Source organism: Salmo trutta, chromosome 13 (assembly GCF_901001165.1).
Source record: "Salmo trutta chromosome 13, fSalTru1.1, whole genome shotgun sequence".
Classification (NCBI taxonomy): Eukaryota; Metazoa; Chordata; class Actinopteri; order Salmoniformes; family Salmonidae; genus Salmo; species Salmo trutta.
Genome location: NC_042969.1, coordinates 15,318,534 through 15,390,622, shown reverse-complemented (window position 1 = coordinate 15,390,622; position 72,089 = coordinate 15,318,534). Strand labels below are relative to the sequence as shown.

At 44.1% G+C, this 72,089-nt stretch overlaps 1 protein-coding gene and 1 long non-coding RNA gene across 3 annotated transcripts in view; one reads left to right on the top strand and one right to left on the bottom strand.

Moving 5' to 3' along the window:
• The first annotated feature begins 12,208 nt into the window (after nt 1–12,208).
• LOC115205286 (uncharacterized) lies at nt 12,209–61,412 on the top strand. 2 transcript variants are annotated; one of them, XR_003880578.1, is made up of 4 exons: nt 12,209–12,316; nt 33,822–33,940; nt 61,110–61,195; nt 61,328–61,412. It is a non-coding gene; the product is annotated as an uncharacterized LOC115205286 (long non-coding RNA). The 2 variants fall into 2 exon arrangements; XR_003880579.1 differs by lacking the exon at nt 12,209–12,316 and adding an exon at nt 30,405–30,534.
• A 6,279-nt stretch (nt 61,413–67,691) lies between these two features.
• Nucleotides 67,692–72,089, bottom strand: part of LOC115205283 (zinc finger protein ZIC 3-like) — a 5,160-nt gene continuing 762 nt past the window's right edge. The window contains exons 1-3 of the mRNA XM_029771085.1: nt 71,510–72,089; nt 70,440–70,603; nt 67,692–69,967 (exon numbers count right to left, since the gene is read on the bottom strand). The exon at nt 71,510–72,089 is cut by the window's right edge and continues 762 nt beyond it. Coding sequence (XP_029626945.1) covers nt 69,782–69,967; nt 70,440–70,603; nt 71,510–72,089 — 930 coding nt within the window. The 3' untranslated portion in view covers nt 67,692–69,781. The remainder of the gene's footprint in view (nt 69,968–70,439; nt 70,604–71,509) is intronic.

Here is a 72,089-nt window from a genome sequence, read left to right as displayed (position 1 = left end):
TTCATGTGGGCAGATTGACAGGCTCTCGTGTTCATGTGTTCATGCAGAACTGAGGGGACTTTCATGCCAGACAGTTTCTGGTGTTAGGGTGTTTCGCCGTGGTAAATGCTGTTTTATTTGAGTTGCTCTCATCTATGCACACATAGACACACACACACACTCCCTGAGTGGGCATCTGAGGCCTCCACTAAGGACAAGGATGTGAGATTGAGAGATAATTACATCAGGGCTATCCATTTCCCATATTTCATATTCAGTGTTGTGATTGTCATGATGCAAGCCACACTGAGTGTAAAAAACATTAGGAACACCTGCTCTTTCCATGAAATAGACTGACCAGGTAAATCCAGGTGAAAACTATGATCCCTTATTGATGTCACCTATTAAATCCACTTTAAACAGTGTAGATGAAGGGGAGGAGACGGGTTAAAGAAGGATTTTCAAGCCTTGGATTGTGTATGCGGGTGAACGGGCAAGACAAAAGAGTTATGTGCCTTTGAACGGTCGCTTCGGTTTGAGTGTGTCAAGAACTGTAACGCTGCTGGGTTTTTCACGCTCAACAGTTTCAAGAATGGTCCATCACCCAAAAGACATCCAGCCAACTTGACACAACTGTGAGAAGCATTGGAGTCAGCATGGGCCAGCATCCCTGTGGAACACTTTCAACACTTTGAAGAGTCCATGCCCCAACGAATTGAGGTTGTTCTGAGAACAAAAGGGTGTGCAACTCAATATTAGGAAGGTGTTCCTAATGTTTGTACACTCTGTGTTTCTGTTTTCCAAGAACTGCCAGCCTTCTGCAATATTGGTTTTTAGTGTCTGTATGTCACGCCCTGACCACAGAGAGCCCTTGGTTCTCTATGGTGTAGTAGGTCAGGACGTGACTAGGGGGTGATCTAGTATGTCTATTTCTATGTTGGTGCTAATATGGTTCCCAATTAGAGGCAGCTGTTTATCGTTGCCTCTGATTGGGGATAATATTTAGTTAGCCATTTCCCCACCTGTGTTTTGTGGGATATTGATTGATTGTTAGTGTGTTTCTGGCACTACGTCTTCACGGGCTTTGTAAGTTTTGTTGTTTTGTTAGTTTCACTTAAAGAAATATGTGGAACTATACTCATGCTGCGCCTTGGTCCACTCATTTCCAAGAACGTGACACTGTACTTGTGTTTGTGTGTATACAGTATCTGTGAGCAAAGGCAGGAGGTAGTTGTATAATGTATATCTATGCTCGACAATAGAAGTGTGCTGTGGCCCCCAAAATGAACTGACATACCGAAACACCTTCCAACCCCCACCCCCCCACGTCCACTGTGACCCATGCTTCCCTCCCTCATCCTGTCCCATCAATCTCCCCTGATCCTCTTGGACCTCGGGCCAACAACAACCCCCATCCGCCCCCGTGTCTGTCTATCACACAGCCTGACAGGTCCCCCCAGCCAAATCTATACCTCAAACGGCCCAAGGGTGGTGGACCAAGCCTGGTCAAAGCCTGGTCCCTCTGCCGCATGTCAAAAAGAAGCCAGAAGCCGCAGAGGAAGTGCAAATATCCTCTCTCCATCCTAATGGCCTTGATCCAGATGGATGCGCCCATGACAATAGGACCCCGTGCCTGTGGTTTTTGTCAGCGGGCAACACAGAGGCCACCACAATGACTCTGCATAATTATGCATGTAGCCAGAGGACTATTGACATGTTAAAGAGCAACCGCCAGTTGCTATGATAATTGATTTGGGCCCATTCCGAAACAGAGGGCCTTTTTGTCTCAACATGTCTTTTAAGGGCCACTTTGAGAGGCATACGGCATGGCCCAGAGACAATGGGGTTGAGTTATAATAGGATTCAGGAGGGTATCTTTTCTCTGACCATTCACCCTTTAACATAGGGTCATATATACTGTATATCTCTGTAGTAAGAGCTTTGATGGAATTGCTATTGAGGAGGTGTGCTGTGGGTTTTTGGAGCCACCTCTCATGTAGAGATTGACAGGCAGCTTGTCGGTAGCTTTCCGCCAGTGGAGGTGTATGGGTTTGAGGTAAATGAGATTGCAGTAGAATATGCTGGAACATTGCCATGACCTCTCTCCATTTTTATTATCATCCGATAGTCTATGAGCCCAGACTTCCCTTTGTAGAAGACAGAGAGTCAGAGAGAGGTTGAACTCATCACTCCCAGCAACACTATAAACAGCCAGGCAGCCTCCCTCCACCACTGGGCTGTGTGAGTAATATCACACCTGTCATCAGGGACCACTGTGACCTGTTTCACCAAACATCAGCATCAATGGCATTCCTCCTGATCCTGCTGGCCTTTTGATTGGGCTGTTTGGTTACGTCACGGGACGTCCCTGCTCCTTCTACTCCCTCTCCGCTCTCTCTGCTTCCATAGTGTCTCAATGAGACTGGTCACTTCTTGTGTCCAGCTGCACTGTGTTTGGTCAGTAATGTAAAACCCAGGAAGCCTTTGAAACCTAATGAAAGCCTCTTTGGGAGGAGGTTGGAGGTTCATCATTATTAGGAGACTCAAAGAGTTCCCCCCTGACTCCCCGGGGCAGGTCACAGACTTGCTGGACTCTTTTCTACAGCTGGAGGTTGTATTGATTGTGTCAGAGAGTGTGTGTCAGAGAGTGTGTGTGTAAGTGAGAGTGTGTGTCAGTTATAGTGTGTATGCCGGTTAAGAGAGTGTCTGAGTTTAAAGTGTGTGTCATCAGAGAGTGTATGTATGCCGGTTAAGAGTTTAAAGTGTGTGTCATCAGAGAGTGTATGTATGCCGGTTAAGAGTTTAAAGTGTGTGTCAGAGAGTGTATGTATGCCGGTTAAGAGTTTAAAGTGTGTGTCGGACTCGGTTGCAGTATGTGTAAAGTATTTTGTGTTATTTTTGCAGGACGTAACATATCATTCTAAATGGATGATGTTGTACACAATTGTGCCCAGTTTTTGGGCTCATGAGCTCTACTTTCAAAACTACTGGCTGAAATTCTACAAAACCTTCATAACGCATCTTTCAGAGTGTGTTTATCATCAGTAGATCCATCTGAGTCCCACCAGGCACCCCTACACGGCTCATTCAAACCAGCCCCAGCCCAAACACGAGGTGCGTGTGTAGGTGTGTATGTTCTGCCACATTAATCTTTATATTTCCTTTAGAACCGTGCCAAGCAGCAGACAGCAGCAGTGAGGAAGGATTAGAAAGCGTCACACTAGCACTTTTGGGCAAGTCCCCCCATGTTAACAAGACGTTCGTTAACGATATGGTGTTTACGCGGTGGTCGCATGTGTAATTACGGTGCTGTTGTATTTGTCATAAAAATCAGGGGGCGGTGGGGCAGGAAATGTAGCAGGAGCCATTTTCACTTTGAACAGTGGAAAATGAAATCTTGTCAAAAACCTCACAATGTTGTTTTGACATCATTTCAACGTTTATGGATTTTCCTGTGTGTGGTAAGATGGATGTGTAAAAGCTGTAAATGGTTCACCTGGTGTTTGTTGGGGGAATAAAGGTTGACTACCTTCAGGGAGGTTTAGCCTCCAGTGCTAATTCCTGAGAACCATATTATGTGTGACTACCTATTGTGTGACTACCTACAGTAAACTAAACCTAGCTACTAATGGATCCTTATTCTGATGGGAATGGCCTGGTTAAGAGTCAATATTTAATCCATTCATTACATTTACATTTACGTCATTTAGCAGACGCTCTTATCCAGAGCGACTTACAAATTGGTGCATTCACCTTATGATATCCAGTGGAACAACCACTTTACAATAGTACATCTATATCTTTTTTTGGGGGGGGGGGGGTTAGAAGGATTACTTTATCCTATCCCAGGTATTCTTTAAAGATGTGGGGTTTCAGGTGTCTCCGGAAGGTGGTGATTGACTCCGCTGTCCTGGCGTCGTGAGGGAGCTTGTTCCACCATTGGGGTGCCAGAGCAGCGAACAGTTTTGACTGGGTTGAGCGGGAACTGTGCTTCCGCAGAGGAAGGGGGGCCAGCAGGCCAGAGGTGGATGAACGCAGTGCCCTTGTTTGGGTGTAGGGACTGATCAGAACCTGAAGGTACGGAGGTGCCGTTCCCCTCACAGCTCCGTAGGCAAGCACCATGGTCTTGTAGCAGATGCGAGCTTCAACTGGAAGCCAGTGGAGTGTGCGGAGGAGCGGGGTGACGTGAGAGAACTTGGGAAGGTTGAACACCAGACGGGCTGCGGCGTTCTGAATGAGTTGTAGGGGTTTAATGGCACAGGCAGGGAGCCCCGCCAACAGCGAGTTGCAGTAATCCAGACGGGAGATGACAAGTGCCTGGATTAGGACCTGCGCCGCTTCCTGTGTAAGGCAGGGTCGTACTCTGCGAATGTTGTAGAGCATGAACCTACAGGATCGGGTCACCGCCTTGATGTTAGCGGGGAACGACAGGGTGTTGTCCAGGGTCACGCCAAGGCTCTTAGCTCTCTGGGAGGAGGACACAATGGGGTTGTCAACCGTGATGGCGAGATCATGGAACGGGCAGTCCTTCCCCGGGAGGAAGAGCAGCTCCGTCTTGCCGAGGTTCAGCTTGAGGTGGTGATCCGTCATCCACACTGATATGTCTGCCAGAGATGCAGAGATGCGATTCGCCACCTGGTTATCAGAAGGGGGAAAGGAGAAGATTAATTGTGTGTCGTCTGCATAGCAATGATAGGAGAGACCATGTGAGGATATGACAGAGCCAAGTGACTTGGTGTATAGCGAGAATAGGAGAGGGCCTAGAACTGAGCCCTGGGGGACACCAGTTGTGAGAGCATGTGGTGCGGAGACGGATTCTCGCTACGCCACCTGGTAGGAGCGATCTGTCAGGTAGGACGCAATCCAAGAGTGAGCCGCGCCGGAGATGCCCAACTCGGAGAGGGTGGAGAGGAGGATCTGATGGTTCACAGTATCAAAGGCAGCAGATAGGTCTAGAAGGATGAGAGCAGAGGAGAGAGAGTTAGCTTTAGCAGTGCGGAGAGCCTCCGTGACACAGAGAAGAGCAGTCTCAGTTGAATGACCAGTCTTGAAACCTGACTGATTTGGATCAAGAAGGTCATTCTGAGAGAGATAGCAAGAGAGCTGGCCAAGGACGGCACGCTCAAGAGTTTTGGAGAGAAAAGAAAGAAGGGATACTGGTTTGTAGTTGTTGACATCGGAGGGATCGAGTGTAGGTTTTTTGAGAAGGGGTGCAACTCTCGCTCTCTTGACGACGGAAGGGACGTAGCCAGCGGTCAAGGATGAGTTGATGAGCGAGGTGAGGTAAGGGAGAAGGTCTCCGGAAATGGTCTGGAGAAGAGAGGAGGGGATAGGGTCAAGCGGGCAGGTTGTTGGGCGGCCGGCCATCACAAGTCGCAAGATTTCATCTGGAGAGAGAGGGCAGAAAGAGGTCAAAGCATAGGGTAGGGCAATGTGAGCAGGACCAGCGGTGTCGTTTGACTTAACAAACGAGGATCGGATGTCGTCAACCTTCTTTTCAAAATGGTTGACGAAGTCATCCGCAGAGAGGTAGGAGGAGGGGGGGGAGGGGGGGGAGGGGGGGAGGGGGAGGAGGATTCAGGAGGGAGGAGAAGGTGACAAAGAGCTTCCTAGGGTTAGAGGCAGATGCTTGGAATTTAGAGTGGTAGAAAGTGGCTTTAGCAGCAGAAACAGAGGAAGAAAATGTAGAGAGGAGGGAGTGAAAAGATGCCAGGTCTGCAGGGAGGCTAGTTTTCCTCCATTTCTGCTCGGCTGCCCAGAGCCCTGTTCTGTGAGCTCGCAATGAGTCGTCAAGCCACGGAGCAGGAGGGGAGGACCGAGACAGCCGGGAGGATAGGGGACATAGAGAGTCAAAGGATGCAGAAAGGGAGGAGAGGAGGATTGGGGAGGCAGAATCAGGAGATTGGTTGGAGAAGGATTGAGCAGAGGGAAGAGATGATAGGATGGAAGAGGAGAGAGTAGCAGGAGAGAGAGAGCGAAGGTTGCGACGGCGCAATACCATCTGAGTAGGGGCAGAGTGAGTAGTGTTGGAGGAGAGCGAGAGTGAAAAGGATACAAGGTAGTGGTCGGAGACTTGGAGGGGAGTTGCAGTGAGATTAGTAGAAGAACAGCATCTAGTAAAGATGAGGTCAAGCATATTGCCTGCCTTGTGAGTAGGGGGGGACGGTGAGAGGGTGAGATCAAAAGAGGAGAGGAGTGGAAAGAAGGAGGCAGAGAGAAATTAGTCAAAGGTTGACGTAGGGAGGTTAAAGTCACCCAGAACTGTGAGGGGTGAGCCATCCTCAGGAAAGGAACTTATCAAGGCGTCAAGCTCATTGATGAACTCTCCAAGGGAACCTGGAGGGCGATAAATGATAAGGATGTTAAGCTTGAATGGGCTAGTGACTGTGACAGCATGGAATTCAAAGGAGGAGATAGACAGATGGGTCAGGGGAGAAAGAGAGAATGTCCACTTGGGAGCGATGAGGATTCCAGTGCCACCACCCCGCTGACCAGATGCTCTCGGGGTATGTGAGAACACGTGGTCAGACGAGGAGAGAGCAGTAGGAGTAGCAGTGTTTTCTGTGGTAATCCATGTTTCCGTCAGCGCCAAGAAGTCGAGGGACTGGAGGGTAGCATGTATTCCTAAAACTGTCCATGGAAGACACTATAGCCTTTTGGTCAAATATTCTGTTCTTTGACGATATACTTTTTAGACAATGACAGACTCAGCAGTACATACTAGGATGACTTACTCAGGAGTACTTACTCAGCAGTACTTACTAGGAGTACTTACTAGGAGTACTTACTCAGCAGTACTTACTAGGAGTACTTACTCAGCAGTACTTACTAAGAGTACTTACTAGGAGTACTTACTAGGAGTACTTACTAGGAGTATTTACTCAGCAGTACTTACTAGGAGTACTTACTAGGAGTACTTACTAGCAGTACTTACTAGCAGTACTTACTAGGAGTACTTACTAGGAGTACTTACTCAGGAGTACTTACTCAGCAGTACTTACTAGGAGTACTTACTCAGGAGTACTTACTCAGGAGTACTTACTAGGAGTACTTACTCAGCAGTACTTACTCAGCAGTACTTACTAGCAGTACTTACTCAGCAGTGCTTACTCAGCAGTACTTACTAGGAGTACTTACTCAGGAGTACTTACTAGGTGTACTTACTCAGCAGTACTTACTAGGAGTACTTACTAGGAGTACTTACTAGGAGTACTTACTCAGCAGTACTTACTAGGAGTACTTACTCAGCAGTACTTACTCAGCAGTACTTACTAGGAGTACTTACTAGGAGTACTTACTCAGCAGTACTTACTAGCAGTACTTACTAGGAGTACTTACTAGGAGTACTTACTCAGCAGTACTTACTAGGAGTACTTACTCAGCAGTACTTACTCAGCAGTACTTACTAGGAGTACTTACTAGGAGTACTTACTCAGCAGTACTTACTAGCAGTACTTACTAGCAGTACTTACTAGGAGTACTTACTAGGAGTACTTCCTCAGCAGTACTTACTAGGAGTACTTCCTCAGCAGTACTTACTAGGAGTTCTTCCTCAGCAGTACTTAATAGGAGTACTTACTCAGGAGTACTTACTATCTATCTATCCATCCATCCATCCATCCATCCCATGGGACATTTTTGACAAAGCCACACTGATAACCTCTTACCCCAGATATCAAAGCAAGAGAGAGTGAGTATGGCCCAAAAAACATTGACTTCTCAGTAGCCTTTCCAAGCCTGTGTGCAAGTAGTCTACGGCATTAGTACTACTCTGTCAACAGTCTCTATGTAGAGAGTGAACTCAGTGACCTTCATTGGTTTCTGATTAATCAGAGTGTTTTTAGGATGTGCCCCACTTGAGTATTTTCAGGTCAATCAGCATTGTATATGGGATGAACTTGATTTAGAATTCAAGAGACCGCTAAGGCTACCAAATGTTACAAGATGATGCTGCATTGATATTTCTGCTCAGATAAGACAGGTATGTCAGTAATTTCCCTTGTCCTTGTTGGTATCTATGGAGATGAGTGTTTGGATGCTGTGGTGGCCACCCCTCCTGTCACCTCCGTCCCACCGGGTGGCAGCCTGATGCCTATGTATCTATGCTAATGAGGATGCCTGCTCGTCTCAGCTCTCTCCTCTCTGTCCTCTGCCTCAGTGCATACCTGGCATGCCTCATAGGATGCCTTGGCTCTACAAGCTTTCTCATCCTCCTCTCTGTCTCTCACCTTTGCTCTCTGCCCCACTTCCCTTATGCCTATTCGCCCATCACACGGGCTCTGTCGATGCCTTACATATTTTCTCTGCATTTCTCTCTATTTCTGGCAACATTCCTATTTTCTGTGTATGTCTACATCTATGGTTGAAACTATACCATAGTTTTATTGTCATGGTCTGTTGGCCTGCAGCCATAGACAGTGCCAAACATGGCCCGATCATTCAAACTCAAATTCAGACAGATCTATTTAGCCTGTATCCTGTAGATAAAGAGATGGCCTTGTTTCTACGGATCACCAGTGGTTAACTCTATCCCCAGAGCGTGACCGTGCGAGTGTGAATTAACTTAAACCCAACAGATGAATTAAAGGGATAAAAAAGTGGTCGTGACCCCAACATTATTTCAGGCCAGAATGGGACCGTCCAAACAGTATAAATCCATGCTGACTTAACTACCCCCCCCCCCCCCGGCTCACCCCTTAGCCTCTTTGTTCTCCATTGAGCCCTACCTCCCAATCGTGACTATTTCTTATCATGTATTTATTTGTTTAAATCCACCCCTCCCCCTACAGTACTTGTCAGTCTCACTCCCCATGCACTAACTGTCTGGTGGTAGGAGCCCCCCTCTCTCCCCTCCTCCTGTCCCCACTCATCCCTAGCCCCAGTCCCAGCTCTAGCCCCAGCCCTAGCCCCAGTCCTAGCCCCAGTCCCAGCTCTAGCCCCAGCCCTAGCCCCAGTCCTAGCCCCAGTGCCAGCCCTAGCCCCACTCCCAGCCATAGCAACAACAACAATAGGGGGATGTTTCGCCACAGCCTTGGAACCCCATGCGACCACCACTAGCAAGCCTGTATGCACACCCTAAATAATGGATGCATTAGCATGCATGAATATCTTTTTGAAAGGGGGGATGCCTTAATTCATTATTAATCCCCTCACTGGCAAACAGGGCTGTTGCTACCTGGGCTGGGCTGAGTTGGGCTGGGCTGGGATGGGTTGGCTAGGCTGGGCCGGGTTAGGCTGGGCTGGGTTTGCTAGGCTGGGCTGGGCTGGGCTGGGCCGGGTTAGGCTGGGCTGGGATGGGCTAGGCCGGGTTAGGCTGGGCTGGGTTCGCTAGGCTAGGCTGGGCTGGGTTAGGCTGGGCTAGGCTGGGCTGGGCCGGGTTAGGCTGGGCAGGGATGGGTTGGCTAGGCTGGGCTGGGCTGGTCTGGGCCGGGTTAGGCTGGGCTGGGATGGGTTGGCTAGGCTGGGCTAGGCTGGGCTGCTACTAAACTCTACTTTAGGGTCTCTGTCTATGGCTGGTCTGTACACCCCCACCCCACCCAAATCAACCACCCCCCTTCATAAAGCCCCATCAATCGCTCCCATAAAACATCTGGAAGGAGGGATAATCTGCTATAATTTTGTAGGGGGGCGAGGGGCTGATCCTGGGGGGGACACAGTGGGGTGACCGCTCTCTGACAGTATGAAGGTTGGAGCTCTGATGTTGCATTTAGTTACCGTTCAGCCGTGGGTCTGGCTAAACGGTATGGTCCATTACTTCCAATATATAATGTCCACCGGTGGAGACAACCAAACAATGTCTGCATTTTCTGGCTGTTGTTTTGTGAAGGTTGAACAGCCACAGAGCTATTGACTTTGAAGTTGCCATTAGCCCCATTTAGTTTGGGGGGTGGGGGGGGGGGGGGGGGGGGGGTGAGAAATACGACAGATAATGCTCTAAACTGACAATTTACAATGGTCTTTGTACAGGTTGTTTGCATGTGTGTGGGTTGTGGGAGGGGAACGTGCATGGTTCGGTGCTACTGGTTCCAGACGTGTGTGTGTCAGAGTGTGTGTGTGTGTGTGTGTGTGTGTGATGAACTGTCAATGATACACCCCATCCCTCTCTCCCACCACTAGGTTGCACTGCCTGCCTCATAGCATCCCCTCCCGCTTGCTTCGAGCTTCCTGGCTCACTCCAGCCAATCACCACCCTTCAAAACCCTGCCACACTGGAGCCTCCATAAATCACAAACCACTATAGTACACCCACTTATACACACACTGGATATTTGCCCGCTTTAGTCACATACGTAGATATGAATGTACATAATCCTGTTTGCTTGAAACACCATGTAACATAAATATAACTGACCCAGATAGTAATGTCAAACTTGATCCATGGCCTCATTCCTGCTTGTGTTTCTAACAATCTTATTTTTTTCTCCTAGCAGAAATGTCTGGCATGGGTTCCCAGTAGCAGAGATAAAAGTGAAATATTTGCCAGCTATTTGCCAGATGAAAGCGAATCATTTGCCAGATATTCGCCAGATAAAAGTGAAATATTTGCCAGCTATTCACCAGATAAAAGTGAAATATTTTCCATGCAGCTATTCGCCAGATAAAAGTGAAATATTTGCCAGCTATTCACCAGATAAAAGTGAAATATTTTCCATTCAGCTATTCGCCAGGTAAAAGCAAACTATTTTCCTCTATGTCCATCAATGTATTTGTACAGAAAAATGCACATAGGCACATTTATGTTTTGCTTATTACTCCAGGCTATTATTACAGTATTACTCCAGGCTATTATTATTGTACTTCTCCAGGCTATTATTACTGTACTTCTCCAGGCTATTATTACTGTTTTACTCCAGGCGATTATTACTGTGTTTCTCCAGGCTAATATTGCAGTCTTACTCCTGGATATTATTACTATATTACTACAGGCTATTATTACTGTATTACTCCAGGCTATTATTACTGTATTACTCCAGGCTATATCTCCAACCCAGGTTGCAGTGAGCTGCAGTCGTAGACTGTTCTGTTGTCTGTTAAGCTGAGGTACAGCGGGACAGCGGGACCGCGGGTGAAGGCGGCTGTTTTGCTGATACACAAACACAAAGAGAGCGAGAGGGTCTGGGTTCTGGAATGTTCCCAGCTGAATGTTTGGGTCTTGGGTCTCCATGCTGCAGAGTGGGGCCAGTGGGTCTGGTGGCAGGCGGCTGCAGGCTCCACACTGTGCAGCTGAACTCCAGTCAACCCCGCCGAATACCTCCGCCTGGGCAGGAAATGTAAATATTGTGCAGTATTGGCATGGCGATGGCCAATCTATCACAGGGCCGGCTTGGGTACTGGCCATAAGGGGAGCCCCTCGGTAGATCAGAGATGGGCTGCTGGGCCAGGGTTCAAAGGTAAACAGGCGAGACCTGGGCTAAAGAAAGAGGATCTGGCTCCAAGCAGGAGGCCACACCCAAACCAACCTCCATCAGCCAAACTCCCCTTTACCCTGCTAAAAGTCTCTAATCTACACCCTCTTCATCAGTAACCTCCATCAGTCCCCCCTCTGGAGTGGTCTCCTGCCTCTACAAGTCAGCCCTGTCTCTAACATGTCAGCCTCTAACAGTAATTCAAGTGTGCCTCTTAACAATTGTCACATTGTGTAACATTTTGCAACTCTACAAGGGGGAAAATAGGTCAGTGATTTAATTTGGAATGTAATTTGAGACTATGGACAAGACTTGGTCTGTGTGATGTAACAAGTGTCTCTTTTTCTCCATGAACTCCCCGTCAACCGCTGTTTACCATCCCTCAGTTAACTATTCCTTTAAAGTCCCCCAGTTGGTCAATAGAGCCTCTGGATATAAAACGACATATAGGTTAAAACAATAGGTGATGATGCTGCCTGTCATTACGCCTCAAAGTAAAATGCGCACATCGTACCAGGAAATTAAAAGTCGACTGCGGATCTGCAAGGGATAAGTTGGGAGTGGATCAGATGATTATATAAAAGTGAAATGCTCCCGTGTCGCCACCGGATAGATGCTCGACATGGTATGTCGGGTATCACCTTAATGTTCTTTCAGGACGGCGTATTTCTCCCCGCCGCCTGCCGCTTATTTCCTGCTTGCCTCTGTGAACTAGTCCTTGTGATCCGAAAAAATGCCAATTCTCATATTTTATTTCGATATGCCTAGGCTGGTTATGTATTACCCAGACAGGATGTGACATCACCGGGGTCCAAACTAAAAAATGTCGCAGGACAGGCTGTCTAGGATGTCCAGAACCCTGGAGGTTGCTGCCTCGCAGTGGGGTCCAGACGTGTGATGTTCGCTGGAGGATGCAGGAGATAACCACGCAGGTGAGACAGATGCACAGGAAGCTAAGTGAGTCGCTTGCTGACTGAGCGCTTTTTAAAACTGTAGTACTTTCACAAGTTCAGACGCGATGCCACACGTCCCCAATCTGTCTGACTCAGGTGACGCAGTAAACGACCAGAGGTGTTATGGAGACAAATAACATCCATGGATTCCGCACAGACTCAATAGTCATATATGTGCTGTAATTACATCGAAAGGGTACACAAGTCAAGTTCAGACCTCGGCTTGAATGGCAGGTGCAAGCGGCAGAAAACAGAGTTGGGGAGACGAGACTCAGACAAGCTGAACAGTTTACTTAACTGTTCGGAGTGTAGGCTACTATAAACGTTATTACACATGTAGGAGCGGTATTATTTATTTGTTAAAAATCGTCTTGAAACCCTAAGCTTGCCTGGTGAATTTATGAACTAGTGTTAGGAAAAGAAACAGCCCGCGTTGAGATGAGTTGGTGCGTCTCTCCTCTCCGCGGGACAGCGAGGATGCTCTGAGCCGGACTCTTTCGTGCGTCTAGACTCCAAGTGCTGCAGTCAGTCACGTGGTGTTTGTTATTGTCCGCACTCTTAAGTGAGGTAGGCTACAGTGTATGGGGGGAGCTGTTTATTTCATAGCACTCAAGTGAAACATTGGGATGCACCACTGCACAAATGATGGATACATTATGGATAATTCTAACTGTCCGGGCAAGCATTTGATTGGATAATGAAGTGTTACGCAGATCATATGGAATACATTTTCTCCACATAAATGTTTAATCATTTCAAAGTATTTTGAAAATGGAAACATAATTCACATGAATGTATACTATAGGGAGGGATACCCTCATGATTTGCATGCATGGCATATATTATTTAATTGAGTATCTTGTATTTTATGGAATACCCTGACTAATGATGCTGTGTGAATAAAGTAAAATATCCATTATCATAACTGTACAAGAACGTGCATCGCCTCCTTCATACCACTGTATATGAATGTAGCTTGTGTGTGCCACGTTCGTGCAGCGACCTATGGGATTAGCAGTGTGTATGACTCAAACTGCAGTTGCCTGCTCGTCTGGAGTGATCGCTCTATTATTCATGGCTTGCGTGTAGACAGGGTGCTTAATCTCCAGGTTTACTGTGGCAGTTCGTGGCTCAGTGTGCCTACGTAGCTAGGAGGCCAACCCAGGTCAGCCCACTGAGCACCAGGCCTGGCCGGGCTGAGGGAGGCTAAGGGCTGGCACAATTACAGTATAACCATGTAGCCGATGGTAATGGATGAAGACCGTCATGAAAATAAAATAACCGCCCTAACCGTAATTAAAAAGTAAAATAAATAACACGCAAGCCATGAATAATAAAGCTATCACTCATTTCTGCTGTAACATGGACTCTACAACGTGATGAAACTTTTTTTGCTTCTTGCAGAAACATACAAGGTGTTGTAGCAAATGTGTCTTTGGTTGCCTAGCAACGGCCCGTCCCTGAAGCAGCGGCACATGCAGTCAGGAGCAGAGGAGATAATGTGCTTTATTTTTTTTTTTAAATTTGAATTGTTATAATGTGACTGGGGTTATTTGTCTGACCAATAAGCATCATCCAAAATTCCATGACGGTCACAGCCCTAGCTAAGGGTAGCGATGGCTGTAGTAGCTAAGCGCCTGGGCCTAGTGTGGCCTTTGGGGCCAACAGCAATTAGCCAGGCAGGGCCAGTGAGCAGGGACATATATTCAGGGTTGCTGAAAGGGCCCGGGCAGGGGGTCTATTGGCGGCCGACAGGTGCAAGAGGGAGGAAGGCGACAGGGGCCGGGGGAATCGAAACCAGAGATGGGCCGAAGAGGGTTAGTGTCTCCAGCCCCCGGGGTCAGTTGGTAACACCCCCCCCCCTCCCTTGGGGGTCCGAAGTGAAAGCAAGTCATGCCATTCCATTACTCACCAAAACAAATGCTCCAATCCTAATGATTACAATCATTTGACGTGATTTCATACATACGAGGATCTCACATATTGTTCCAGTTCCATACATGATCAGGTTATTTTGTTCTTTGCTATAATCCCCATCAAGTACATAACTTGAAGTTTGATGGTGAAGTTGAAAGGCTTATTAAGGCTACTCGTCTTGCTGGATTCGGCATTGAACAAAAGTACTGTATTGTTAATGTGCCATTTTTTTCTCCCTGGCTGTTCTGCTTGAACTCCCTAATCCTGGTTAAAGCCGTTACACATCCTGCTGTCATGATGTGAGACTCCAGACAGGAGACTGGCTCTGCAACTTGGTTTCATTTAGCATTCCTTCAGGGTTTACGGGCAGGTGTTTTAAATTACGGGAAGGATATTTATTGGGAACTTTAAAGGGAATTTTTTTTTGCTTACCTCTCAATTAGATAAACACACACACTTATGCAACTCGCGCACACATACGTGCATGAGGGCACACACCCACTTTTTTTTACTGTCTCTCAACAATTTAGCAAGCAAATAGATACAATCCTCTGGACTGCTGTCCCTCTCCTCTCTCTCTCTCTCTCTAGTCCTTCCATGAGGCCAGGTCAGTGTGTGATGTCGGTGGAAGGCAGGAGGGGATCTGTGACCTGTAATTATGGGGGCTTAGCAGGAGCAGTGGCTCTTTGGCGCTTGGTTCAAATCAAGGTGCAGCCTGGAGTCTAGGGAGGCTGGGCAGCCCCTTCCCCTCTACAGCCTGGCCTGATTGCTGGCAGCTGGGTGAGCCATGTCAAGTGGCAGGCTGGGAAATGTGAAATCCCCTGATAAAGCACAGAGCCCCTAAAAAGCCATGAAGCTCCTGTAATGAGGAAAGTGATGGGGTTTGGGTGTGTTGAGCACGCAGGCATCAGGGACTCACCGTGTGTGTGTGTGTGTGTTTGGCTGTGTAGAGAGAAAGAGATAGTGGAAGTTTACTGTGTGTGTATGTGTGTGTATACTTACACTCTCCTTCACTAACTGCTGAGCATAAGGCCGCTACAAGCCAACACCGTGTGTGTGTACATGTGTGTGTTTGTGTGAGGAGGAGGAGGAGTATAGAGACGGTGGAAGTCAGAGTTTGTGCACGGTTGACTCCTCTAATCCTGGATTTGGAAGGATCCACACATTTCCAACAATGTAAATCTGGTAGTTAGTTCAGCACAGCCACTGGAGGTAGAGCTCAAATCTTCCCGGTTCACCCTCCAAGCCATGGAGACGTAATCATACTACACTACATACTGGTTATGCCTCTCATGCACCTCCATGCCCCTTTCCTTTCTAAACTATGCTAATACTCATTTATACCCTAATTTCAAGACCCACATTACAGTAAATACCCTATTAACAGTAAACAGTCAATACAGTAAATACACTAATAACAGTAAATAGTCAATACAGTAAATATACTAATAACAGTAAATACAGTCAATACAGTAAATAGTCAATACAGTAAATACACTAATAACAGTAAATACAGTCAATATAGTAAATAGTCAATACAGTAAATACAGTAAATACAATAATAACAGTAAATACAGTCAATACAGTAAATACACTAATAACAGTAAATACACTCAATACAGTAAATAGTCAATACAGTAAATACACAACATTTAGTAAATACAATCCTGCCTGGGAATAGTGGCATCATTCTCGATATTAATGGCGGCGTTCCGCTTTAGAATGATTCCCGAGCCGCTGTAGCAGTTAAACGCATTCCTGGTTTTGTGGAGGCCATTATGTGGCTTCTTAATCACCACCTAGGCTTTTATAACCTCCCTGAGCTTCAATGTGTGGCTGCAGGGAGGGAACCACATGTGGGCACAGACCAGGAAACACAGGCCCACAAGAATAGGCTCTCCCTCCCCGCCTCCCAGAACTTACAGTCTGGGCTCTGTAAGCTCAGTGGGCTGAACACAATAGGCAAAGGGCACAGTGAGAAGTGTTCTGCTGCATTTGATTGATGCTTATGAGAAGGGAACTGGGTACATTCCTTTCTATGATCCTGCTGGGAGTGTCAAGAGAGATTAGGAAAGTATTAATAGATATATTTCTCTACTACCATGTGTAGAGAGCGGAATTCCATGGAATAGGCTGGTAACCTCCTACTGCAGGCTTCCTACGTCGCCTTACTGAACATTTACCCTGGTCCTATTATTTACATCTTCAAATTTAGCGGTCAAGAGAGTTGGGCCAGCAACTGAAAGGTCGTTGGTTCGAATCCACGAGCCGACTACGTGAAACATCTGTCAATGTGCCCTTGAGCAAGGCACTTAACCCTAATTGCTCCTGTAAATAGTTCTGGATTAGAGTGTCTGCTAAATGACTTAAATGTAAAAATGTAATAATATACACTACTTGTAGAGATGGACAGTATTTCAGTTACATGTATTTGAAACATGTATTAGACTGGGCTGAATTACACTCCAATGTATTTTGTAACAAGATACTTTCAAGAGCTGTAATTTGTATTTTCAAAATACAAAATACTTTTCTATACCATTTTTTTTATAGCGGTTCACCATTTTGTGGTCCCCTTTCACCCTGCATTGGTATCAGAAGCCTGAATATTATTTGAATGAGCTCTTCCACGAAACAAGGTTTTGTCTAGGAATGATTCAACTTTTGTCAAAAGTGACTTTTCGTAGCAGGTTTAGAGGAATTTACGCAGCAGGTTAGGAGAATTAACGAAGCAGGTTAGGAGAATTAACGAAGCAGGTTAGGAGAATTAACGAAGCAGGTTAGGAGAATTAACGAAGCAGGTTAGGAGAATTAACGAAGCTGGTTATGTAGAATGAGGTTAAGCTGTGTCCCATCTAGACATAACCCCGAAAAAAGGCCAATGATAATATCCCCTGTGTTTTGCAGTTCATTTTGGTATATTCATATTCACGTGTATACAGTATTTACATGTTGGTCATTTAGAAGACACTGCTATCCAGAGTCAGTGACTTAAAGTCAGTGTATTCAATTAACGTAAATAACAACAACATATCACAGTCATATCAAGTAAAACGTTTTTGTAACCTTTACTGAGAATGTTGTTGCTGTTAGGGCCGGCTCCTTGCAAATGTATTTCTGTATTTTAAAATACAAAATACAGTGGCAAGAAAAAGTATGTGAACCCTTTGTAATTACCTGGATTTCTGCATAAATTGGTCATCAAATTTGATCTGATCTTCATCTAAGTCACAACAGTAGACAAACATAGTGTGCTTAAACTAACAACACACAAATTATTGCATTTGTCTTGTTTATATTGAATACATCGTTTAAACATTCACAGTGTAGGTTGGAAAAAGTATGTGAACCCCCAGGCTAATGACTTCTCCATTAGCTAACTGGAGTCAGGAGTCAGCTAACCTGGAGTCCAATCAATGAGACGAGATTGGAGATGTTGATTAGAGCTGACTTGCCCTATAAAAAAAACACTCACAAAATGTGATTTTGCTATTCAGAAGAAGCAGTGCCTGATGTGAACCATGCCTCAAACAAAAATAGATCTCAGAAGACCTAAGATTAAGAATTGTTGACTTGCGTAAAGCTGGAAATGGTTACAAAAGTATCTCTAAAAGCTTTGATGTTCATCAGTCCACGTGTCACGAGCGGAATGAACAGTTTAAGGAGTGAGTCAAGCGCAGGAGACGGAGGTCCGTGAGAACAAACTTAATTCAATAAGTTCACGGGCAAGATTCATATACAGCTGGGAGCATAACAGTCAGAAAGAATGACTAAAAGAAGCTCTGCGCAAAAAGCAGACGGGGCACAGCCCGACAACCCTAATGCCTAGAGAATGGACGTAACACCACACGTAACAACGAACAATCCCGCACAAATCCTAGCTAAACACAGACAGACTAAATAACCCCCCCACTAATGACAAACACAAAACAGGTGCAAACAAAAACAGACATAACTAATAGACACTGAAACACAGATCGGTGGCAGCTAGTAGGCCGGCGACGACGACCGCCGAGTGCCGCTCGACCGAGGAGAGGCGCCCCCTTCTGTGGATGTTGTGACACCACGGAAAGACAAACTATCTATACATGGAGAAAATTCAGCACTGTTGCTACTCTCCCTAGGAGTGGCCGTCCTGCAAAGATGACTGCAAGAGCACAGCGCAGAATGCTCAATGAGGTTAAGAAGAATCCTAGAGTGTCAGCTAAAGACTTACAGAAATCTCTGGAACATGCTAACATCTCTGTTGACGAGTCTACGATATGTAAAACACTAAACAAGAATGGTGTTCATGGGAGGACACCACAGACGAAGCCACTGCTGTCCAAAAAAAACATTGCTGCACGTCTGAAGTTTGCAAAAGAGCACCTGGATGTTCCACAGCGCTACTGGCTAAATATTATGTGGACAGATGTAACTACAGATGAGTGGTTTGGAAGGAACACACAACACTATGTGTGTAGAAAAAAAGGCACAGCACACCAACATCAAAACCTCATCCCAACTGTAAAGATTGGTGGAGGGAGCATCATGGTTTGGGGCTGCCTCAGGGCCTGGACAGCTTGCTATCATAGACGGAAAAATGAATTCACAAGTTTATCAAGACATTTTGCAGGAGAATTTTAGGCTTTCTGTCTGCCAATTGAATCTCAACAGAAGTTGGGTGATGCAACAGGACAACGACCCAAAACACAGAAGTAAATCAAAAACAGAATGTCTTCAACAGAAGAAAATACACCTTCTGGAGTGGCCCAGTCAGAGTCCTGACCTCAACCTGACTGAGATGCTGTGGCATGACCTCAAGAGAGCAGTTCACACGAGACATCCCAAGAATATTGCTGAACTGAAACAATTTTGTAGAGAGGAATGGTTGAGGTTATTGCTGCTAAAGGAGGGTCAACCAGTTATTACATCCAAGGGTTCACACTCTTTTCCCACCCTGCACTGTGAATGTTTACATGGTGTGTTTAATAAAGACATGAAAATATATAATTGTTTGTGTGTTATTAGTTTAAGCAGACTGTTTGTCTATTGTTGTGACCTAGATGAAGATGAGATCAAATTTGATGACCAATTAATGCAGAAATCCAGGTATATCCAAAGGGTTCACATAATTTTTCTTGCCACTGTACATATATTTTAATTAAATGCATTTGAAAATAAAAGTATTTTGTAGTTTCTTTTGATACATTGACCTTTATGGTATTTTGTAATTCTATTTTGTAGTTGTTACCCATCCCTGACCACATCACATATAAACAGTTAACATTTGATTGGCCGTTAATATATAAGCCTTTGATTGGCCATTTATATATATAAGCCTTTGATTGGCCGTTAATATATAAGACTTTGATTGGCCGTTTATATATATAAGCCTTTGATTGGCCGTTAATATATAAGACTTTGATTGGCTGGTAATATATAAGCCTAAAATGGAGTGATGATGGCCTGACTCTAGTTTGATGGATGAGTCAAATTAAGGAGAGAGCAGCAGCTTCACAGTAACAGTGGCATACTTGTGGTAGGCCAGCTCCATCCATCACTCTCTGTTTACACCGCTCTTTCTCCACCGACCAGGGGGAAAGGAGGACAGATGATTGAGGGGGGTGATTAATAAACTGAGCGGCTGTTTGTGGGAGCGATGGCAGCCATGGTGATTCCTCCATAACTCCCAGCTAGCTAGATTCTTAAGAGTATATTTACAGTGAGGGAAAAAAGTATTTGATCCCCTGCTGATTTTGTACGTTTGCCCACTGACCTAAAACAGGGATTTTTTACTAGGATTAAATGTCAGGAATTGTGAAAAACTGAGTTTAAATGTATTTGGCTAAGGTGTATGTAAACTTCCAACTTCAACTGTATATGTATATGATGGTGTGTATAGACAGTATGAACAGTATATGAATAGAAAAGGTGTGTACAGAAGTGGTTGAAGCTTTTCACCCTCTCCAAAAAAGTATTTGATCCCCTGCTGATTTTGTACGTTTGCCCACTGACAAAGAAATGATCGGTCTATAATTTTAATGGTAGGTTTATTTGAACAGTGAGAGACAGAATAACAACAAAATAATCCAGAAAAACGCATGTCAAAAGTGTTATAAATTGATTTGCATTTTAATGAGGGAAATAAGTATTTGACCCCCTCTCAATCAGAAAGATTTGTCTCCCAGGTGTCTTTTATACAGGTAACGAGCTGAGATTAGGAGCACACTCTTAAAGGGAGTGCTCCTAATCTCAGTTTGTTACCTGTATAAAAGACACCTGTCCACAGAAGCAATCAATCAATCAGATTCCAAACTCTCCACCATGGCCAAGACCAAAGTGCTCTCCAAGGACGTCAGGGACAAGATTGTAGACCTACACAAGGCTGGAATGGGCTACAAGACCATCGCCAAACAGCTTGGTGAGAAGGTGACAACAATTGGTGCGATTATTCGCAAATAGAAGAAACACAAAATAACTGTCAATCTCCCTCAGCCTGGGGCTCCATGCAAGATCTCACCTCGTGGAGTTGCAATGATCATAAGAACGGAGAGGAATCAGCCCAGAACTACACGGGAGGATCTTGTCAATGATCTCAAGGCAGCTGGGACCATAGCCACCAAGAAAACAATTGGTAACACACTACGCCGTGAAGGACTGAAATCCTGCAACGCCCGCAAGGTCCCCCTGCTCAAGAAAGCACATATACATGCCCGTCTGAAGTTTGCCAATGAACATCTGAATGATTCAGAGGACAACTGGGTGAAAGTGTTGTGGTCAGATGAGACCAAAACGGAGCTCTTTGGCATCAACTCAACTCACCGTGTTTGGAGGAGGAGGAATGCTGCCTATGACCCCAAGAACACCATCCCCACCGTCAAACATGGAGGTGGAAACATCATGCTTTGGGGGTGTTTTTCTGCTAAGGGGACATGACAACTTCACCGCATCAAAGGGACGATGGACGGAGCCATGTACCATCAAATCTTGGGTGAGAACCTCCTTCCCTCAGCCAGGGCATTGAAAATGGGTCGTGGATGAGTATTCCAGCATGACAATGACCCAAAACACACGGCTAAGGCAACAAAGGAGTGGCTCAAGAAGAAGCACATTAAGGTCCTGGAGTGGCCTAGCCAGTCTCCAGACCTTAATCCCATAGAAAATCTGTGGAGGGAGCTGAAGGTTCGAGTTGCCAAACGTCAGCCTCGAAACCTTAATGACTTGGAGAAGATCTGCAAAGAGGAGTGGGACAAAATCCCTCCTGAGATGTGTGCAAACCTGGTGGCCAACTACAAGAAACGTCTGACCTCTGTGATTGCCAACAAGGGTTTTGCCACCAGGTACTAAGTCATGTTTTGCAGAGGGGTCAAATACTTATTTCCCTCATTAAAATGCAAATCATTTTATAACATTTTTGACATGCGTTTTTCTGGATTTTTTTGTTGTTATTCTGTCTCACTGTTCAAATAAACCTACCATTAAAATTATAGACTGATCATTTCTTTGTCAGTGGGCAAACGTACAAAATCAGCAGGGGATCAAATCCGTTTTTTCCCTGACTGTAAAGGGTATTAGCCTGACCCTGGTTGGTTGAATAGGATCTACAGTGTAACGTGTGAAGAGGCTGGCCTGCTCTGACGTTGTAGTAGGGCTCATCTAGCCAACAGCTGTGGGCTCTTAGCGACTAAATAAACCTTGCAACCGGTTCGATGGGCGTCACGGGCGACATGCGCTGTCAGGGGCTGATGTGCTTGATGCCATAATTCACGGGGAAACAGCCATACATGACATTGAGGAGTGGGGAGGGGGGAGGAGGAGGTAGTGGGGGCCAGTGTTTGTAGGGGAGAGGGGTAGATAGACACCCCTCTGCCTGTTTACCCTGCTCCTGATGACCCCCTGCCTGCTGCCAGGGCAATTATCACCTTGGAGGAATGTTGGACCTGCGTGTTAAATTCCCACTGAAGCCCCTTGGAGGAGGTCAGGGAGTGGGATGTCCCCCCGGGGGGGCAGCGTGTCGGGGGATTGGGGTGGCTGGGTGGCCGGGTGCAGGGAAAGAGGGAGAGGAGGAGTAGGGAGGGTGGTCCAGGTCCGGGGGGGATTCCTAGATCTGTCAGTGCGTCTCTCCATCTAGCTCCACATCAGCCCTCCAACCAACAAGCTAAACAGGATTTGCATCCATGGTGTATTTACAATGCAAATGGATTCCCTCCCTCTTCATTTGATTTGGAGACTTATCCCAGGGCCTCACACCGTGTAGACAGACAGGGACAGAGTCTAGAGTGTACATGAGGCTAGGAGACATCTTGTTTAGCTGCTTCAGTTAGCCAGTTACCAGACTGCTGCGTTGGCTTTGTTTTGCGCGGAAAAATGTTATGGTGTCAATTTTGTCTCGCTATTAGGTTTAGGTCTACCTCGGTAAATTTGCCCAAACACTGGCACACTTTGAAGGCCTGAGCCGTCTGCACTTTTAATGTGTCTGTTTGTGTCAAGCTGTTTTTAGTACACAAGTGTAAATCACAACTTTACAAGTGTACCGTAAAGGCTAGCTGTTATTTGGTTTGTGTGCGAGTGTGTGTGTGTGTCTGAGGGCTCCAACGTGGCACTAACAGTGTATTGCAGTCCCTGAAGGTGTTAGTCTGAGCGTGTGTGTCTAGTGCCGTCCAGTCCAGTCCAGAATGCCACTTTTTCTCACCCTTCCTTTCCACCATGTCTAATGTAGAAAACAAGAGTGGTTGTCTGACACAGCATATCATGTGCTGGATGGACATGCATGACACACGTGAAAATCCACCCTGCTCTTTACCCTAATATTCAGACCAGGATTAATGCGCCAAGCTTATACATGTTTATGTTCTCTTCAACAGCTACTATATCAAGGGGTCTGCTGAAGGTAAGATTACAAGAAAAACCTCACTTTGCATGTCCTTCATCTAGTGATGGTGAAACGTTGACTGATAGCTACTTTAGCATGTAGCTCCGTTTGTGAGGCCGGTGAACCTCAGTTCCCCTCTAGACCAGCCGCTTCACTCCTCTGCGCTGTGTCCTGAGCACTCTGTGTTAAGCCGGGTCGTTCATTAACTCTGCTGTGAGAGCAGCCACCCTTGAACACCAAGCCCAAACACATTGTGACAAACCAGAGTATCCCCGCAGTGTCATCGGATCACCTCGCCACTTTCAATTAGTGCCAGTCCAGCGTCACCTCTCCTTTAAGACCACAGAGTAGTAGGCCTGGTCTCCGCCCACTGCCCTCTCTGCGTGGAGTAGGGTGAAGTTAACCCTAGACACTGATCTAAGGTCGTTTTATGTTTTTTGTTCACTATTATGGACAAGGTAAGCTCATCCAAGATCTGTGAGAGCTGTCCCGGTGGCCCTCTGTTTTCATTCTTTATTTACAGGCAGGCAGCCAACACCCATCCTGTCTTATAAGGACCCCAGTCCATAACAATAGGAGTGACCGTAGAGTATGGGACCAGTTAAGCCCCCCCCCCTGCCCCACCTACCCGCCAGGAGTTGAACTTCACTGTTGTCATGGAAACACACTTTCCCCCCCCTCCCCAATGCCCCTCCCACCATTGTGATTCTCTCTGCACAGTAATGGCCGTGGGCTGAGGGGCTTTTTAGGGGCATGTAATGTCATGTAGTGACTCTACAACCAGGAACACATTAGTACCAAATACCTTCTATATAATGAATGATTTCTGTAAGTGTTTTCTGCCTTTAAAACCAGGTCAGATTGTGGATTTGTTCATGTTATTGCAGAACATAGATTAGTAAATCTGTTTACACTATATTCCGTTTCGCTTCCTTAGGGATCTTTTTTTTGGGGGGGGTGTTCAGAATAGCAGAAGTAGCAAAAGTCATCTGGTTGTTTTGCCGTGGTTAAAGATGAATAGAAGCTGACATAATAACTCCACTTGTAAAGTGAACTCCTCATGCTGATCTCCGACTGGTCTGGCTGATAGCCTGACTGTAGAGGCTGGCTTCCCGTACTACTGTCTGCCTGCGTGTGCACACTGCACACTTACTACACTAGAGCACTCATCCACACACTCTAGCCGCACGATCTCTAATGCACACGAGCTCACGGATGACTACACGCACCCCCACACAAGGCTCGTGCTTACCCCCGCCGCTAGTATCACGGACATTGTAAAAACGAGAGAATGAGAGAGCCAGAGAGAGATTGCATGGAAGAGGACTAACAGGGAAATCCCAAACGCCAATTTTAGAGCCTGCACTTAAACAACCTTTTACCCAAGGAAAAGGCATTGCTCCTAGTTGCGTATAGGCTGTTGCACATGCTAAGGAGAGTTGCATTGGTGTGCTGTATTAATTGATGTTACTACATGAGCTATATATTAAAACTGTATGGAGTGTTTTCCTGTTAGGAGGAAGGGTCCCTGTCATCCTTCCTTCACCTCTCCATCCATCCCTCATCCACCAGGCCTGTGTGGTGTGTCGTCTCTGGTCCGCTGCCCAGGCACAAAGGGAAGACCAGGCCTGGCACATTCATTGTGTTGCTCTTAAAGGAAACCAACAGCCAATGTACTGTAGGCTCAATAGGGCATTGGTGTTTTGTAAGGTCTGATAAAGTGCGGACTAAACCGTCTAGGATCTGGGCTGGTCCGCCCCGGGGTTGTGTCCTCCATTATGAAGGACGCGGTCGTGTGTGTTGTGAATGTAGGTCTGTGTAATGCTTGGTTAGTGCTGAACACTGGGGTGGGACTAGGGAGGGCCTGGGCGTTGGGACCATTGAGGACTGGTTAAAGATGTCACCCCAGTGTTTGGAGCTGCTGTTCACTGCCGTTAATTGTGAAGAGGGATGATTGGGCGGCTCCTTATGACTGGAGGAGAGAGGCGGAACGTTTTTTTTCTGGAGCTTGTTGAGCGACTGGATTGGTATCTTTTGTGTGGACATTTTTTATCAGATGGTGTCAAGAGAAGAGGGATGTGAAGATGATCAGAGTGGTTAGGGTGTGTGTAGACTGTCCCAGCGACTGTCCTCGTCTTTTGAATTACTTCCACGTGCATAACTTAGCAGTATTAAGAATGCATAACTTTGCATCCGAATTTTCCCGAACATTGAGGGAAAAAAAAAAGGAATAACACATTTGTTACCAGTCACGCCTTGTTTTTCACGCCTTTCAAGTGACACTTCAAAAGATGCTCCCTGGCCCATCTTAGCATTTCTCCAACACCTCTTGGGATGAGACGGAACAAATGGGAGGCTGATCCGGAGATCAAGTTCATTAAGCTAAGCAAAACAAACACATGGGCAGTGAGAAAGAGACAAAGAGGGAGGGTCTTGTGAGTGCCGTGGCCCTTGTCTAAAGCCGTTAGGGGCCCCGTGTGGGTGTCTGGGTCTCCAGAGTCTGCTTGGGTAATTATTAGCCCAGTGTGTGGGAGTTTGAAGGAGAGTGTGTAGAAGTCTGGCTGGCTAGTGCTGGCTGTCTGTCTGGCTAGTGCTGGCTGGCTGACTGTCAGGCTAGTGCTGTCTGGCTGGTGCTGGCTGACTGGCTAGTGCTGACTGGCTGTCTGGCTAGTGCTGGCTGGCTAGTGCTGGCTGGCTGGTGCCGGTTGTCTGTCTGGCTAGTGCTGGCTGGCAGGATGGCTGTCTGGCTAGTGCTGGCTGGCTAGCTATCTGGCTAGTGCTGGATGGCTGGCTGGCTAATGCTGACTGGCTGGCTAGTACTGGCTTGCTGGCTGTCTGTATGTCTGTCTATCTGGCTAGTGCTGGCTGGCTGTCTGACTGGCTAGTGCTGGCTGCCTGAGTGGCTAGTGCTCTCTGTCTGGATGGCTAGTGCTGACTGGCTGTCTGTCTGTCTGTCTGCATTCTCACTGCATCATGCGAATGGATAAATTGACGGCCCAAAGTGAAGTGAGGAGGGCTCTCCTATAAACTCAAACCTATATCCCGCTATGTATGAACTTACCCCCTCCCAATACTGCCCTCTCCTTCATACCCCCTCTCTCCCTGCTCAGGGTATCTGAAGAGGAGAGAAGCCATCTTTGACATGTCTACTGGTGCCCGTCAGGACAAAGGCCCATTTCCTGCTCTTCCATGTGGAAAATATCTGGGAGAGAAGGAGGAGGGAGGAGACAATTAGTGGGATCCGCTAATCACCAGGGCAAAACACATTTAATTGACATGTGAAATGTTGTTTAATCTAACAAGTCGATAGGCAGTATGACAATGGGCTGGCAATCAGGATTGGAAAGCCAGGGGACTTTGACAGCTGATTGCTGAGGGGGGAGGTTGTTGTAAGAGCTGGTGTGTGTGTGTGTGTGCTGGGGTGGGGGAGACCCATGGGGATTAAACACCATTATGCCTTTAACCCATTTGGACAAATAACTAGGCTGCCTTTAAACACAGAGCAACACACTCAGCCTTAGTAAGAGAGTTGTTTGAGTGTTTTAGTATATCCTCTAAACCAGTGAAAACCAGTTATTTCTCATTGTATGACCACAATAAAGATGAAGAAAGGGAGTACTCCGGCAACAACAAAAAAACACAAATGAGGGTTGGAGTGTGAAAAAAAAGTAAGCCCCTTTCGCTTTGACAGAAATCAATAAGTATTTAAGGTTCTAAAAAACCAGCATCCCCATATTGTAAAGCCTCAGTCTGAATTGAAAGCATGGAGTGGTGGTTTAGAGACCAGGCTTAGACAATCCAAAACCCATTACTACACTGTTATTTACCACTCATTTGTTCAAAAGCACATTGAACAGGGTCTATACATACTCAGTGCACTAACATCTCAACTTCTGGAACCCTGGAATCCAGAGTGCAAATAAGCAGGTACTTCATCAATAAAAATGTCTATAAAAATGACTCTGAATAGTTTTCATAACAATGTGGACAATAATATCACATAAAGATTAAACTAAGAAAGATATTAGGAAAACACCCCATAGAACATTGAACATTGTAATGGGCGTGTAACTATGTGGACTAGTGATGGGCATTCCGGCTCGTTCGGCTCAGCCCCTCCAAAAAGAGCTGGCTCTTTTGGCTCCCAAATGGCTCTTTAAAAAAACATATGTTTTGTATTTCTTCAAGTCAAACAGTTTGCGATAGTTTGACTATGATTGGTGTTAAAACAATTCTAATTCAATTATTAACTGAAATCATACTCTACCTTAACCTCAATTTATTTAAAAATGCATTGGTTTGTTATGAAAAAGGATGCTATTAAACATTTGCATTTAAAGTCTAACTTTTTAATGTTTATAAACAAAGTGCATATAAATCTAACCATTCAAAACCAATACAATCTGAACAGCATAAATAGAATATTGCACCATATCAAAGAAAAATAAATCACAATGTGCAAAACTGCAGCATCCCACTTAAAACATTAAACTGGTCCCTCTTTTCTCTCTCTTCTTTATTGCCATGTTATAACCAGCAGCACACAGCAATGCTGACCAGATTTAGTTTTTATGAGAGATTTGCATTCAGAAATGCAAGCTGCCTCACTCGAGGGGCTGATGCGGTTTCTTCTCTCAGTAATTATTTGTCCCGGTTTCGAGAAGACCCTCTGAGGGAACGGATGTGGCCACTATGCAGAGTCTCCCTGTCATGACTTTAGTAAGCCGTGGGTAGACAGAGGCCTTGTTCTTCCACCAGCTCAGAGGATCTGCAGATCTTCATTATGACATCTGCTGAGGGATTCCTTCGTGCTGCATCCCCAGTTGCTCTCTCGTCAAACAGCATCCAAACAGCAGACGTTTGTGGCACTACTGCTGGTGCATCTGCTCCATCTGATCCCTCTTCTTCCTGTTGCCCTGGTGCCTGAGCCAGCTGACTGCTGGGGCTGTCCCTCCATCTGATCCCTCTTCTTCCTGTTGCCCTGGTGCCTGAGCCAGCTGACTGCTGGGGCTGTCCCTCCATCTGATCCCTCTTCTTCCTGTTGCCCTGGTGCCTGAGCCAGCTGACTGCTGGGGCTGTCCCTCCATCTGATCCCTCTTCTTCCTGTTGCCCTGGTGCCTGAGCCAGCTGACTGCTGGGGCTGTCCCTCCCTGCTACTGAGGTTATTATTTGAAGAGCCTCATCAATCGCTCTGGCATCACTGAAGGCTAACTTCTTAAACCTGGGGTCAAGTGCAGCGGTTTCTGATAGCACATGATTATATTCCATTCTGTGGAACTTTCTGTCCATTGATGAACATAGGGTGTCCATCAACTCTGTCACATGTCCTGTGGTTACATTTGCTTCTCTCTGGCGGCTGGCTGTGATTCGCTGCAGACCCTTACGCAGGAGTATCATTTTTGAGGCTGTCACAGCTGAAAAGAGAGAACAGTAACTTATTAGTTCAGGCTCATGTTTTGTCTACTGATACTACATTCTAATCTACTGCTCATATACACATATAATACTGGATTACATAATGATGTAGTAATAACTGCTTACTGTACCTCTCTCCACTGATCTCCACAGTGACCTGCTCAAAGGGTTCCAGGACTCTGCACACCTCCTCCACCACCTCCCATTCCTCTTAGGTCAGAGCATTAACAGGTGCATTGACAATGGCCAGGGTAGAGATGATGGCATCTTTGACTCAAGAAACCGCTCAACATATAAAATGTTGAATTCCACCTTGTAGTGTAGTCTTGTTTAGGTCTCATCTCAGGCATCCCCATCTGGCGTTGTGTAGACTTTAGTTTTTCAGCACCTACTGTGCTCCTGTGGAAGTATTCCACAGCTGCTTTCACTTTGTCCACAGTGGGCTTCATCACCTTCAGAACATCTCTTACAATCAGGTTGATTGTGTGGGCAAGACATGGATGATGGGTCCATTTTAAGTATTTTCATGGCTTTGGTTATGTTAGCTGCATTGTCGCTAACACAACAGACCACTTTTCCGTCTACTTGCCATTCTCTGGCCACTCTCAACAGTTCCTCTGCCAAGTTTTCTGAGGTGTGTCTGTCGCTGAACTCAAAGCAGTCCAGAAGACAGCTAGACATCGAAAAATCTTCAATGAAGTGACATGTAACCGACATGTAAGAAGTGGTTACCCTTGATGTCCAGCAGACAGTGGTAAGGCAAACTGCAGTAGCTATTTGGACTCTTTCCCACACTGAAGCCTGTGTGCTCTCATACAGTTGTGGAGTAAGTGATTTTGAAAGGGTTTTCCTGCTTGGAATTGTGTACATTGGATTTAGACTATTGCTGTAATTTCTAAAACCTCTGTCCTCCACGATCGAAAATGGCTGGAAATTGGTGGCAATCATTTTAGCCAATGCAATATCAATTTGGCCTTGTTTTGCTACAGACATAGACTTTGGCATAAACTGGTCCATAGAAGACTGCGTTGCTGTGGGTCGCGGAGTAGGCCTACTTGACTGAGTGGATACATCTCCACGTGTGGAGGTGCTGGCTCCACCACTATCACTAGCAGGCTCGCTAGTTTCTCGAAGCTCCGCTACAGCTAGCTTCACAGTTGGGTGCACAGTTCGCATATGGCGGTGTAGGTTGTGCGTAGAACCGGCTTTATATGAGATTTTGTTTTAGCAAATTCTACACTGTGCTGTAACATTGTCTACATTATTAAAATGCATCCAAATGCTACTGTGCTTCCGCCTCATTTTCCAGCTGTTGTTTTCACAGCTGTCCTTCCTCTCTCTCCTCGGCTGCTAAGTGTGTGACTGTGAGTTGGCTCGGCCCTCCCTCACGCATCTTTGGTTCATTGGTTGACACTGCGTGTCTGATTGACAGGAACAACAGGTGAGACTGTTAGTCTGAGCAGACAGTCAGAATGTGTGTGCGTTTGTGCATTTAGGCCTATATTATTTTATTTCTTTTTTCATTCTTTGAATTAGTTAATTCTATTCATTTAAATCGTTTGATTATTCATATGTTAATTTTTTTCATAAATAGATTCGGCTCTTCTGATATGCGAGCCGGCTCCCAACGTTCACCTACAAGAGCCGGCTCCCAACGTTCACCTACAAGAGCCGGCTCCCAACGTTCACCTACAAGAGCCGGCTCCCAACGTTCACCTACAAGAGCCGGCTCCCAACGTTCACCTACAAGAGCCGGCTCCCAACGTTCACCTACAAGAGCCGGCTCCCAACGTTCACCTACAAGAGCCGGCTACCAACGTTCACCTACAAGAGCCGGCTCACAACGTTCACCTACAAGAGCCGGCTCCCAACGTTCACCTACAAGAGCCGGCTCCCAACGTTCACCTACAAGAGCCGGCTCTTAGAGCCGACTCCTTCGTGAACGACCCATCACTAATGTGGACAAGATCGGTGTGCACTCTCCTAATCAGTCCTCAAACAATTCAAAGTGGTGAGTACAGGTCGTCGATACAATGTGTTATAACTTCGGGGGGAAAAAATTGTTCAACGTTGTTCTCACGTGTGATTTTTTACATAACAACTGTGGGACATATTTAGCGATGGAAATATGAAAAAACATTCTTGCAAACAGTTGCAATATCTATTTGACACCAAATAATGGGGACAGCAATGGAGAGGAATGTCCGAAGTGAAACAAAAAAATATCAGGAAATGCACACTTTTATGGTTAAAGTCGTTTTTCACCGTCTTTTCACATGCAGCCATGATGATGTTTTATCATTTGGGGCGGCAGGCAGCCTAGTGGTTAGAGCGTTGGGCCAGTAACTGATAGGTTGCTGGATCGAATCCCCGAGCTGACAAGGTCAAAATCTGTTGTTCTGCCCCTGAACAAGGCAGTTAACCTGCTGTTCCCCGGTAGGCTGTCATTGTAAATAAGAATTTGTTCTTAACTGACTTGGTTAAACACATGTCCTTTACAAATGGCATTCATGTTGGTTTTACATCCCACGTGTAGATGATTAGATTTCACTTTCACCATAGCTTGTGCATGTCGTGATAGTCTTTGAAGCAGTCCCTCTCTGCCAGGAACCAAAAAGCGAACTGGCATTTTGGACAGAAGATCTGGCATTTCAACCCCCCCAAATGTGTTTTATGCAATGCTTGTGCAGTTCTTCCTTTTGTCTTTTGGCATGTGTGTTGGATAGTGGCGCTCACCTTGATTGGGGGTATTGTGATGTTTGTGAGGTTGCTTTGGGCCCCCAATTCAGCCATTTCCAACACCAGCTGCTCTCAGAAGGCCAACTGGGAGAGAGGGGTTTGACCTTTTGCTTTGACCATCTGCTTGTGGAGAATGGAAGCATTTACATCCCAGGTGTAGTTAAATAGTAAATAGTTCTGCTTATTTTTAAAGTAAAGGACACGTGTTTAACCAAGTTTGTGTTTGATAAGACATTTTACCATTTTCTTTTATTTATATCTTGCTTTTATATTGTTTTTTTGTAAACAGTTCATTTGTATGTGGGGCCAATACATTGGATATGCCTAAGCTAAATGTTCAGGCACTTTGGAGAGGTTGAAAAAAACACTTGGATATCCCCTGTATGTCCCTTGACACCACCACAATGTTTGGGGGAGGTTGGTGTTGTAGAAATTGTGTTTCTATGCTGAACAAATAGCATTTAGGGAATGCAAATATGTAATAGCACTGGAATAATCTAACATGGTTGTTATATCCACAAAGTGGTAGAAAAAAATGTGTTATACCACTTCCTGGTCTTGTGGAGGACCTGGTAGTAGCCTATCAGAGCATCAGATAGGTCGACACCCCCCATGCTGGCATTGTAGTCCTTCACATAAACAAGAATGGGGACATTCTTCCTTTTTCCCCCTCCTTGAGACATGATTGTTATTGAATGCCTTATGCTGTGTGGTGAGCACAAAAAACCTGCTCCCTCTCCGCTGTCTTTGTCATGTTGTTTACCTTGGTCTTGGTGAAACCGGTTCTGTTAGGACGAATGGTGCCACAAGCCCCTATTTTCTTTTTCAAGAGGTCTATGAAAAGTGGATGTAGAACCATCAGACGGGGGTGATTGGCATCGCAGTGGGGGGTGAAAACCTTGACCGGGAGGGGTGGCTCCAAAACGTCATCGTCCAAATCCTCTGCATCCTCCACTCTGTGGTGAATCCAATAAAGGGATATATTGTTGTAAGACACCCAGAATTACAGTTGACTAAATTTACTAAACGACATAACTGTAAAGAAAAACACCAAGCCTAAACTTTATCTGTGCAGTGACTCACATAGAAGATGTGAAGCACACACACAATGCAAACAGTAACACTTTGGAGACAAAGGCAGAGGTGAGAACCACAAATAAACAATGGCCATGAGAGTTTAGTGGCCTCTCCAATGATGAAACGTAGAACAGCAAACAGTGAACTAATATGAAACATAGACAATAACTACTTTGGAATGATATAACATTGAAATGACTTGTTACATAGGCTTATGTAAACTAAATCCAAAGCACAAAAAGCAGACAACTTATAAAAAACTATATACATATAGTAAATCAGCTATATAAAGTCCTGAAAATAATTGACTTACAGATCTAAAAGTGGATCCAATCCTTCTAGAAAGCAATCTTTGTCGGCTGAGACAAAATCCTCATTGTCCAAATCGCTCCCCTGATCCGACCAGTATTTTATTCGGTGTACTTTTTCATAGCTGCCTTCTTTTTAGCTTCCTGTTCGATATTCTTCGTTTTTACCTTTTTCCCCCTCTTGAGTAGCCATTTTTTATGCTAAAGCGATGAAATTAAAGCGATGATTACATTTACAATGTAATGTAGCGTGCTCGGTGCGTCTCGTCTCTGAGCCAAGTAGCAATAGTTCGCATTACGCATTAAAAGATTCTAGGCCTTGCTTTGTCCCACCCAGGTCAACTGCATATCCCTGGAAAGCGTATCTCATTGGCTACAATACTGTCAAGGTGACATAGTAGCCAATCCCCTGAGTAATGGATGCCTATGGCGCATAAGCAGGCAACGTCATGTTTTTGATGCGCAAAGATATAGTCACTCGGTGGACATTCAATGTTGCTATTAAGTCATACATCATCAGATAAAAGGCTAGATTTGTTCCTACCAAGCTAAGGATTAATTTCATAACCCCCATGTATCTATAGCTCAAACACAGACCAAATCGAAGCTTACCTTGTAAGATGTTTGGTGTTTGGTGAAAACGTTGTGTAAAATAAACATTTTGACTCTCGGAGCTGGTGATCATTAACGGTAGGACACAGGCAGACAAATAAGATATCCTCGTGATCTGTGGAGTCCCGGCTTTCGGTGTGTATCAATGTATTATGTGTTTATTTCGTTTATGCTTCACAACACTAACCGGAATGTAGGTAGCAGACATCTTGAAATGAGGTCATTGGCTCGGCCCGCCCTTATACATTCGTATGCCCATATATGGTAGTAAGTCACAGCAAAGTTTTTAAAGCACAGATCAATAGCCAAGATATTCAGCTTTCTGCAGACACCCTGCTTTTGCAGATAGGGGCTGCCGTTCTCATACCAGTCTGAATTGAATAAAAAAATCTAATAGGGTCCCCAAATATGGGGACTTTACATAATTGCTCCAGTCTCTGAGGGAGAGTTGGAAAATGCAATAAACACATTTCCAATTCACACATGCATATATTAACGTGTGAAATAGGACAAATATAAGCAGCCCCAAAATTATTTGTATTTTTCTTTGTTCCTATTTCAGAATGTCTCTTTTCTCTACCTCCTGGTTTGAGTATGACCCCTCCCCTGGCTTGTGACCCTTCACCTGGATAACACTCCTGGCAGTTGGCTCTGGGACAGACTACTCATGTTGAACCATAGGTAAGTCCCCACTGTGTTTCATTACCACTCATACATCAACCTCGTCTTAGAAGTGTGTGTCCGTGTTTGTGTTTAAGTGTGTGTACAGATGTATGAGTTATATTGGAGCAGAACATCTATCCAACATATAATCAAACTGCCATTGTCAAATCCAACTTCCTAGAACTTATAACCTAGAATCTCAGATCAAAGTAGAATGTATCCCAATCTGAGTCTTACAGAGTGTAAGTCTGCCTTTCTAGGCTTTATATCTCTGTGATCTGGGCCAGGAGATGTTTGTGAGCAGAGGATGATTCACAGGCTGGCTGCTCCTCTTCTCCTCTCCAGAGTCACGCTCACTCACTCTCTCTCACACACTGGCATAGTAACCCCCTGTCTCTCTCTGTGTCTCCCTCCCTTTCTCTATCTCCGTCTGTCTCGCGTGCTGCCGAGCCGCTATCTACTACCAGAGTTCAGATGTGTTTCGATTTGTATCTGGGAACGCCATCCCAGCCCCCACCAATCACACAGACACACACCCACATCTCCCTGCCATTCATGCCGCACCCCGGCCAGAACGACAGCTTGGCTCCTGGCCAGTAATCACAGCTGGATTGGATGCTTTAAATGTGTGTGTGGCGATGGGGGGTGGGGGGGGGGGGGGCGGTGTCTGGTGCACCGGATTGGTCCACTTGTACGGATTGGGCCAGGGAGGGCTGTGATTGAATAGAGGGTAGCGTGCAGGATTCACTGGGCTGTCTAGAATGGCTTTCCAGAGCGCTGCCCGACAGCTACGCATATTGGATGGGTTACAGCTTATGAGCCGGAGCGAGTCTGGATGTGTGTGTGTCTGCAAGTGTGTGTGTCTGCGCAGCTCATCTGTGCGAGATAACTCTTATCCTCTATGAACAAATCTGCACTGTCTTGATTCCCTGAAGGTATCACGGAATGCATTTGCCTGGCCCAGACAAATCGTTAAATATTAATGTCATATCCGAGTTGGCATCTCCAATCGATTCACTGACTTCATCACATTAGATTTGTGTGACTGTTCAGTGGTATCACGGCTGCAGTACAAACAGTGATTAGGGATATTATTGATGAAAGCTGGATGCTAGAGTAGGCTAAAGAGGAACTTGTGATTATGGTTTGCCACTAAGATGATAGAAGGTATTCACAATGTATTATGATATTGGTTTACATGTGCTTAATTTTCACTAGAGGCAGGATAAAACACCAGTCTCCTGAAGAGGTTGGGTTTAATCTTCCACCAAGCCATCCGTTATTATGAAAATAATAACACTGGAGCTTGATGCAGCTGTCCTTATCCCACAGAGCAGCAGGAGAGCTCACCGACGCAGGAAAGGGTGTGTGTGTGTGTGTGTGTCTCTATGTATATGCACACCTATTTATGTATTTAGTGGCGATTTACCCCCCTCCACCCCCCTCTCACTTCAGCCTTCCTCCTGACTTCTTTTCCCTGCTGAGGTAGAGTGGGGGGGATAGGGTGACCATATTTAAAATTCACAAATGAGGGACGGCAGGATGATTTTGCGGGACAGTGTAGCATACATGGATAAAAACATTTGGCTGCACCCTCCCATCCCCACCCCCCTGCCTAGTGGTGTGCGCTGTTGCGTTTTGGCCACATTTGATTTTCTTTTTGACTATTCAGCTGAAGATCCTAAAATCTCATCAGAAATGAGGTGGTGTTTTTGGTGTAACAGTAACGTTATACTATACTATTATACTGTATTTGGTTCTGTTATGTAGAATACTAATGAATCTTCCAAGACATTGATTCAACTTTGATCTAACTTTACGAAACAAGCACCATTGTGAGAAGTGGCAGAGCGAAGCTCTGTGCGCTCCGGAACACTGCTGTCCGCTGCACCGAAGCGCCCCTACTCCTCCTCAAAATTTGATGATGCAGAAACGAGAAACCACGTGTGGCTTTTTATGAAAATATTTGGCCAAGAAAACATTTCTGGTTGATCTCAGGGAATGTAAAACAGTTAGGAAGGGAAACTGTTAAAACGGGATTGAGTGAAGTAGCAACAAATACTGTATGTTGAATGAGCAACTAATAAACATGGAAAGCCTCACGGAATGACCTTACATCTTTCAGTCTAATACTGCCATTTACTTACTGTTGTAGATCCTCATTAGAACAACACATTTCACTGCATCTATCTGTTGACAATAAAAACATGTATCTTTTTTAAAACATGCTCTCTGCCCTAACGATGTAGCCCGCGCTACAGAGGGCTGTATCAGTCAGCTAATACAGGACTAGTAAAGGCCCAGTGCACTACTTTTGTGAAGGAAAAAAAAACCGGCACCATTTTTTATATTTCGTTATTTTTTTAGATTTTCTTTCCCAATTTTGGAGATCGCTGCAGCACCCTCAGCACCCCTTCTTCCCGCGGCTATGGTCAGAGGGGTGCTGAAGATGAAATAGGTGGCTTGCTGATCTCCATGACAGAGCCGTTGGTTAATCACACTTACAGCACTGTAATTACAGCTGTCACCGTCATCCGCTGTAATTGATGCAAGTGCAGGGCCGCGCACCGCCAGAGAGGGCTGACCCTACACGCCACAAGCACCACGCCACGGCTCACACACACTACCCCAAACACGACACACACTATGACACACACACAGACACAGAGGCAAGCAAATAGGCACACAAGCACACCACACACACACACACAGCAGCAGTCCCACACACGGCAGCACCAGAGTGGCCCAAGGCGGCTGTCTTCTGGCAGCTCAATCTTTAGCGCTTAGCTTAGCTTAGGACGACCATCTGGCTCAGCAACTCTGTCTCCCTTCCTCCTTACTCTCTCTCTCCCGCTCTCTATCTCTCTTTAACGCCTGTCAGCAGTCAGCAGAGCTGCGGTCTTAGCCATGATGCTAACGCGTCTCCCCGCTTTTCTGCTGCTGCTGGTTGATTGGTGGGTGTTGCTGGTGTGGTGTGTGTGTGTGTTCACAGATGGCATGTGGAGGGAGTGTGTGTGTGGTGAGTGTGGTGATGAAGAGCGCTGTCGGAAGCCCCAGACAGCTTGGGCGTCTCTCAGGCAAGTTGGTCCGTCAGCGGGCATCTGGACTGGCTCAGCCACCCATCGCTGCGTCTCCACTGGAGCGCCACTACAGGGTACACTGTAGCAGCTCTCTCTCTATTAAAACAATGACTACTTCCTTAACCCTTAGCTGTGTCTGTTTCAAGTTGATTGTCGACGCTGATAGAGGATTAGTGGCAACACTACATGTGTTTACAAATGACAGGGACATTAACAATGCTGAGCCATGGAGAAAGCACAGCAGTTATATGTGTTTAGCACTTTGATCTGAGTTGATGTTTGGGCTTGTAGAGAAACTTTGAAGATGATTCACTGGGTTTGGAGACCGTTTGGACCGTTTGGCTCTCTTTGTTGGTGGTTAGCTATGATTGAGGGGTCAGCTATGATTGGCTAGAGAACACTCTAGATGCGGTGTGGTATGAAATGCTGCATGGTTGTCATTAGGGTCGGGCGATATTACAGTAGTATTGCCTATTGAGGATGATGGTCGATGGTGACACCATCGTGATGTGAGAGATGACACCTAACCTATTTCAACTTGACTGGCACAGCGCAGTAAAGAGGAGTCAGGCAGCGCTATTTCAATAAATATGTTATATTTACAGAACGCAAGAGAGCGATGTAGACAGAGCTAAGAGTTCCAGCAAAGCGGCATAAAATGTCTGAAAATATGTTTTCGTTTTTTTCTCTCTCGTATGTCGGATGATCTGGACCGATAGCCGAAGTCTATTTGATAGAGGACAGTCCCGCGGCGCTGTTTCATGATCAAACAATCAATGAATATAGCAGAGTTCCATCTCAGATAGTTTGACGTTTTGAATAAGCTAAAAACATGGTAGGCCAAAGATAATAATGAGAGAATTAGAAACAAACAATGGCAAGGTAGAAATTCAAATGAGAAATGAGAACAAACCTTATGGTTGAGCAAAGCATTAAGACAGAAATGAAGCATGCTTGCGAGGCCACGGTTATGGAGGTCAACATAAAGAACTTAGATTTCATTTCGACTCATTTTTCTTTTTTTTATTCCTACCCCCATGTCTGTCTCATCTCTCCATTTGACATTTGGCTATGTTTTTGTTCTTGTGCATGTGCTTTCCCACCCCCATTAATATGAGATTGTAGGCAATTATATTGGAATTCATCATGTCTGCTGAAAACCCTCAGAAAGAGTGCTGACGGTCTTTTGTTTCTGTAAGTGAGTGACAGGGAAGGAGGACATGACTTTTGACATTTGCGCTGATGAGAACAGTATGGCTGTGTGAGACTCGTCCTTCATTGTGCCTTTCCTATACCCACACGCATGGTCTGAGACACTCCTTACACGGACACACACAGACTTGGTGTATACCCTGGTACCCCTCCAGTGAGTGCCAGTAATTTGGTCGGTGGGCACATGGGGAAGCAGGAGACCCAGCTGTTTGTGTTTTGTAACAGGCCTGGCACAGCTTTAGGGAGGCAGGGAGTCTAAACTCCACAGAGTCGACAAACACATCTGTTCCAGAGCATCACATGGACCTTGTTGTGGAGGTGTTGGTATAGTCTACTTATATTAGTGGGAGGCTGACACACCAAACCGTTTTGGTTCCTACTGTGCTTCGGGCCTCAATAAACTATTTAGAAAAGGAGGCTGTTGCCATGGTTATCAGCCTTTTTCTCATCAGTGTATTTAGGCCATTCAGCTTTATTTATTCCCATTAAACCCATGCTTTCTGTAGGAACCAACTGTTACAGAGAGCCGACCAATTGTTCTCCAAACAGAATGACCAGTATTTTTTCCCTTTGTTTGTAACCCGTTTGACATAAAGCTTTACAACAAAGGATCTGGGGCTCGCTGGTGTTTGCAAAGGAAAAAGGCTTTGATGAAAGTCGACCAGATCTCTATTGTAATAACCTAATAACAACCGATTTGTGTTGTTTTGCAGTTGAAAACACATGTTAGTCACCCTTTCTTGATCTTCCTTGAAAATGTGATTTCTAAAAACCTTAATAACACCTCTGGGCTAAAATAAGAAAAATGTTAGATACGATAAGAAGCTTTTATGTCAAAATTAGCTTTTGCTCCCAACCTGTGCTTTCTCTCTCACCCCCTTTCCTTCCCTCTCCTACTATGATGCTTTTAGTAAGACCAAACTCCTTCATATCGCTCCTAAAGTGCACTGCAGCTGCAACCGAGGCAAATGACCTACCAGACATAAGGGTCAAGCTCTAGCAGAGGACACACACTTTGACAATGTTGTTGTTGCTGGTGCAATGGGCCATAGTGGGCTGTGGACTGGCTGGTGTTTGTCCTGTAAACTGTTTATTTAGGCCCTTTGCACCTCGCTTAACAGGAAGCCGTCTCCCTCAATTGGATTACAGCTAATCAAATATCTAGACGTGTAGAGTCAACACACACAGGTGTGGTACGGCCCTCTCTCCCCCCCAGCACCAAGGCCCACTCCTCCTTCCCCTAGCTCAAACTAGAAAGCTCTTTACTATAGATCTAAGATCAGATTACACTACCTCCGATCATATCAGTAACTATTAGAGCAGGGTTCACCAACTGGCGGCTTGCGTGCCGAATTTGGCCCGCGGGTGGTTTTATTTGAGTTTTCTGAGCAAAAATTATTATGATTTTATTTTATTATTATTTCCATTGTTGGACATAAAAGACTGTAAAAACACCAAGAAATCAGCTCCAAGTGATTTTAAGAAGTCTGTTCCAAAGTATTCCCACGCATAATAGAGAGAGGTGATCGTATACAAATGTAAGCAAGGTTTGAAATGATTATGTTTTAGTCCAACATTATATCTGTTTGGCTTTCTTGTGGTCAATTTGCAGTCTACAAATTATTAGTGATTGTGTTCCGGCCCCCCGACCATCCGCTCAAGAAATAAATCGGCCCGTGACTGAATCTAGTTGATGATCCCTGCATTAGAGGATGGTACAACATCTGACATGGGATCAGTGGTTAGGGTGACCTTTTTCTACTCTCCTCCTCCTTGTCTAGGGGCTGGGGTCAGGGCCTTTCCCAGTCTGATGTCAGCCACCGGGACACAAGGCAACGTGTGACTGTTTGAAGAGCGTAAAGATCATCATTGGGCAATTAATGGGCACCAAAAGGGCACCATTAGTGAAGTGCAAACTGGTGATTGGGCAGTTGGAAAGTTGGACCTCTAAAATAACAAACTTAGAATTGAAATGCGAGGCGTTAGCATACCTGGATTTATATGATAATGCATGTCATTACCCCTGAGGACTGAGATAGATAGTGTATGTGGCCTCGCAGGAATGTTTATTTTCATAGCAGTATTTACCCGGCAGATGCCTAGTGATGGCAGCTGCAGCAGTTGCTGTGTTCTCATGTAAATGGTAGTGCCAGCTGTTGTGTTCCACTGACTTCCATCTCACTGAGCCTCTGCAAAGTTTTAGAGGTCAAATGAATCCTTAATAGGATCGGGAGTAAGAGAGTTGATTGTTGTTATGATATCCAGTACATTGTCTCGAGGAAACCTATATTCCTTGTGTGTGTGTGTGTGTGTGTGTCTACTACTCAACAGACATTTCCTAGCCTGGAGGACAGATATAGACAGTACTGTATTGATTTGTTTGGGACTGCATCCCAAGGCTGAATTGAGTAGTTTTGAGGTAGTCTCTAAAAAAGAGAAATAGAGAGACAGGAAATAGACTAATAGTGAGATAAATCATCTTTCCCTAGCAACAGGCAGCTGCTACTCCTTGATCGTGTGCCTCCCAGGAAGTGACTGATATTGTTGTTGTTGTTCTTGTTTTAGACATATTCTTGATTCAAGAACACATCTAAGTCTAATGGCACAGGGCCCCCGTCTCTCTGGCTGACAGCAGGTTACCATGATCTTCAAGAGGCAGCAATGGGAATACGTTCCTAGAACAACAAAGAGAGAAGGAGTTTATCGAGCCCCCGAAGCCCCCTCCGTCAGAATGAAGCTCACCTAGAACCCATCCCTCATCATGGGATCTGAGACAACACACACTTACTTTCGCTGCTCTTCACTACTCCGAGGACAGTAGTTGTTTTCTTTGCCGTGTGTGTGTGTGTGTGTGTGTGTGTGTGTGTGTGTGTGTGTGTGTGTGTGTGTGTGTGTGTGTGTGTGTGTGTGTGTGTGTGTGCGTGCATGCATGCAAATGTGTATGTCTATGTGTACATGCACACTTGAGCGTGTGTGTCTAGTTTGTGTCTGTGTGTTTACTATCTCTCTCCAGAATCAAAGGCAGACTGCAGTGCCTCTTCCTACTATTGGCCTATATCTGTTGGCTGGGGTTGGGGACCTATCAAGGAGAACATGCTAATTAAACTCCTGCTATCTCCACTGACTGACTCTCTTTCTTTAAGTTGTACACCATCAGCACTAAAGCATGAACACTGTAGGAAATATTTATTTCCGCATGAATAGCACAGGATCTGTAAAAATGCATTGAAGCACAGTCATTGGGGAGCTAAGAACACAATAATCCACAGAGCGACAGGAGAGACAGACAATCAGTTAGGATGGCAGGATGCACACAGATGGGTAGACAGACGGATAGACAGACAGACAAACGAATAATAGAGAGCCTGGCAGGTAGAGGCAGAAAGAAAAAGGCAGGCAGGAACATACCGCCCCCCCCAACCCCCCATTCCAACACTCTCCCACCCCCACCCCCGCCCACTCCTTCACCCACCCACCCGTCCACACAGACGGCGGGCTGGTTGGTGGCAGTGCAGCCTGACAGTGTTTGGCAGGTACTGTGTCAGGGTTCAGTCCTGGCTGGGCAGGATCATTCTCCTGCACTAATTGAGTGATCCCAGTGACCCTCGGGTCCCTGCAGAGGTCCCTGCATGCATGGGGACATATCATCAGGAGGAGGTTCACTTGCTCACTGCCCTGGGTGCAAAGTGACACCAGGCCTCTGAGCCATGTCCATGAACGGGATGAGAGGGAAATGCTTGAAGCAGGCCGTCGGGTATTGTACTAGGATGAACAATAACGTGTGACAAGCGAGGGCCTTATTTACAGGGTCTTTATTTCTGATCGAAGTAAATCATTATTTATGTTAAGGAATGTTGTTTTCCGTCTTTTAAACGCTGCCTCTAAAATATGACAGGTGTTTCATCAAAGACAATGGTTGCACAGTCAATTCAGTAAGATTGAGCGATAGATACAAAAATTTCACCGAATTTATGCAAATACTTCCTCTTTCAATTGTCTTTTTGATTAGACTCATAATTTATACAAATTAATATATGCCAGACAGTCATAAGTGTTTTTGTGTTAACAAAATGGGAATCTTAATTTTTGTGTCGCTAAAAATAAATCATGGCACGTTGCTAGGCAACATAATGACATGACGCAGCGGGGAGTCAAAAACGAACCTTTGGCTGGAATTAGTCAAGAGGTGACAACTGAGTCACGTTCGTATTGGACAGTATGTGCTTTAACCTCTTTTGCTAGCCGTGTCCTAGTGGTTCATGGAAAGCAGCCCGTGGATATTGTGCAATTTGTCGATTCTTCAGAACAATAACCACGACTTGAAAGGACAGCACATGCAATCAACATCAGCCATGTTCAGTGATTGGCTTGGCAATCCAGTGCAGTGTGTGTTTTTTTTTACGAGTCACAAATTCCCGGGCCTATTTACAGTACGCTACGTGGACTTAGTCTGTCCACTTACACTTGAACAGAACCATTCAACAGAGGACACAGAGACATTTCAAGCTTTTAAAAATCCTAAATGAATGTATTGATTAACTTCCGTCCGCAGTGAAAGATTATGTTGGTTTTGAGATCGCCTCACTAGTCTGTTGGTCATAATGAATCTGCTACATTTCTTAAAGGTAATGTCATGAGGTTTGAAGAGTAGTCCGGCCTTTCCTTAGTGCTTTCTCTGGGTTCCAAAAAGCATTTTGTGCCCTATGTTGGTTTGTTTTTATATATATGTCTTAGCTCTCCTTGGTGAACACAGTTTAGATTCTCCCTAGCTTGCTGTGATTGGCAGATTTTTTTTTGCTGTTATCAGGGGCTGGGGTGGATGTGTGGGGGGAAGCTGCGGTCGGCGGACGAGCTCCAAAGTAGTTTTGAAGTGTCTGTGAAAAGACTCCCCTTAATCCGTTTTATTTGCTCTGCTACCTCCGAAACCATTTGTCCACAGAGATCCCCCCCTCCTCTCCTCCCCTCCCCACCCTCCCTCCAGCTCCTCTACCCACCAGCCCAGCCCAGAGCCCAGGGATTTAGTATGGAGGTGCAAGAGCCCGCAGACAGTTAAAAAGAGCCATCTGGCCGAGGGGTGGGGGCGTGGTGGGGGAGCCGTGCTGGGCAATCAAAATGACGGACAGCAGTGAAAAGTGTTTTGCGGGCTCCCACATACATGTGAAGTAGCCCGACTTGTGAGCTTTCACAGCTCCCCCTGGTCTTCAGGTAAACACTAGGACCGCCATGGTATGCGTCTCGCCGCTTCAATCTGTGTGTGAGTGTGTGTGTATTGTGTTAGAACAACTGCCGACTTTATTTGGTTGTGTGTGTGCGTGTGTTTGCGAGGAGAAGTAACACAGCATTCATATTTCAGAGAACACCTTTGGAAAAACCCTGGCGTTGGACACAGACCGACTTCTAAGCCCCGATGCAAAATGTGGTGTACAATCATCACTCACCCCTCTCTGAGCCAATATTATAATCCCATTCTCTTATGCTTCCATCTCTCTCCTTCAACCCCCCCCCCCCCTCATCGGCGGCCCCTTTCTCCTCCTTGCTCCAACCCCTGCTAATGTGGGAAGCTAGGCTTCATTTTTCACTATGCCTTTGGGGATCTGTTGTCAGAGAGCAGCCCTTAGGAAGTCTTTATTTCTACTAGGCAGGGCCTCTCACGTTCCTCCACCCGCTCCCTCCGTTCTCATGGCTGTCCCCCCCACCTGCTGAGAGCCTGATCCCAGCCAGGGCAGCGCTTCAGCGGGGGACAATTACCAACGCTCCCAAGCTTTGATCATCTGACCACATGGAAGCACAACAGCTGACCACATGTTTCAACAGACAAGAAGAAGGAGATGGAGGAGCAGGGAGAAAATAGAGGAGGTAGAAGAAGATGGTGTTGTCTTTGAATTCAGTCAAGCCCCATGAGTCCCATTCCAGTCTGGGATCTGCCGGAGAGAGAGAGAGTTAGCTAGCTAGTATAATTGTTTAATTTGTGTTCTTTTATGATCATGATTATGGATTTGGATCCCGGCAACCTTTACTTATTACCGACAATGTCTGGCCTCTGCAGCGTCTTATAAAGTTCACTTTCAACTTGCTTTCTTTCTCTTTTGTGAGTGTGGCAGAGAAAGAGAGAGAAGTAATTTGAGGTGGTGCTTGTAAACGTGAGTGCTAATTCTCCTGCCATTGTCAGCCAAATTGTCACTAGGCCAGCTGGGCTGCTACTGCTCAGGCTGTCTCCTCTCCTCCCAGCCCCAGCCCCAGCCTCTGCCTGGTAAGATGGATTCAAAGGCCTCTCTCCTCCACAAAATAACCATGGCCCCATGTGGACCCACAGAAGTCACCCCAGTGAACTCCAGTGAACCAGCTCACTGTGTGGAACAGGAAGACTCGGCCTTTTCAAAGAGAGGAGAAAATACTCTTCTAAATTATACAGTGATGTTGTGCCCTGACTGTAGACAGAGAGGTTAGAGTGAAAGGAGGATGGATAAGTTAGATGTTGATTTTAGAACATAGCCAGGAATATACCGTGCATAATAGTGCAGTTGTAATAACAATGGTGTATCAGTGCACACAGAAAGTTGGGTTAGTGGGGAAAGTAAATGTTGACACTGGGAAGATCTGTATGAATTCGGAGGGGTGGCGTTTTGGAGCAGATCGCAATGCATTTAATATCTTCTGTGAACCACACCACACTGCTAACTTTCATAACCATGTAGGTAACATTTCCAGACACTGCCAAGGTGATCATGTGGCTTCGCAGTGCCAGCAGTAATCGTTATTTTGAGTAGAACATCTCTCATAGCAGTTGAAAGTGTTGTGAAGTTGTGAGGAGACAGTGTTTCATTTGGGATCACCTGGTTCTGTCTGCTGGTGGCTGGGCCTCCAGTGGTGCACACTGGGACATGAGGTCTGAATTAGTGGGCTGGGTGGAGGCTGGAGGGGTGGTGGGGGTGGGAGGTGTTTGTTTTCGCCTGTTTGCCGGGGATGGCCTCTTGGAGTGTCCCAATTGTGAAGGAGATCTCTTTACCACATTAAGGGCGCTTGAAAAGAGCCTCTTCACCGCCACTTGGGCCCAGGCTGGAATAACGGGCACTGTTTTGACTGGCTGACACCTTTTATTGTGACCCACCGCTCTGCTCTGACGACCAACAGCCTGCTCCTGCCTCTACTCAGCCCAGTATGACCTTCAGAGAATATATACATGCATATGTACCAACACACATAGGTCTACTCATACACCTGCATGCATGCACGAACACACGCATGTAAATGAACTAAAGTGTAATTATATTTACTGTATTTCCATGTTTATATACCAGTGAACATTGGAAATACAATTCATCTGTTTGTGTCTGTGTAATGATAAAATCATAAAATATCTCTACTTTTTGCCTTTGTAATAATTTAGAAATTACTTTTCTCTGCGCAGAAATACTTCCTAATTACTTTTCATTTTTGTTCTTGATAAAAAATGTTATATATCACAATAAAAATACAATTTTTACTATTACAATTAGGGTTGCAAAGGGTCGGAAACCTTCCAGTAAATCTCCAGAATTTTTTTCTAATCTTTACAGGAAAATGCCACGGGAACTATCTGATGTGTGGAGACATTTCACTGCAGATAATGTAGAAGGAAAAGCTGTGTACATTTGCAAATACTGTGCCAAATCATATGTGATGAATGCAACAAAGATGCAGAATCATCTGGCCAAGTGCATAAAGTTCCCTCAGCGCTCACAACAAGCGACCTCTGACAAAAGTCCCTCTACTTCTATTCGAGGTGAAAATGACGAATCAGACACCTTATCGATAGCAACAGCTCATGGTCCTCCTGGAATCAGAAGTTTTTTTGACTCAATGGAGGAACGTAGTCAGAGAAATGCTGATGAATGTCTTGCTCGAGCTGTGTATGCAACTGGTTCACCTCTGATGCTCACAGGCAATGTGTATTGGAAGAGATTTCTGAATGTTCTTCGCCCAGCATACACCCCTCCAACCAGACATGCTTTATCTACTCATTTCCTGGATACAGAGTTCAACAGAGTTCAAGTGAAGGTCAAGCAAATCATAGAGAAAGCAGACTGTATTGCAATCATCTCTGATGGGTGGTCGAATGTTTGTGGGCAAGGAATAATTAACTACATCATCTCCACCCCTCAACCAGTATTCTACAAGAGCACAGACACAAGGGACAACAGACACACCGGTCTCTACATTGCAGATGAGCTTAAAGCAGTCATCAATGACCTTGGACCACAGAAGGTATTTGCACTGGTGACAGACAATGCTGCGAACATGAAGGCTGCTTGGTCTAAAGTGGAGGAGTCCTACCCTAACATCACACCCATTGGCTGTGCTGCTCATGCATTGAATCTGCTCCTCAAGGACATCATGGCACTGAAAAAAATGGATTCACTCTACAAGAGAGCCAATAAAATGGTTAGGTATGTGAAGGGTCATCAAGTTATAGCAGCAATCTACCTCACCAAGCAAAGTGAGAAGAATAAGAGCACCACATTGAAGCTGCCCAGCAACACCCTTTGGGGTGGGGCTGTCATCATGTTTGACAGGAGGAGTCTCTCCAAGAAATGGCCATATCACAGTCTGCCAAAATAAACAGCCCCATCAAGAGGATCCTCCTGGATGATATATTTTGGGAGAGAGTGGTAAGCAGCCTGAAACTCCTGAAACCTATAGCAGTAGCCATTGCACGAATTGAGGGGGACAATGCCATCCTGTCTGATGTTCAGACTCTGCTTGCGGATATAAGAGAAGAAATCCGTACTTCCCTGCCCACTTCACTGTTGCTCCAAGCAGAGGAAACTGCAGTTCTGAAATACATCAAAAAGCGTGAAGACTTCTGCCTGAAGCCCATACACACCGCAGCGTACATGTTGGACTCCAAGTATGCTGGCAAGAGCATCCTGTCTGGTGCAGAGATCAACAAGGCCTATGGTGTCTCGCCACCTTGGCCTGGATGAGGGCAAGGTTCTTGGCAGTCTGGCAAAGTACACTTCCAAGCAAGGGCTTTGGGATGGAGATGCAATATGGCAGTCGTGCCAACATATCTCATCAGCCACCTGGTGGAAGGGACTTTGTGGATCTGAGGCTCTTTCCCCTGTTGCTTCCATCATCCTCCAAATCCCACCAACATCAGCCACCTCAGAGCGCAACTGGTCCTTGTTTGGGAACACACACACCAAAGCACGCAACAGACTGACCAATACAAGGGTTGAAAAATTGTTGGCCATCCGGGCATATTTTTGGCTTTTTGAGCCTGACAACGAGCCATCCTCAACAAGGTTGGAAAGTGACAGTGAAGATGAGGCCTCAGAGTCTGATGTTCAAGAGGTGGACATTGAGGAGGTTCATGAAGAAGACATGGAAGCCTGAGAGGAACATCACCAAAGCTTTACAGATGTATGTTGAAAATGTTTTTGGGAGATGCGCTGGATCATTGGAGATCATTCAATATTTCCTTTCTTTTGTTGTTCAGTGAAATCATCCGATGTGAAGTGTCAACTCATTTAATTAAAGTTCAATTCGTAACTAAATTGTTTTTTTTATTTCTATTGGAAGGATTTACTAATTTGCAATTATGTCTACTTATGATAAGGTAAAAGGTTTATGTTTCTGTCTCCATGTGATATGGTAAATATAACAATGCAAAAAACATCTACATTTAAATGGTATTAATATTAATTTGCATATATTTCCCTTAATTCCCATATATTCCCTTAAATTCCCACGGAAAGTTTCCATCTCTGAATATTCCCCAAAATGTGCAACCCTAATTACAATTTAGATTTCCATTACCATTATCTTCATTATTGAATATCTAGTGTTGTTGAATTTTAAGTATCTTATTTGAAAGGATTGTGTTTTACATTATTATCCTCATCTTAAAGGAAGTGATGCCTCATAAATCAATGTTGAACCATAATTCAACTTAATTTGTTTTTCATTTGTTTAATAAAGTAAGATGGAAAACTTCTCCCATACAAAAACAATTACACATACGATTTTGTCTGTTATGCACATGTTTCATTGTTCCTCTAAGACATCATGTTATTTTCCCAAAGAGGAAGTAATTTTATTATGTAACATTTCTGGTACTGGTCATTTGTGTATCCTACCTAGTTCATAATCATTTTATCCGGCTGTTAAAAATAATTAACAAGTCATGCTCTTTTGTCGTCCACCATTTTAAGTCCTCGGTCCAGCAATGAAAGGCTTTTCCATAAGCACGGTCACATAATAGTGTCAGGATCCATTTTAAAGTGCTGTAATTCAGGGGTTTACAAGGCCCCATAAAAACCCCAACATGCCCCGATAATGAGAAGCATGAATGGAAACTTAGAGTTCCTTGTGGCCCCTGAGAGAGAGAGAGAGAGTGAGAGAGCGAGCGAGAGAAAGAGAGAGAGAGAGAGAGAGAGAGAGAGAGAGAGAGAGAAAGGGGAGAGAGAGACAGAAACACAGGCACAAAGCGGTGTTGCTAACAAAGGCAGTTAGTCTGGGCTCTCATAGCAGCTAACCACCTATAACTACAGTAACAAGGTGAGAGAGGGAGGGAGGGAGGGAGAGAGATAGATAGAAAGAAAGAGAAAGAGAGGAAAAGGCCAGAGATCGAGAGAGGGGAGGAGTGAGAGGAGAGGGGCGGGGGAGATTGTATTAGACATTGTACAGCTGAAAGGACTGCTGTGATTGGTACCACTGTCTTATCCAGGTTTACAACAGTGTTATCCAGGTTTAAAGGGTGTTATCCAAGTTTAAGATGGTGTTATCCAGGTTTAAAACAGTGTTATCCAGCTTTACAATGGTGTTATCTAGGTTTAAAACGGTGTTATCCAGGTTTACAACAGTTTTATCAGGGTTTACAGCTGTGTTATCCAGGTTTACAGCGGTGTTATCCAGATTTAAAACGGTGTTATCCAGGTTTACAACGGTTTTATTCAGGTTTAAAAGGGTGTTATCCAGCTCTACAATGGTGTTATCCAGGTTTACAATGCTGTAATCTAGGTTTACAACAGTGTTATCCAAGTTTAAAGGGTGTTATCCAGTTTTAAAGGGATGTTATCCAGCTTTAAAATGGTGTTAACTAAGTTTACAACATTGTTATCTAGATTTACAATGGTGTTATCCAGGTTTACAACGGTGGTATCCAGGTTTACAATGATGTTATCCAGGTTTAAAAGGATGTTATCCAGCTTTACAATGGTGTTATCCAGGTTTACAATGGTGTTATCCAGGTTTAAAACGGTGTTATCCAGGTTTAAAACGGTGTTATCCAGGTTTAAAACGGTGTTATCCATGTTTACAATGGTGTTATCCAGGTTTACAACGGTGTTTATCCATGTTTACAGTGGTGTTATCCAGGTTTACAACGGTGTTATCCAGGTTTACAGCAGTGTTAACTAGGTTTACAACATTGTTATTCAGGTTTAAAAGGGTGTTATCCAGGTCTACAACGGTGTTATCCAGGTTTAAAATGGTGTTATCCAGGTTTACAATAGTGTTATCCACGTTGAAAACGGTGTTATCCAGGTCTACAACGGTGTTATCCAGGTTTACAATGCTGTTATCTAGGTATACAACAGTGTTATCCAGGTTTAAAGGGTGTTATCCAGGTTTAAAGTGATGTTATCCAGCTTTACAATGGTGTTAACTAGGTTTACAACATTGGTATTTAGATTTACAATGGTCTTATCCAGGTTTACAACGGTGGTATCCAGGTTTACAATGGTGTTATCTAGGTTTAAAAGGGTGTTATCCAGCTTTACAACGGTGTTATCCAGGTTTACAATGGTGTTATCCAGGTTTAAAACTGTGTTATCCAGGTTTAAAATGGTGTTATCCAATTTTACAAGGGTGTTATCCAGGTTTACAACGGTGTTATCCAGATTTACAAGAGTGTTATCCAGGTTTACAATGGTGTTATCCAGGTTTACAACGGTGTTATCCAGGTTTACAGTGGTGTTATCCAGGTTTAAAACGGTATTATCCAGGTTTACAACGGTGTTAACTAGGTTTACAACATTGTTATCTAGATTTACAATGGTGTTATCCAAGTTTACAACAGTGTTATCCAGGTTTAAAAGGGTGTTATCCAGGTTTAAAGTGGTGTTATCCAGCTTTAAAATGGTGTTAACTAGGTTTGCAACATTGTTATCTATATTTACAATGGTGTTATCCAGGTTTACAATGGTGGTATCCAGGTTTACAATAGTGTTATCCAGGTTTAAAAGGGTGTTATCCAGCTTTACAATGGTGTTATCCAGGTTTACAATGGTGTTATCCACGTTGAAAACGGTGTTATCCAGGTTTACAATGGTGTTATCCAGGTTTACAACGGTGTTATCCAGGTTTACAACGGTGCTATCCAGGTTTACCATGGTGTTATCCAGGTTTACAACGGTGTTATCCAGGTTTACAACGGTGCTATCCAGGTTTACCATGGTGTTATCCAGGTTTACAACGGTGTTATCCAGGTTTACAGTGGAATGGACAGGAATTAACAGTCCCATAGGCTTTTTCCAGTCAGTGATATCACATGGACTAGTGTCACAGGTCACAGACAACTCAAGCGCATAACTCATCTTCCTTTAGTCCTCCCCGACAGGCTCTTTATGGCGCCCTGACCTGTGTGTGTGCGTGTGTGTGTGTGTGTGTGTGTGTGTGTGTGTGTGTGTGTGTGTGTGTGTGTGTGTGTGTGTGTGTGTGTGTGTGTGTGTGTGCGTGCTTCAGTGCGTGCTTCAGTGCGTGCTTCAGTGCATGTACTTGTGTTCTTGCGTATGAGTCTGTGTGTGTGCTTTTGTGCATGTGTTTATGTCCGGTGTGTGTTGCATATGTTTAACGTGTATCCAATGTCAGACAGCTCACTAAAAATATCTTAGTCATCCGTACACAGTTCCTTCTGTTTAAGATCAAATAAATAACTCTATGAAGTAATGTGACGGCAGGCCTGAAGTCAGTGGAGCCTCCTCACTGAGCACACAAACTCTATTTCAAAGCACACAGAATGTCAACTGACTAGTGAAAAGGTCAGGATGTTACAACAAAGCCTCTGTGTGTGTGTGTTAGAAGGTTATGGGGTGGGATATTCTCACTGAGTCATGTCAGTAAATCCTGTCACCAGCCTCGGACGTGGCCATGAGGCCACCATAGTAGGTTGCGCTGCATGCCTACAGTGTTTGTGAGAGGTCTAGAGATTTACCTGAGGTGTTGCTAAACTCAGTCCCTCTCCTTCTCAACTTAGGGCTGACCAGAGGCCATACCAGGAGACTTAAATAAACTAAAGGGGGTGGCAGGTAGCCTGGGCCAGTAACCCAAAGGTTTCTGGTTCGAATCCCTGAGCCGACAAGGTGGAAAATCTGTTGATGTGCCCTTTAGCAAGGCACTTAACCCTAATTGCTCCGGGTCGCCGCTGATAACGGCTGACCCTCCGAGGGTGTCTCAGGGGGAGTTGGGATATGCAAAAAAACACATTTCCATTTCACACATGCATATAATACACAGTTGTACATGTAAGCACCCATCAAATGTGTCCTTCATTTTACTAGCTTTTCAACAACGGTTTGAGAGTTTTATCAAAGTTAGAAAGTCTTCTGAAGTTAAAGGCGTACAGTATGAAAACAGGCAGCTGCTGGGTCCTGTGTCAGCGAGTGTGGTTGTGTGTGATTTACGCCCAGATATAAAGCTGGGCTTGTGTACTCCCAGCCAAGAGCGCCAGGGAGGCTGGAAACAACTATAAATCACCTCGCACTCGGGCAGAAGAAATCATATGAAATCTGGGATTGCACTGCAACATTTAATGTTATTACTGGAGATCATAAATGTTACATAAAGAAGCTTGGCCCAGAGTGGTGGAGCGTAGTGGTCCCTGGGTTATTGTTCTGACCACAATGACCCTGGGTTGAAGAAGGTAGGATTAAGTTGCGCTTAGTCACTGATCCTAGGTCAGTTTCGAGTGTTTCTCCCCTACGATGCATGTTAGAATTTGGAAACGGTAAACTGATCATAGATCTGTACCCAATGGTGTGAGTTGGAGAGGACTGGAAAGTGGAGTGAGGTGACATACGGGTCAGTCTTTCTGTCTTTCTCTCTCTCTCTCTCTGTCTTTCTTTCTCTTTCTCTTTTTCTCTCTATCTTGCTCTTTCTCTCTGTCTATCTTGCTCTTACTTGCACTCTCTGTCTTTCTATCTCTCTTTCTTTCTTTTTCTCTCTATCTTGCTCTTTCTCTGTCTCTCTATCTTCTTCTTTCTCATTTCTCTCTCTGTCTTTCTCTCTCTCTCTTTCTTTCTCTTTCTCTCTGTCTCTGTCTATCGTGCTCTTTCTCTATCTTCCTCTCTCTCTCTATCTTGCTCTTTCTCTCTTTCTCTCTATCTGTCTTCCTCTTTCTCGTTTCTCTCTCTGTCTTTCTCTTTCTCTCTGTCTCTCTATCTTGCTATTTCTTTGTCTCTCTATCTGTCTTCCTCTTTCTCGTTTATCTCTCTGTCTTTCTATCCTCTGCTCTTTCTCTCTATCTATCTTGCTCTTTCTCGCTCTCTCTCTGTCTTTCTCTCTCTTTCTTTCTCTTTCTCTCTGTCTCTCTCTCTATCTTGCTCTTTCTCTTTGTCTCTCTCTCTCTCTCTCTATCTTCCTCTTTCTCGCTCTCTCTATCTTGCTCTCTTTCTCTTTCTTTCTTTCTTCCTTTTCTCTCACTCTCTCTCTCTCTCTCTCTCTCTCGCTCTCTCTGTCCCACCTCAGCACTAATAAACAGTGGCCACAGCTGATGCCAGCCACTGAAAATGAATTATTCATTAACATGTCAAATCAATAATGACACAGGCCTCCCCAGACCACTCTCGGTGGCCTACTTATCGGTTTTAGGGAGAGGACAGATCATTTTGATGAAGGCTTGCTAAATTCAGGAGGGTTTTTAGGGGGCTATGTTCACAGTAGTGGATGTTTCTGGGCTCATGCTGAGGTGAATTGATTGTCGTTTTTAGCGTGAGACTTGACTATTAGGATGGCAACAATAACAGAGTGAGAGGTGGAGAGAAACGGGCGCCCATGATTAATATGACACTTTTGTTCAGGGGAAGTGTTAGGAAATAGAAGCAGAGGCCTGGTTGGGTAGGCGCTGTTGCCGTGGCATTAAGGGCATGGGCACATTTGGATGGTTCAGTGGGCATGGCCCACCCCCTGCCCCGACACTTCTGTTCAGATGTCACTCACTGTCGCACCAGCCTGTAATTTTCCATCAACTGTAACAGTGAGGGAACATCACCACCCAGCAACTTTTAAAATAATAAATAATTCATTAAATAGTCAGTATCTCCACAACAATCTATTTCTTCTGTCAATCTAGCAGCACTCAAAAAATCATTATGAAAGATAGAGGCATGGCGAGAGAGTGGGAAAGAGCAAGAGAGGGGAAAAACTGATGAAAGCCAAATGAAAAGAATTAAAAGCATGGGATATTAAAATGCTTTTTACTTCTCCGCCTTCGATTACTTTTAATTGGGTCCAATTTTCTGTCAGAATAGCCGGTGTGGGTGGATTTGTGTGTGTGTGTGTAGAGTGTGTGTATTTGTGCACATGTGTGTGTCTGTGTGGGATGTGACTGATGTCTGAAGGCTGAATGTATGGTAAATGACCAAGCGGTGGATGTGGAGATATGAAAAGCCTTCATGGTGACAAAGACAGCCATAATGAGAAGCAGACATTGGGGGGGAGGGGGGGGGGGGTTGTTATGGTACCGGATCCACCTTGTTCCCCTCTAAACTCCTCCATGTCACATGGACCCCCACCCTCCAACTCGTCACCATTCTTGGCACACCTGTATTTGGGGAGTTTCTCACATTCTTCTCTGCAGATCCTCTCAAGCTATGTCAGGTTGGATGGGGAGCATTGCTGCTCAGTTATTTACAGGTTTCTCCAGAGATGTTCGATTGGGTTCAAGTCCGGGCTCTGGCTGGGCCACTCAAGGACATTCAGAGACTTGTCCCGAAGCCACTCCTGGGTTGTCTTGGCTGTGTGCTTAGGGTCGTTGTCCTGTTGGAAGGTGAACCTTCACCCCAGTCTGAGGTCATGAGCACTCAGGAGCAGGTTTTCATTTAGGATCTCTCTGTACTTTGCTCCATTCATCTTTCCCTCGACCCTGACTAGTCTCCCAGTCCCTGCTGCTGAAAAACATCCCCACAGCATGATGCTGCCATCACCATGCTTCCCCGTAGGGATGGTGCCAGGTTTTCTCCAGACGTGACGCTTGAAATTCAGACCAAAGAGTTCAATCTTGGTTTCATCAGACCAGAGAATCTTGTTTGTCATGGTCTGAGAGTCTTTAAGTACCTTTTGGCAAACTCCAAGCAGGCTGTCATGTGCATTTTACTGAAGAGTGGCTTCCGTCTGGTCACTCTACCATAAAGGGCTGATTAGTGGAGTGCTGCAGAGATGGTTGTCCTTCAGGAAGGTTCTCCCATCTCCACAGAGGAACTCTGGAGCTCTGTCAGAGTGACCATCGTAGTCTTGGTCACCTCCCTGACCAAGGTCTTTCTCTCCCGCTTGCTCAGTTTGGCCGGGCGGCCAGCTCTAGGAAGAGTCTTGGTGGCTCCAAACTTATTCCATTTAAGAATGATGGAGGCCACTGTGTTCTTGGTGACCTTCAATGCTGCAGACATTTTTTTGGTACCCTTCCCCAGATATGTGCCTCGACACAATCCTGTCTCGGGGGCTCTACGGACAATTCCTTCGACCTCATGGCTTGGTTTTTGCTCTGACATGCACTGTCAACTGTGGGACCTCAGATAGACAGATGTGTGCCTTTCCAAATCATGTCCAATCAATTGAATTTACCACAGGTGGACTCCAATCAAGTCGTAGCAACATTTCAAGGATGATCAATGGAAACAGGATGCACCTGAGCTTGATTTGGAGTCTCATAGCAAAGGGTCTGAATACTTATGTAAAAAGATTTTTCTGTTTTTTATTTGTAATAAATTTGCAATAATTTCTGCAAACCTGTTTTCACTTTGTCATTATGGGGTATTGTGTGTAGATTGATAAGAGATTTTCTTTTAAATCCATTTTAGAATATGGCTGTAAGGTAACAAAATGTTGAAAAAGTCAAGGGAAGTGACAGCGTGGGATCCCCTCAGAGGTTAGCCATAGTTCCCTCAGACTGGGGGGGGGGGGGGGTACATAGTGTGGTTGGCAGTTAGCTGTGGTAGCCCTTTTTTTCTTTCTTTTTTTAAACCCCTTTTTCACCCCAATTTCGTAGTATCCAATAGGTAGTTACAGTATTGTCTCATCGCTGCAACTGCCGTATGGACTCGGGAGAGGCGAAGGTCAAGAACCATGCGTCCTCCGTAAACACAACCCAACCCAACCAAGCCGCACTGCTTCTTGACACAATACCCACTTAACCCAGAAGCCAGCTGCACCAATGTGTCGGAGGGAACACCGTGCACCTGGTGACTATGTCAGCGTGCACTGCGCCCGGCCAACCACAGGAGTCGCTAGTGCACGATGGGACAAGGACATCCCTGCCAGCCAAACCCTCCCCTGACCCGAACGATGCTGGGTCAATTGTGCGGCGCCCCATTGGTCTCCCGGTCGCGGCCGGCTGCGCCAGAGCCTGTACTCGAACCCAGAATCTCTAGTGGCACAGCTAGCACTGCGATGCAGTGCCTTAGACCACTGCGCCACTCAGGAGGCCCATGAGTCAGTTTTAAAGGCTGATTGTCGTTTGTAGCTGCCTGGAGTTGGATTGTGGCTGTGTTGGGTTGTTGCATTGCTGGGTTGTTGGGTTGTTGGATTGTTGGGTTGGAGGCATGGGGAACTGACTGACTGCTCTGTTCACAGGCAGAGGTGTCTTTATCATTGCCAGATGCATGAAGCTTGTAAAAGACGCTTGTATCAGTCTGCAGCTTCAATCAAATTCTCTTCTACTTTGCACTTACAGTGTTTTGGTCTCGCGCAATCAGTCGAGATATCACTTCCAATCACATCTAATCTGCTACATTAAGAGTGCCCATGTGTGCCCGACATTAACGGTTTAAATTGTACTAAAGACGGCAACTCTTTCTGGGATGCAGAAATACTTGTTGCTTCTGTCTCATGCACTTATTAATGGCCCCGGATTGTGTTGGTATTCATTGACTTTAGAAAATGTCTGATTCTGTTACTTCCCCCATCGAGACGTGGCTTGGGCTTCTTTTTTTAATCTCTGGACCACTAGAAACTGATTGGAGCAGAAGAAAATACGCCCAGTCTCCCCCTTCTGCCAGACCTCACAATGAATGGGCTGATTTTTTGGATAGGGGTCCCTCTCTCAGGGGGCCAGCTGGAATTAGAAGTGGATTAATAATTTTAAACAAGGCTAAACCGCTTGGGCTGTCTGTCTACTATCCTCCTATACTTAGCCAAAAGTCTGTCTGCAGCTGCCGCCAATGGGAGCCTTCATCAAAACAATATATAACCTGAATGTCTCGTGATTAGCAATGTTGTATTAACTTGGAAATGTCTCCCTATCGAGATTGTTTTATCTGCTTTGTAACTTTCAGAGAAGCCAATAGAAGGCCTCTCATCGGGTTAAAGCACTCTGCAACTTTAGTTTCGGGCATAGTTTGAACACATATCATATTTATCTTTGTCTTGCATCATCTTTAGACCAGCAAACATTCTCTATGATTCTGGATAGTTTATGAAAACATTGGATGTGTTTCTGCACCAGAGGTTACATTCTCTCTACTCTATGACCAGGTGTTTTGGATGAATCTAGTCCATGTCACAGTTGGGCTCTTCAACTCCACATCAACTTATTCGTGGCCGATATTCAACTCTTTCCTAAAAAGGTGAATGATTCTGATTGGGCTGTGAAACATGTCAATCAATCACGGTATGATCAACATGTTTCAAGCATTGAACAGACCCCCCCCCAAAAAAAACCTTCCTCTGAACAATAGAAGGTGTTTGAAATGGACTATAGCGACAATAGAGTCCAAGCTGTTAGGGAGTTGTGTTGGTAGGACGAGCTGGTCCAGTGACTGGGGACTCCAGACCACCAGAACAGTGACCTCAGCTCTGAGAGAGGTTACATTTTGCACCAGAGGGAATGTTAAGGACAGAGTCGGTGAGATTTGGTGGCTCTTTGGTGTGTAATGATACTAGAATGAGCTGAAAGAAGTGATACCACCCAGAATGAACATGGGAACGGTCAAGGCCAACAAACCAAACGCTTCTGTTGATTTTTCTCTCAGAATGAAAACATGGTTCCTTCAACACCCGTCTGTACCTGTGTGTGTGCTTGTGTGTGTGCACAAGCCACATGCATGTGTGTAGTGTGTGATTGAGTGTCTGCGTGCGTGTGTGTGCAGTGTGTGATTGGGTGTGTCAGCTGGGTGGGGTGAAGCGGAAACAGAGCTGCTCACTGTTATTAATTGTAATTGTTCTGTCTCTTCCTCCTGCGACATTTCAGGCTGCTGGTGGCTAATGGGGGGGTGGGGAGTGGGGGGGGGGGGTGAATGATCAAGCCTGATACACAATCAACCCCCCCCCACTCCTTGTAGTATTTTCCCTTAACATAGAGAACAGAGTCGTCATCTCGTTAGTCGATCTTAATGAAATAACAAAATGGACATATAGAAAGCAGCAACCCTGAGAAAGACAGACGTAAAATGGGGGAAAACAATGACTAAACTGACTAGAGCATAAATCTGTGGGTTTTTTCTCCTTCTTTTTAGCCATTAGAAAAATGTTCTGTGAATGTAGCAGGGACATTAGCCCCCTTCTGAGCTTTTATGCCGGCTGTCTGGTGTTGCAATTTCACACTTCACTGACTCTGACAACCAGTCTACTAGTGTCTGCATGCCCCAGATTTCACCTTATTTAGGTAATACACACAAAAAAATCTCTAGACAAAGTAAATTAAACGTAGTATTCGGCAGGCACACTATCAGAAATTTGGACAGACTCACATAGACGTATTATACTTGAGGTAATGTTTAGGGAGCTGTTTGCCATGTAGACTACAGTTGTATCTCAAGCATGGTGTACAGTAGGCTTAGGTTGTGTTAGCTGGTGTACACTTGGAGTGTGTCATTCGTTAAGTATTGTACAAACAAAGCATCACATTTGTGTGATATACCATTTGGATGTTGCAGAGATCCGTTTTGATCGTAACCATGGAACTATGCATCTGAAGCCACATATCCTGGAGAGGTGTGAACATGGCCCTTACTGTTTAGTCCAGTAGAGCCACGGAAGACAAAGTAAGGTCTTACAATATCACTTTTACACCAGCAGCAGTTTGCGTCCCCCTTCATCTCTGTCACTGTATCATTGCTAATGCATGAACGACGACATATTAGATGTAATAGGCAGACAGGAGAGGCGATACATTATTGATATCAGGCAAGAATGGATACAAACTGTGCATATGGCACTACATTTCTCATTCTTAACTGCAGCACTGTTCTGGGTGTTATACATACTAGGGTCAAATGAATACGATACATTCTGTTCATTTTTAAGATAAATGTATTAACAGCAATCCTTCATTGGATCTGGAATTGCGCAATGACGTTGTCTCATTCCGGTTCTTTGGGCCTGTTGAAACGCTGAATAGCCCACATACCCAACGTTATGACTAGTTAAACAACACGTATGGAAGAGTTTTCTGTGATATTTGTATAATTTGTAGTAACGGGTTTCTCTCATGTAAAACTAAGTGCGCAATTTCTTGAAGTCCATGACTGGACTTTTATTCAATTCGCCCACAGCTGCACATTACCAGGCGGCACATTAATCGTTTTTAACGGGAAATTGGCAGAATTTCACCCATAGTGCACGATTGAGGTTTCCTAGACATTCATTTCGCCTGAGCCTTTCAAGGACATGCCAAGTGAATCGTTAATAACGCAAAGCACTGGCTGCACAGTTTCTTTTTGTGCGTATTGTTCGGCTTGCATTGGGGGGCTATCATCTGAAACATTGACACGTAGTCTATAGTTTGACATGAAACTTTCCTGCGCCTTTTCTTGGACATTATTGAGAACATATACGACCAATTTGTTTTTGGAATTGTGTTTTTTTTTTACCTACTTATTTTGTTCGGGTAGAGCAGTAAAAAGCAATGTATTTGATTTATTATAGGCCTATCCAGCCTTGATTGATTCAGCCCTAATTAATAAGACAATAATAATAACATAAATCATACATGGCCTTCTTTTAATGAGAATATATTTCAAACTCATGGTTATTATGATAACATAACACACCATATGAAAAAATATAAAATCACAAAAGGAAAAAACAAAACTAATTTGAACCGTTTCAGACTGTTATGTTATGAGGTACTTTCAAGGCAAGAAGTGGAACATTTGGAGAGAGAAGCTCCCAAAATAAATATGTCATAGGCAGTTTTACCTAGGTATGGATAGAATTTCTCTAAGACATATATGGAAATATTTGGAAATATTGCTTTTTAACTGAGAGATTATCATGTACATATGTCAAAGGTGTCCCTTATCTCAGAATCAGTGACTAGACAAGTGTGTAATATGTATGAAATGTGAAATGTTGCCCGTCACGAAGCCATTTTTAAGTAAAAAAAATGCACTTTCAGTCACACCTATTGAGTAAAGTACTATCTGAATAAAATATGAACTTCATAATGTTGTTGGTTATTTTATCACAATTACATTTATGATATTGTCCAGGTTTACATTTAGCCTCACACTTTTTTAGTTGCACAACAACAACAAAAACACTCTCAATGTTTGTGACCAATAATCCAAGTGAGAACCACATTTTGCACTTTCCAATAAATAAGAGATGTTAAAACATGCCATGTAATGGTTGTGCACTTTTGCAAAGCTGAAAACAAAATATGTCCTCTTTTGTCTCTCCCAGGGCTTGTCCAGAGGAGAATTGAAACAGGGAAAAGTAATTACTGGAGAGGCATTGAAAGACTATCAGCATGAGGGTTCGGATTGACTCGGGGACACCTATGGCCCTTGCATTATCCTGGCATGAGGTCGCTTTAGCAATAGTCTGGCATTTGCCACCAGCACCTGGCCCCCCAACCCCCACTGCCCCCTCTCAACAGGCCCTATTACCTGTCCCCCCTCCAGGCCTAGTACCACACCTTTCTTTCTCGTTGTGCTGCTGTAGTGGCAACTAAGACCATAACATATAATAACAATAGTGTCCAGTGGACGTTCATGACAATAGCACAAATGTTTTTCCATCATAGCGTGGTGGAGGTTCTCAGGTGAAAATGGATTTTGAATACTCTGTGCTCGGTTGTAGCGAGGGGACGTGAAGTCTGGAAGAACATGGGAACAGTGATAATTCACTAAGATACTAAACCGACAGACAATGAAATAATAGGTGTTATTTATATACAGGGAAAATATAACCCTGGCCTTGTTGTTTGGGCTGAAAGGTGCAGTGGGAGAATCAAATTTGGAGATGTGGAAGGCAGTGTTATATCAGCTGCAGTCCTAGCAGAATATATCACTACCATATACATTTGTTGAATATTCGAGTGCTTTAGCCCTGACATCTGTACTGCAGGTTGGAATTTCTTGTCATGAATCTTGCCCTGGAGGCAGCTCTGCAGAGTCGTCACTAGCTGGCACAGCCACAAAGTCACAAAATCAGATTTTAAACCTAACCCTAACCTTAACCACACTGCTAATCCTAATGCTTAACCCCAACCTTAAATTAAGACTGAAAAGCACATGTTTGTTTTAATGAATTTTTAAGATATAGACAATTTTGACTTTGCAGCTGGTCCATCGAGTGGAAATCGCCCAGTTCTGCCTGCCCCCAGGGCAAGATTCATGACAATAAATGTCAACTTGCATCTGTATTGCAGGCATCAACACTTGTGTAAAGTTATCTGTCCTCCTACTCCGTATATACAGGTGCTGCACCAGAGCTGTGATGATGCTCCCCGAGGCCTCCTCTCTCACCCCATGTTCTGACTCCCTGGGATGTGTGGAGCTGTGAGGTACTGTTTTACTAATTGAGGTCTTTGCCTTCTGATGCTCTCATTTACTGGTGCTAGGGGTACGATGCCCACGGCAAGACTTTAGCCCCAACTGTGATCATATGATGTTGCTACTTTGTCATGCTCTCTCAGGTCCACTGTCACCGCCCGTCACCACCCATGGCCCTGGAAGAGAAGAGGTGACGGAGCAGTTTGTCTGTTGACCTTTCCCCTCTCAGTCAGATCGGTCCTCATCTCTGTTCCATCCCCTTTGGCAACACCTGTCTCTCTGTGGCCTTCATGTATTTGCTCATGGTCGTGCCTCAGTGTGTACATGGTGTGTTACCTATGTTTTCCTGGACATTTAAGGTTCAAGTGGAATCTTTGTTGGCTATCCAATAGCATTCTGTTATTTCGTATTATGGAATTATAAAGGGGGGGGGTTAATCCATGTGGATCATGGGTCATAAAAGTTCACATTATACTAATTTCCCCTGATTAGAGTCTTGGTGGTCATACAATTAATTTGATTTTATGGAAATAATTAAATGAAGGATCCAAGTGTGAAGTAGGCTACAGTATTTGGATAACTGATTTGTGTGGGTGAAATGGAGATCACTGTTTTCACTGTGAAATTATATGAGTTAGGGACAAATGTTTTTGTATTTTATCATTTTATACATATTAACATATTACTGCCTTGCAGGGAAACTGAAAACTGCACTGGTGATCATTTTACCAAAGTCAGGCATGATTCTTATGTTTTGGATTTCTAGACTCGATACATAAGCAAAGTCTGCTGAATTATTTGACTTAGGCTACAGTGTGTCAGACATAGGTTTAAAGTTCTTAAAATGATTGTTGTCATAGAAGACGCCAGTATTGCATGTTGAAAGAACGATAAAGAATGTCTGATTCAAACCAAAATAAAATAATGTACAGTCTGTTGTGTTATGGGATAGGAATTGAACAGTGGGGAAAGGCTATCTAGCAGAGCAGACATATGCATCTACTGAACTAGCCGGATGGACATGCAACTGTATGGAATGCGCAAAAACTATTGGCCATATTGCACGAAACTATTATCCAACCATAGTTCCAGCTGTCTTGAAACAGTTTTGCTCTGATTGACAGCTCCATGACAAAAATGTAAAGTGTATTAGATCGGTGGTTATTCCTAGATATTCTGTGTCATAGTTTGGATATTATTATTTTCGCACATTCATATGTTCATTTTTTAAAAATTGAAATTGAGTTAACTCATTAGTCAGTTCGTGGAGAGCGAATTGTGCCGCCTCATCGTGTTCATAATCTTAAAACCCCGCGGGAAATTGCGTTGAACGTGTGGCGCGCCACATTGCGTAACTGGAACGGTGGTGGGCGCGCACCAGTAGGCATGTCGACAGCTATGTCATACATTTCCATTGCCCAAATTGTTAACTGTAATCTTCCCATTCAAACATCCTCTAACTCGCGTGAAAGTTGCGTTGGGCCGTTGGCTGTATTTCCACGTCTTAATGGAGACTTTGGAACCCCCACTTCCAATTCACCGTTTCAAATGAAAGACATTAACAAGCATTGTCCTAGATATTCATTTTTAAAAGCTGAGGTAGGCGGGAGTGCAGAGATCTGCTGTTACCCATTCCCCTAGGCGGGACACTGCCACAGTGGGGTATCCTTGCTGCCCAATAACAAAAGACGGGCGGCTTTCAGGTGCAAACTTTGTTGAAACACAACTTTGTTTCATGCGGGTTTAGACAACAGCTGACAACTATCATTTTTTTGCAAAGATCAGACCTGCTTTACAACCTGAGCTAAACTCAATCAAAAACACGAGATTAATTTAAGACAACTGGCAAGATCCGACACATGCGTAAAAATATGGGAGAGTGATGAAGATGCGGGTATGGCATTTTCAACAGGGCTTAATGATTAGGCCTGTAGGCTATCTTTAGCTTGTTGTTAGGATTATTGATTGTATAGGCTGATGGAGAAAAAAACGTGTGGTGTGCATAACCATATTCAATAATTAAATGTAATTACCAGTCTATTCGAAATCATATGAGAGATCAGGCAGAATATTGGCCTCTCTCCCACCAGAGACGTCTTCAGATGATGAGTTACGGGGCACTGGGGTAATTCGGTTTGGAGTGGTTTTCGGCGATGGCATGGCACGTATAAAAATTGTCAATTGCTCACTTAGCACCTCTCAAAAGTGTTGAAAATATATCTGTCAAAAGACAAACGCACTTCACCATATACATAGCTGAACATCTGCTTTGCCGAGTAGAGCGCTTCATCTTCCACTCCGGGGACCTATTAGCGGTGACTCCCAGGCCTGCGCGGAAGAGGAAGTCATCAAGACTCTGACACCCTCCCAGATGTTCGGGAATTAAGACTGTCTACAGTTGGACAACCTAATTGTTAATCATACGTTTTGCGCCTATTTTGCAATGGAAATATTATTTTGTGGTTTAATTGAAATATTGAATTAATGACAATATGACGACACCATGAGCTGGAATCTTGAGAACAGTCTACTATGCTATTGAGTTGAAATCTTTGTGTGCCATTGCATAATGACCTGTTTTGTCCAGTAGGTCTAACATGAGACGCAATAAGAGGGTCAACAGAAAGTTAAATGAGGTTTTCCTTTATTTTGTTTAACTGTTTTATTTGGAGCTGGTCAAGCTAAAATCTTATCTGCATAAACGTCAAGCATTGATGTAGGCCTATGGTAAATGTGGTTGTATGCACTAGCGGTTCTGGGAGGGGGGGGGCAGTGCCCCTGTGACAACTATTTTGGACCCCCTTGTGGCCCCCCTAAATGTGGAGTATGAACTAATTTTTGCTATCGTTCTTTTTTTACATCCGTTATTAGACAGTGGCAACGATGATGATTATGAACATGGTATTTTGCCTGCTAATGCCTGCAATGCAGTGAAGAAAACGATATGACAACAATAACGTCTAATGTAACTGGCCCCTCTAACAGTACAACTGGCCCCAGCTTGGCCCCCCCAGTTGAAATGGTCTAGAACCGCCACTGGTTGTATGTGCGTGTGAAAGTACAGACCTACTGTTGGCGTGTATGCTGTTCTGAATCGTTTCAAGTGACAGTTTGCTTTCAAGAATACCTGTATAGATGTAATGAATGTTCTGTAAGACGCAAATAGTTTCCCATTACTAAAAGCACTGACTTAACATTGCAATTGAAATGTTTTCCCATAACTTCAATAAAATGGAAATTTAAATATTTCTAAATAGCCAACGAATCATTGAAGTCAATAACAATGCCATTGTGCCTCCTCGTTACCATCACAATAGCCATGTAACACCTCCGAAAAGATATTTAACGGCACACATCCTGGATTACCGTGCTCAGTGAATACCTATGCATATTCAACAGGCTTCGATCTTCAGGGAAAATAATCATCAGTAATTGATAAACAGGTTATAATGATGGTCGTGCATAGTTAGGTAATTCGCTGATGATTGTTAGTCTGTATGCAAATGCTAAGGATATTATTAAGTGTTACTTTGATTGTTGCAATGTGTAGCGTTTAAAACTACTACTAAACCCGGCTGAGGTTCTAACGAGCTAATTACGCATGTGCGTAATAGTGTCCCAAGATATAATTAATGTTTCCACTGACTTGAGAAGTTTAAGAAAGTTTATGAGAACAGTTTTTGTTTTGTAAAATGATAAACGGAAGACTTTTCAAAGTTTTAACACTACATTTTGTTGTATTGTTGTAAAGGGGCCTCTCTTACTGGTTTGTATTCATGTTCAACAGCATCACTCAATAAGAGCCTAGTTAGCCTAATAAATAATTTACAATTTAGTGGCCAATTACATGATTATTTTTGTTCAATTTAATTTTGTCAGAAGAAAACATAGGCCTATGTTGGATCTTGAGTGCCTTGCGTAATTTTAGATTTTAATTGAGTTTAGAAAAATACAGTTTAAGATTTGGCCCAGCTAGCCTACTTAGCAGGTCTATTGTTTTGACCACTTGAACCGTGTTATAGCATCACTCAGAGACCCCAACACCATAATGATTTTAAAAATCCTAATTCATATTGTTACACAGCCGTACACAGCGGCGCTGGGTTTCAAATATTTAGAAAGGAGAACGTGAACCTCAAGAATTTAGGGAATTGCATGCATGCTTGCCAGACCCAATAATTCTGATACACTCTCACTTTGCAGCACGCCTTGCGCGAGATCATTTATCCGGCGACTTTATTAGGATCACAAACTCGGTTGCGTGACAAAAGGCGTTCGGAACCTGCTTGTATCAGTCTGTCCTCTTACGGACTCAAGTGCCGGGAGGAGGAAGGTAAGGAAGGGGGGGGGGGGGGGGGGTATTTTAGTGCACACAATAATGCCATTATGGATAGTCAGATTAATATAATAGTCCAATGGAAACGTTTACATGCTTTGCAAGAAGAAGAATTTCCCTAATAATCCTGTTTACATGGACACATCTGAAATCAGGCTATCCGATGGCACTCTGATAAATGCAGAAAATCGCCAATCAAAATAAACGTTCTACCACAGCCACCATATTCTTTTTTGAGAAGTATATTTGATGCTGAGTTTGCACATATAAAGTTTGTATGTGAAAACGACTTCTAAAACGCATGCATTCAGTTGTTTCGAACTCACTTCACTCACGCTGAAGAGGGAGGCTCGCTCCGCTGGTGTTAGCACATGCGTAGAACAGTTACACCACTGGAACGCCGATTAATGTCTTTACATGTTCTAATAATTCGAAAGATTGCTCAGAAAACCAGGTGTTTTAATCCTCGTATGCTTACTTCGATTTTTGACTTCACGCCGATTAAGATAAGCAAAGTAATGTGTTTACACGACTATTGCCATACTCGGCCTTGTGCCATAATCAATTGAATATCGAATTAGTAGTGTGCATGTAAACGTACTAAACCCGTAACAATTTATGCGGACTTTGCCAGTTGGGAAGAGGTTTGATTATAGATGATGATATAGGTTTGAATATAGATGACTATAGGCTACTCCAGATATGATGAGAGCACATATGTGACTGTGAGCGCTAGAGTCGTGGATAGATTAATGTGTGCATTGTCAAAGCTGTGCTATGGTTCCAAATATATCCCCGTCCATATGTCAAGATGAATGAACACTTCATGTTAATGCTTTTCACATACATAGAGCCTACTACTGTATTCACAATCAGCACTGTCAGACAACCGCTACCCATCTCATACCATGTGACTACCAGCGCTTTCTAATCCCATTGAGAGTCCCCAAAAAGGAGCCTTTCATGTTTTTCTTGTGGATATAGGCCCACACCCAGTTTTCTCATCATCTCAAAACACGATTATGCTAGGAGTTATCAGCTTGTATTAGGTTGTATTCGTCTGAATAAGCTATTATTTAGGCTTTTCTTCCGATATGCCGTCATCAATGCGTGGCTTTGCTTTCGTGAGCGTTGTTTCACAGAGCCACTCGTAGGGAAAGCCTATCCCATTTTTTGTTTTGACGTCATGGGGTCCGCTAGAAAGAACTTGAACTGCATGGGTAAGAAGAAAAAATGTCCTGGTGAAATACAAGAGCGCGCTTGTGCAAGAGGATGGAAAACGGAATTTGAATACATTCTTAAATCAGTTTATATTTGAAGATGGGGGTAGGGCAGGGTTGGAAGTGGAGGTATAGAGTCTTTGGGGGTAGGTCTAAAAGTACTGTGTAGTAAATATGAAGTCGTATAGCTACAATCATAGCCTACAATCATCAGCGAGTAAAGATAAATCATAATTCCAACTTGATAGGCTTCTACGTCTCCCCCATGATTGCTGAGGATTAGCCGAACAGTTGGCAAACAGATATTTTTTCAAGGGTTTTTGCTAGGCTAATGCATGTCAATTGTTTAGCATTATGACTTATTTTAATTCACTTTGTGTTTGATAGTTTGATATTATTTCATATTTGTAGAGTAGCCTACATACAATTAATATTTTATGAGACTACTCGATGATAGGCTACTACAACGTTTCTCAAAACTATTTCCCGCTGTAGTGGCCCATACATTGGCAGCAGCCCTCAGCACGCATGCGTAAAACGACTTGCCGTGGTGCTCAGTGGTTACTTTTGGCAGCCTGAGTAGCCTAATAGGCTGTATGACGGTACTTTGCTGCTAACTCATGTCCTCATTTGCCTCACTCTCTTGGCTTACTTTTTAGTAGTTGTTAGTTTGATAGTTCTCACGTTGTGATCCCATTTAAGTGGCACTTTCATTCACACATGGCGTATGTTTCGCCCAATCGCACCTCCTTCTAGAAAGCACCAAGTAGCTTACAGTCGATAACTTTTTCAGTCCATCTTCCCAGAAACAAGATGCTAAAATGGCGCCTTCCTCAGTGTCAAGTTCAAGTGAAGTGCCTACTCGCACAGACAAATGTAATTTCTATATGATCTTAGCAGAGAGTGCAAGCTAATTCAACAATGACAAAGAATGATAAACGTCACAGTTCGTTAGTTTTAATGATTTTTTTATTTCATTCAAAATGTATGTTCACATTTCTTCATAAATAGTTGGTAAAACAAACAAACCAACAAACGAGAGCCTACTTTAAATTGTACAATGAACCTTTGTCTCTTCCCGCTAAATAAGGAATAGGCTCGCTGTTGTGTCATCGTTTGCCTCGATTGTGGCACAGTGACACAGTTCATCAGTAAAACATTTGCTTTTCAGGAATAACTTGGAGTGTGACCCATTTCTCCCAGAAAGTGTTACAACATCACATTCTAGCTGCGTTTCTAAGTCAGAAATGTGCTCCGACTTCAGGGCATGGGGCATAAGGGTTCTGGGAATAAGAAAAAAGTATTTATTTTAAATTAATGTATAGAAAATAGTATATAAAACATATATTCCTTAAATTATTTAAATAAACGTATTTTATATATCACTGTCACTTACGAGGTACTGTTTTTACATTTTGTTTTAAAAGTAGTGCTGGTGGTCTGAAATCGTTCTCATAAGCACAATATATTTTGTGGTATGCATAAGATTAAATTCTTGAAAATAGGTTACAATGCAATGCTGTAACTCTTTGTGCCACTGAACATATTTTCCCCAACCCACATAGCCTATAACTATTAGTGTTCCTTAGACTTAATTCACACAAAAAAGGTTTTCTCGACAGGTTATTCACACAAAACAAGCAAATGTATAATCAAACTGCTCTATATGCAACACCACAGTACTTATAACAAATAACACGCATAGTTTCACAGAATAATTACATTTAAAACAATGCAAGCTGACAGACAAAAAAACTTTTATTTTGAAGATACTGTGTTGTGACAGTTCCATTGTTGCCGATGCACACATTTAAACATACTTGCACAAAAACATTGTTGGAACTATAAAGGAATGCCATACTGGCTCATATGTTTGGGTATTTGACCCGAATTTGAAATACTCAAAATATTGTCACCTTGGTGTGGAATTCGTGAATGAACTAGGTATAACATCTGTCAATGGCTGATGGATATTTCGAATCAGAAATCATGCTACAAGTGAACTCTACTCTCTGATTCTATAAAAGTCAAATGCACAAAAAAGATAATTTGACCAAAAAGTTACGACAGAACCGTTTTATATAGTTTGCCAACTCAATTGATTACAATTCAGATTTACAGAATTGATGATTTACATGTCAATGGTCTCACAAGCTAAACAATAAGTGATGAAAAAATCAGCATCATATAGACAAATCCATAATATTTATATAGACGATATCTTAGATCCAAATAAGACACATGTATTGGTTAAAAAAAGATACAATCGCAATATTGGAGCTTTATAGTTGATCATAGTTGTTTAATGCTAGCTGGTTATGACCCAAAACTGTACAGTCTTGTTAGAAAACATTTTCATAAATATCATTTCAGTTTTAGAACTTATATCCATAATTAAATTACAAATTGATAAATATGGCATCATGAATATGTATTTACAACGTTATTAACAAAAGGCAACGTTATATTTAACGGTAACAATCGTAACCTAATACCACATTTCTCCACCTGAAAACAGACATTGACAACAGATTCGACCCCATCAAACAAGGAAATACATTCACGAGTATATATTTATTTATGATTTATTTTTTGTTCAAGTTCAAGACAAAGACTTTGGCACGTTTCTTAAGACTGTCTGAATTTTTAACAATCAATTGAAAGGCGACAGTAGTGTGTCACCATTATATAAAACACCGTGAAATATTCTTCCTTCTCCATTATTTTTTTAAATAAAAATTTGAGAAAATACATAAAATGAAAAATAAAATTATTATCTGAAATCTGTAAACTAAAAAAGGGGGAAAAACATGTTTTTTTTATTCTTAGAAAGTATTATTTCATTATTTATGATTTATTTGTTCTCTTTGAACTCGGAATAAAAGTCACATTTCGAATCCTGAGAAAGGACGAGGCCTGCTGCTGCTGCTGGCTCTCATCTCCTCGTGTTGTTCCTATCCCATTTTGTGTACACCTTGGTGTGAGTACTTATTAAGGTTCCTTAAAACCTCTTTGTCCACATTGAGAACTCGCTTCTGACTTCAAACGTACCATTCATTAAAGTTGGGTGGCAGTCCTGCATCGCTGTGCCCAGATGTGTTTTGCACGGCTGACGGTGGTGTTTTTATTGGGTCTTCAGTGTTCGCTGACACCAGAACTGGCGGTGTGGACGACTCATATCCAGAACTTGCTGCTGGAGAGGACTCAGAACATTGAGACTCGTGTACCTGTAATAATAATAATAATAAAAAAATACATGAGAAGTTGCTATTATATATTGATATATCTATAGGCCTATTGCTTGAAGAAGAACGTTGAACATGTTACACACTGATACACACTCAACATAAGTCCATTTACACACTGATACACACTCAACATAAGTCCATTTACACACTGATACACACTCAACATAAGTCCATTTACACACTGATACACACTCAACATAAGTCAATTTACAACCCTTTGATCTATCAAATTGCTATTGCATTGAAGGCTTGCAGCGTAATTTGCTTCTCAAACGTAGCCTCCAAGTAAGTAGTAATATTTGGGAAATGAACATTATGCTACACTCCAACCTAGTGAAATAGCAGTGAAAACTTTCAGCTGAGTGTGATTCTGTTTCGGGGCCGATGCATTGATTACCCAGTCTGGGTCAATGGATGAACGTGATTAAGGTGTAATTGACACGGTAATTACCTTCATGTGTTTCCTGAGAGAGCTGGGGTGCGTGTAGGACTTGTCGCACACTTTGCAGATGTATGGCTTGTCAGAAGTATGCACGTGCATGTGCTTTTTCCTGTCACTGCTGTTGGCGAAGCGTCTGTCGCAGCCGTCAAATTCGCACTTGAACGGCTTCTCACCTGCAAGATGGAATAAACGTAATTCGTTAACCCCTATACAAAGTAGATTGATTATCCTCCCACCACGACATATGCAAACTCGACATGCTCTCGAGGAGAGATGTTCTACTGACTTGTTCACCGTTGATGACGTATGCCCTGTGAATAGCAATAGCATGTGTTCAATACAGGCCTACATTTTTAGGATACACATAAACGTGCACAAATATGGACCAGCGAATGCTATTGTAGGGGTTTGATGTAGTATGTACTTTGATATTAGGCAACGGTTGTATGCTTTGTCGTAGTGTGTTTACCTAGACTACAATGCTAATACCCAACTGCTGCACTGATTTGTAGGATGGAGTAGTAGCTTATAGCCCAGCCTAGTAAAACAAGAGAGAGAGTAACCGGGCCAGTTGTTCAGACTCACACAAAACCATGCACCGAGAGAGTCCATCGTAATGTATTTTAGGCTACTTCTCACACTCGTTTTGAGAAAGTATGTGTCCGCCTCTCCCTTAATACACACACAACTCGATCAACACCTCGAGAGCGTGCAGAATAGCTTCTCTAATTGAGAAATATGTCCACACATGCCAACGTCAAAATATGGACATTTAATATATATTCAGATAGACTTAAATTAGACTATCCGATCCTTCAACAAATACAATCTTCAGTGCATAAAATAATATGATGGGTATTTTCGTTCCAACATATTTATTATCTATCCCAGTATAAACTAGAAACCAAATTGCGGCCTGCTCTCGAGCATTAAGTTATAAAATGCAACAATCTCTCCACAATATGCCTCTTCTCTTTCCCATGCAATATGCCTACTGCAAAAATAAAATAGCGGTATATGGATAGGCAACGTAAACGTGTGGTTTTTGTTAGCAAACATGAGAAAAGTGAATTAATTACCTGTGTGTGTTCTTTTGTGAATTTTCAAATTTTCCGACCTGGCGAATATTTTTCCACAACCAGGGAATGGACAGGGGAAGGGTTTCTCTCCAGTGTGCACTCGAATGTGGTTCACGAGTTTGTACTTGGCCTTAAATGATTTCCCCTCTCTCGGACAATCCTCCCAAAAGCAAATGTGGTTACTTTGCTCGGGGCCGCCAACGTGTTCCATGGAGACGTGCGTCACCATCTCGTGCATTGTGCTGAAAGTCCTTTCACAAGTCTTTTTGGGTCGGTTCATCTGGTTCTCATCTATCCATTTACACGACATTTCTTGCTTTATGGGTTGCCTCATGTATCTAAAGAAGGCCCCAGGACCGTGGTGTGTCGGCACATTCATCCCCATATTCATTCCCATTGGGTGGTTGTAGTTGTGGAGCTGAGCGCCGTAGGGGTCTGTCCGAGGGCTGGCGACCGGACGGTATGGGTCGGGTCTTCCAAAAATGTCCCCGCGTAAACCAAGATGCATTTGACTGTTGACTACATGTCCGCTTGGTGAAGTATGGCTCACGCCCTGGTCATGGAGCCCTGAAAACAACAG